This window comes from Lonchura striata, chromosome 4 (genome assembly GCF_050655825.1).
Source record: "Lonchura striata isolate lonStrDom1 chromosome 4, ASM5065582v1, whole genome shotgun sequence".
NCBI classification, from domain to species: domain Eukaryota; kingdom Metazoa; phylum Chordata; class Aves; order Passeriformes; family Estrildidae; genus Lonchura; species Lonchura striata.
In genome coordinates, this window is record NC_140706.1 from 47,340,620 (window position 1) to 47,412,708 (window position 72,089).

A 72,089-nucleotide genomic window follows, 5' to 3' on the forward strand; every position below is an offset into this window, starting at 1 on the left:
TCAAACCCTTACTAGTACAAACAGAACTTCGTTGAGCAGTGGCCTGTGTTTTGCCAACAGTTGCCTGTGTTTTGTTCCTCATCATCTCCTAACTCTAAGACCTAGATTTAGAAAGGAGCAAACAAACAACAACAAAAAAAAAAAAATCCAGGAATTCTATAGGTGTAGGCAGTGAAGAGCATTGCAGAGGGACTCTATTGTTTGCTGAGGTTTTTTGTTGCCTCTCCCATCCTTGTCTAAGGAGGCAAGTGGTGAAATGTTTGTGTGGTCCATGACTGGCCACTGGAACCTGTCAGCTCCCCTCTGAAATGCAATTCAGTTGAAACACAGCTGCTCATTTTTTCTCCCTGACCCATGTCACTATCATGGCACTTCTCTAGCTTTTTTGTGTGCTCTGGGTACTAGTGTCTGGTTAGCATCCAGCCCCACCTAAGCTTCCAAATCTCTTTAATTTGCCTTCCATTCCTGATGTATGCACTGTTATTGTTCTGAGCTCACTCCTCTGCTCAGCCACTGCGTCACCCCAGATCTGCCTTCGCACAACTCCCATGGCTTTTGTCTCCTGCTCTGTTAGTGTAGCCTTTGTGAAGGGATAGCTCTGAATTTCATGAGGGAAAACCATAGTGCATCTGAGCAGAGAATATTAAAAGCAGAAGGGAGATAAAAAGCTAAACATTAGAATATGTTACCCTCCTTTATAATTTCTCAAGGTTCTCTATTTCAGCAGTGCCTACAGAAAGCTCCTGAAAGATGCCATGGCCGAGTCAGAGGAGAGTAGATCGCACTGTGGCTTCAATTGTAGCATAAAAAGATGGAAAGCACAAACATATGAGAACCAAATATCAGTGGCTATATACTCCTTTCATACCCTACATTTTGAATGACCTCCTGTTTGGGTCACAACCTGTGGTGACCCCTGGGCTGCATGCTGGTGGATTTGAAACAGAGAGTGTAAGGGTCACACTGGTGCTGCTAGCAGCCAAGGTGGGGCAGCTGTTGGGGCAAACCACAAAGCCTCTTGGCTAGCAGGGCTTTCTGCTGCAGCCAGGAGCAGCCAGCCTGCTCACAAATAGCTCTTGGTGGTTCATGAGACATTGCCCTGTGCTCACCTTGTCACATCTGCCACCTGGAGAAGGGATGTGAAGCTGGCAGGTGGCTTGGCAACAGCAATGTCAAATAAAAATCTGCTCTGGGAGATAGGACAGTGGTGGCAGAGCCTCTGCAGAGCATATTTGTCATGTAAGAAAAGTCCCTGGCTATATTCTCCATCTCGTCTGCATTAAGACAGAAAACAGCTGGGGTTAAGCTGAGGTACTTCAAAATTGTATGTAAAATCAGCTAGTTGCACTAATGAAGGGCTGGTACCAACCATCTCCTGACATTACCTTACATTCTCATTCTGAGAACACAACAAACCTGATGCTGTTCAGCCATAATTAAGAAAAAAAGAGTAAACTAAAGCAGTCTCTCTGCTGAAGAAAATTAATTTGATGCATCAAAGTAGCAACAAAACTTTTTTTTTTCCCTATATTTTTTCCCTTACTAAAGAACCTATTCTGCATCTGCCATGAAGATTTGGATGGTGGATTGAGATCACACTGAAAGTCAGGGTGGCCTACATCAGAAAAGTTGCATTTCACAGAACATTTGCTATTGATATGTTGGGAAAGTGTCAGACTTGTGGGAGGACTGGAGAGTATTTGCATGATACATTAATAAGAAACAGTTTAGTATACTAGATTACTAAAGCATGGTTAATTTTGAAGCCAAAGCCCACACATTCTTAACTTTGTTTCCCAGCTGAAGAGCCAGTGTGCTCTCATGTATTGTACAGAAACTGGAGTGTTGTTCTTTGAAAGCAAACTCAATGTTTAGAAAATCCAAAATTCAGCTAACAGCTCAGCATATAGGCATCACACAGGGTGTTATTTAAGCTGCAATGGAGAAATGTCAGTACAGTCAGTATCTGTATTTGCAGTATGTGTGTTTTGGAAAAGCAGGTTACATAGGTTCTTTCTTTACAAGTCTTCTGAAACTGAGATAGATTCATTTGTTTCATTTGAGGTTCAGTATGTGACAGGGTGATGGGAGGTCTGCTCAACAGTTCCTAGAGACTTTAATGTGCTAGTTTTGATGGGGAACTGCCTTTTGAGACTGCATTCATCCTCCCAGGAGCATTTTGAACCAAAATTTTATGAACTTCAGAATTTAATTTACTTTAACCAAGTTTGCTGTACCCAGCTACTGTACTTGTCTTCTGCAAGCATTACTCGTCTTTCCCACCTTGAGAAAAGAACTTGGCCTATGGAAATGTATGTTTTCTAGAGCTATTTTTAAATATGATATTGAAAACGTGGTCCTATTTCCTATGATCATATGAAGAATTAGAACTAGAGTAGATTAAGTTTCTTCTCATTTTAATAAATGCAATCTAAAAATATACAACCTCCAAGTCAAAACTGGGGTGGCATTGCTGCTGGAGAATGAAAAAGCTATCAAAAGCTACTGTGATTAGCTGGTCATCTGTAAATTTAGTGTTTAGGAGCAGAGAGGTAATAATGTCAAAGTCAGAGAGATATTGCATGTGAGTAAGTTTTAATCATCTGGATTGATTTTTTATTATTATTTTTTGGGAAGGATTTTTCTCTCTGATAATGAAAGCATGGCAACAGTGGCTTCCATTGAAGCAGCAGAGCTCCACCATCCAGATCCTTCATGCTGAGCTTGTGCCTTACAGTTAATGTCACTGTTGCTCTTGAGTTTGGTAATGGTGTCCCCTCAAAAGTGCCTTAGATTCTTGCTCCTTTGGTATGTTAGATTTTTTACATTCCTGTCTGAAAAATACCTAACTCTGGGAATAACCATCTGGACTGCTTTGATGATTTCTTGCTGACCATGTGGGTTGTGTGTGGTAGCAGATAGAAAAATCCAGTCTTTTAGCCACTAAATAATAAATAGTACCATGCAATTTGGAAGGGTGTTTTTTCCACAGAGCTCCTGGCTCCTGCCCCAGAGATACTGAGTTGATGATCATCTGTAAACTGGTGGGGACAGAGATAACAAAAAACTATAATAAAACCATGTGAATGTTAAATTTTAATGTTAAAAAATAATAAAATAGGTATATCAGTAAACCCAAATTATTTTTTCTTTGATTATGCACAGAATCCCTGTGAAGAACCTTCTCTTCTTCAGTTTTAGATAAAGTGGTTTTATCACAATAGTGTTCTTCTGATGTATGGAGGCATGGATATAAAAGATTTTTTCAGTAAACATATACGGTATTTAAGTATTTATGTCAGAATTGATGCTTTGCTTTAATAAGAACTATAAGTAGAAATTAGCACTTTAGTTTTTTTATTCATCATTCCCCTTGTTTCAATGTTGCGGGCTACTTACTGTTTTTTTCTGAAAAATTCCTAACCAAGGAAGACTAAGATTTAGCATGTCTCAGTACCATATTGGTTTTCATTTGGTATGTAAAATTGGGAAGATAGCATAGCCTAGACATAGAGTATAGGGTAGAAGTGAGATATTCTTTCTCACTAGAAATCAGAGCCAACTCTAGGCAGATACATAGTAGTAAAAAATTGGAGATTGGAAAATGTAAGTTAAATGTCCAAAGTTGACCAGACTGGTGAAGAAAACCAGAGTCAATGTATTCAGCTGCAGGTTTGAAGCCTTGGGGACACCACCTGCACTGCTGTGTCCATCTCTGGGGTCCCCACCACAGGAAGGAGATAGACCTGTTGGAGTGAGTCCAAAGGAGGGGCCACAAAGTTGATTGGAGGGATGGAGCACCTCTTGAATGATGAAAGGATGAGAGAATTGGGATTGCTCAACCCAAACCAGTCTGTGATCCTGTGATTCTATTTAAACTCTTCTCATCCCCCATAAACCATACTTAGATTATTATCTGGTTTACTTTTTGTGTTGACTCTCTTAGTATTCATTCAGTTTCTTAGATTTTTCTCCCTAAGAATTTGAATTCAACTGTTTTAATAATTAATTTTCTTTCTACTGATACTTTATGCAAAATTGAGATGGCTAGTAGCACCTTTTGTTACAGTCAATCTTTTCATGGGGATTCCAAACCTATTATTATTGAACTGGGTAATATGAGTGATTTTAGTACCTTTTGTGTGAGGACACACGTTCATATTTAAGACTGTAAACTAATGCTTCAAACCTCTAGGGAAGAATAAGGGATCAAGTCTGGGCTGAAAGAATCAGAAACTTGACATGAGAATCATTCTAAAACCTAACATTTTAATGTTTCCATTAATTCATTATGTTGTGCTCTGAAAAAAAAGGAAAGTCATATTCAAAGATCAAAGTCTACATACCTTTCTACACACAAACTAGCATTTAATCTAGATTATATATGTAAATAAAGTTGCAACTAGCTCCTAAGACATAAAAAGCAAAGGTCAGATGATGGAAATAAAGGGAAAAACTTGTAAGTCTGTTCTGCATTTCTTGGCAGCTAATATACTCAGTATTCTGGTATTTGTTATGTAGAAAAATAGAGCTGCCTATTGTGGATAACAGCAAATAAGGCAAAGGACAAGTTTTGTTCCTCTTGTAACTCCATCAGTGTCAATGCACTTAAACCAGGAATTCATTTGGCAGGGGTCTCTGAGTCACCCGCTGAGGTTCAAGTGCTAACTTCTTCTAAGGCCCAGAGAAGTTATGCTGAGTAGGGCTGGCAAAAAGGTTCAATTAACCCTTTCAGCTGGAAAACTGGGACAGAGCAGGCTCTGGAGCACAGTGATAGAAGGAGCCAAGCCTTGGGAAGAAAGCTAAGGCTGAGGTTTACATAGTCATTGTCTTTGAATTACCAAAGGCTGGAGTGAGGCTGGGTTACCAAATGCCAGAATGGGAGTAAATTTAGATGCTCCCAGGATTGTTTGTCCTTTGAGCAGTGAAGCAAGCTCCCTTCTAACTAGAAAACTGGGCTGCACACCAAAAAGGAGAGCCTCCCTTTTCTTCCCCTTCTCACCTTTATTTGTCATTTTCCTAGACTGAGAGAAAAATGGGGAAATACCTACAGCCAGGGAGCTGAGTATAAATATATACTGGCAAGAGGAAAACTGCAGCACATTGTTCTGACCTGTAACCATTGAGCTTCACAGTTGCTCTCCATCACCTCTGCATTAAGCCAGGAATGAAGCCTGCATAGTTCACTAAATGACTATCCTAATTTTACCTTCTTCAAAGATTTTAGGGAGAAAAATATACAATAATCCTGCATTTTGCTCCTACTTTATTTAGCAGCTATTTAGACAATATCTTTAAAACAATATGGACTGAATTCCTTATTTTTTTGTTGTCCAGTTTCAGTGACAGATCAAAGAGATGGGTATCTTTGTTGCTACCTTGAGGTTCTTTTTTCTCTGCTATGCAAGCAGAAAAATCAAATACAATTGTATTAACCTGTTAGTAGAACAGATTTTCAGTCTTTTTAATGAACTAACCATTCAGCATAAATTCTTATATTGTGGAAAAGGAATTTTTGCCCTGTCATATTATCTCCTGATTCAAAAGCAATATACTTGTGGTACAAAAACTGGGGTGGGGGGTGGGGGGAGGTGGAGTGAGAAGGGTTTATAAAGAAGCTTATTTTAAAATATTGATATCTTTATTTTTTAGGTATTTTTTTAAAATAAAGACAGGGTGAAAATTTAACAGTCATACAGAGAAGGAAGCAACCTCAGTTATTTACAAACAGAGGGCCTGCTGTTACCCTGAGAATGGGATTTTTATTACAGCCTCTAGATACACCATCCTAGCTCCAAACCCATATATAAGGTAGGTTTGAAAGCCAAAGCATATGAACAAAGATATTTTTACATTTGGTCTTTTATACAGTCTTCAGTTGTGACTGCTGAGGACAACATGAAATCTGTTTATCAGAGAATATGAAATAAATGTAATAAACAACAATCAGTTTTTTCAGTCCTTATTATAACTAAGGTTGCACAACCATTTCCATTCTAACTCTTTTTAACTTCATAATTTTCTTCTGCTTTCATTTCAGAGGAGGGAATTTTCCTTACAGTTATTTTTCTTTGGAAACTTTGAGTAACTTGGCTCAATATTGCTAAAAATATTGCAAAGAAAATGGGTGTATGTAGGTTTGCTAATTATAGATATTTTTCTTGTTTTAACAACTCTTCAACATATGCAGCAGGGGTGGGGAGAGAGGCTGAAATTTCAGCTATTTCCATATCAAGCCAGCCGCCTTTCTGAGCTACCGCGGATTAATGTTTTGGTTTGTAAGTTGTGATCCTCTGGAAAACCACGTGCTGAGCATTCCCAGTGTAGCTCACATACATCCTCCCCATGGCTCTTGGTGCTGGGGAAAGCTCTGGTGGGGCCAGCAGCATGTGGCTGGCCCCCATCAGCTCCTGTCAGGGAGACTGGGGAGTTTAGCTCGTAGTCTCCCAGGGGTGGGACCTGCCCCTTCATTGTGTTCGGCTGAAACGTTCCTTTTGGAAAGAACCTCTTTGTCTGATCAATGCTAAAATACTTTGGGAGTGTGGTGACATTTAGTTCTCTGACATGGTGAAGGTGTTTTGGAGAAAATAATGAAATGGCTTGAATTAATTAAGATGACCTATTATTACACTGGCTTTTGAAGCAATGTTTATCAATGGTTATTAATTTTGATGGGCTGGGAGCGCTTTGTCATCCTTCCAAGAAGTTGGTTATTCCTGTTCCAAAGGGTTAATTGTTGTCAGAGAAGCTGATTGAAATCCTGGACTGTGAGCAGCCAAGCTGGCCACAGCACACTGTGTTGTGAATTAGCTCTGACACCATCCTGGACTGTTTTAATCAGGGAAAGGAGTTATTTATGAGGAATAACTGTAACATTCAGTACTCATATTTTTCAAAAAAATATCAGTAGGAGAAAAAACATAAATAAGGATTTCAAAACAGTTTTATTGCATCATTTGCCTTCCTGCTCACGAGGCGCATGGCGTTAGGAATTAGACCCAAAAATACAGGAATCAAAGGACGTGCTATTTCTCCTGCCGTTTCCGTGCCCGGGGTTGCACGCTGTGAGCCTGCCTCTCTCCAGGCTGCGGTTGTGCCCCTGCTCGGGCTGCAGCCGGAGCCTCCCGCCGCCACTCAGCCGGGTCAGGCGGCGACTGCACCGGCGGCTGCGCTCGCTGACAGCTCTGGGGCGAGGGCAACCTTTGGAGAGGAAGAGGTGAGCTGGGGCTGCTTGATGTGGCCAGGCAGGACGTCAGCGGGGGATGCTCCGCCAGCCAGCGGCGGTGAGGCGGCAGCCGGCGGGGCCGGCCGGGCTGCGCTCCCGGCCGGCAGTGCCACCGCTGCCAGCACCGACTGCGCGTCCCAGCGCTGCGCCGAGGGACGGCGGAGGAGGAGTCTGCCCTCCCCTGGCCCTCGGCCCCAGCAAATGCAGCAGGGTCTCCACGGCGCTCCTGGCTCGCAGGGCTATGGCTGCGGCTTTCACACACCATCTGTCAGGAGGGAGAGAGGAGGAGGCGCAGGCAGACAGTTCCCGGGGCAGGAGTCCCACCTATGGACTTGAGTGCAACGTGGCATAAGCTCTAATGAGGGGTTTCCTCGTGGTAATACAGAAATGTTACCTGTGGTGGCCATGGGTTGTATTACTGTGGATTTCTGGACACCCATGTCATGTCTCCAGGCCCCAGCTTGTCCTCCGAGTGCTTTGCTGGGGCCACATCCCAGGCCATGAGATGTTTCATGGAAGTGCTGGGCTGGGAGCACCCTGCTGCCCTTGGTCCCCATTCCACCACCAGTGCCTGTACGCTCTTGCCCTTCTACTGCTGTGCAAAGCCTTTTCTGCTGAGAGGGTTTGGTTGTGAGCTAAATTGATAAATTATGAAAAAAGGAAGTCAATGAACCCAAAAGTCATCCCCAAGGAGAGAAGGAAGACAGAAGGGAAAGGAAGAGATCCTTAATGTACTTTGAAAAAAATAATATTGTTGAGCTGTAGCCTTAGCAAAAACTAGTTATTGTTTGATGATCCTGATTGAATTTTTTAGTCAGAACTTAAATAAAAGACAGAGTGGGCCCCAGGAGCAGTGCTAGGAGAGATTTGGCCATATCCAGATTGTTAGAGTTTATGTGAGGGGCAGTGAAAATTCAGTGCAGCTGGTAAACCTAAAAAATAATAACAAAAAACAATACACCTCTGTGTAATAGAATGTCTTTTGTATGACAAGTTTTCCTAAATGCTTTATATAGAATTAAAAACAGATTTAATTTGAAGAACAGGTAACTTTGTTTGTTTAAAGGAAAGAAAAACATAGGACATTAGAGTTAACTAAAGCTGGTGTAAATCAAAAAGGGTTCAACTAAAGTCACATGGCTTAAAGCATAGATGCTGTAAAATACACAGGATTGTAATCGGGCCCATAATATTTTACATTTACAATGTGTAATTTTGCTCCTTTGGAGCAGGTCAGGTGAAGGATCTCCTCATTACATCCTATTTCCCTTTTGTCTTTAAATTTGGCCTATTAATTTTTTGCATTCCTTCATTTCTTGCTTTTGTCTTGACTTCTGCTTGATTCTGCCTTTTCCAAATATTTAATATTTTAAAACTTTCAGAGTCAAAGGAGGGGGAAGGTTTCTTTTCTTTTCCGTGTCTCTCCTGACACCTTCCCCACACCAAATCCTATTCTCCTCCCAAAAAAAAAAAGAAAAAAGGCCTACAATTAACTTAATGGAACTCCCTTCCAAAAAGAAAAACAAAGAGATAGTAGAAAAGGAGTCAAAATATTGATATTTTTCAATTGAAATACTCCAGATTTAAAAAAATTTTATGCCTTTTTTTTTTTTTTTTTTGTCAAGAATAAGTTGAATAACTGGAAGAATTCTACAAAACTTTTGTTTGCTTAAGGCCACTCAATTCTCTCATCAAATTTGTAAACAAGCTTAATTAAAAAAAGCACCAAAGCATTTGTGAAATAGAAGTATATGTCTGAACCATTTAAACCTCCAACATTTATTCAGGGAATGAATACCAGGTTTAGAAATAAAGAGAATCTCTGTGGTGTGTCTCCTCTCCATGGGTGCAAGTGAGACAAATTAAAACCCCTATGTTTCTTACATAAAGCATGCTAGTTTAGCTCGAAAGAGATACAAATGCAGACTTCTGTATTGCAATAAATATGGTTTTTATAATGAAAGGAAAACTGAACACTTGTGGCCTGCTGATGTAGTTCTCAGTGTTTGCACTGGAGGTCTCACTGGCATTTAATGAGCTTGGCTCTCTTGGCTGTCAGGCTTCTGTGCCTGGGTTGTAACCAGCTCAGACTCTCTCTCCTTCTTCCTAGTGGAATTCTTCAGGAAGAAACAGCAGTTAATGTGGAACATACCCTGAATCGAGGGATAAGTCCCACCTCTGGAGGATCCCAGGAAGATTTGTAGTTATGTGTGCAATGGTGAGGAGCAGATTCAGTCCCTGCAGGACGGTACTTGGTGAGAGATTTCTTGTGACCTTCCCACATGTGATGTAGGATTTGCCATTGACTCTGGTTTTTTTGGGTAGTGCTGCTCCCATTATTCTGTATGGTTACTTGCAAAGTGTATTTTGGGCACAAAATACTGGATTGCTCTGGGTGGTTTGACAAACCACACACAAAGTATGTGGGCCTTAGCTTCTTCAGAATAAGCATTCAAACTTAGTGGAGAACTTAGAGGTAAACTGTGTTCCTGCATGACCTCTGGTGTGACAACCTCTGCTTAGTGCACTCCATGCACTTGGTTCTCTTGTAGCGGAGCACCATGGAGAAACAAAATGAGCCCTATGGCATTTTAATGTTTTAGAAGTTCTTGATGTTTCTCAAAACCTAAGCTGCAGTGGCACAGTCATAAATCTGAAACACAGAGATGCTTCTTGATATTTTTGCCTCCATACTATTTTATTTAAGTGGATATTATGAAATAAGTCTGTGTACAGGCTCTGAGGTGCATCAGGGCTGCTGTAACGAGGAGCATAGGAAATGTACACATCAGTTTGGAAGACTGTATTTGACTGGTTTGAAGTAGAAAAGGCATGGGTTGAATGCTAGTTAAAAGTGGGGGAAAAAAACACCAAAACAAAAAACTCCCAATCAGACTACCAAGTAGCTTGTTTCTCTACAAGTATCATGATTTTGTTAAGGGAACAAAGACAAAAGCTCCTCCCTAACATAGATTAAGTGCTCTGGCCATCTACTTCTGCTTTCTGTGGTCTTGAGCATCCTGTTGGTCTGGCAGCAGCTGCCCTGCAGTGAAGTGGGTTGTTGCTTCCTCTGGAGGGAAATGTCTGTCAGGGTAATAAAGCAAAACCTGTTTCCATTTCCTCAGAGATGCTGTGAAATATCTTCTCTTCAGAGGAGTGAGTCACAAGATAGGTCCTGCCCTGTTGTAAAGTTACACATTTCTATTCCCACTAAATTTAAATTCATGCCCAGAAACTTAGTTGAATACAACTGACTGATGAACTTCAATGAATCTGTACAGATTGACAAAATGAGTTTGGGGCACCTGTTCTGAGATAGCTGAAAAGCTTTGATATTCCATCCCAGTTTTCTTCAAATTTCTAAATGTTATGGATATACAAGGACTTTGTTATTTATATCCAAAGACTTGTAATGTGGCTTGCATTTTCCATTTATTAATGTAAGTTAAAATTTTAATAAGACATATATTTAATTAATTTAGGCAGAGTCTACTTACTATCTGATCCTTTAGGTGCTGTGTGCCTCTTTTATTACTGCCCATGTCCATTTATTTCAAGAAGAGCTGTATGATATTTACATGAGGTCATTGTATTGTGTTTTTACTGTCATGAATTCTCTTTGCTTATATCATCAAATTATTTTGTTCTGTGGTGGAAATACTCTAGAAAATGAAACTTTGGTGGATAATATTCTACCACTGACTTAAAAATTTGTGTTCATTCCTGGGTAAGAGAAGCAGGTGAGATAAGAATTTTCCATGATATTACCTATTAGAGCTTTTCCTGTGGGTATGGATAGTTGTTTGCTTTTGGGTTTAGGAGGGCTGAAGCACCATGAGGCCTGGTGGCAAAAGCCAAGTCAAAAACAATCCAAAAAGCCTGGCTTATATCTCTCTCCTATGAAGTAGCAAATTCCTTTCTGATTTTTTGTAAACATTTCCTTAAAAACGTCTTCAAGCATTACTGAGGATTAAGTCAGAAAGGTAATTTTAGTTTATTTGAAGCTGCCTGCACAAAGATAGGAAAAAAAAAAGGAAATGCTATGAAGTATAGAAACTTGACGGGGTTTTTTTTCATTCTTTGCTCTTTGCCAAGCTAAGTACAAAAAAAAATTTAAATTTTTGAACCTAAGTTTTTTAAATCAAGTCCAATAAAATTTCTTCCAGTTTCAAACCCAGTAAACACAAACTCATCTGAAGCCTGAGTCAGAACAAGTACCATACTCTGCAGAAGAGTTTAAAACTCAGTCTTGGCACTGACAAGTCATTTCCGTTGTTCCTTATTTAAAAAAAAAAATAGTAGTAATCTCCTGAGGAGATAATTTGATAAGGAAGATAAAATATCCCAAAACTGCCCCAGGAGATGTATTTAAATTCTCTCAAACAATTTTAAGCTTTGAGCTGTGGATAAAGACAAATTACTCCAATCTTCACAAGGTGCTCTGTTTAATATAATGAGGTTAGGACACATTGCTAGCAGTCACATGACGCTAGCTAGACAACACTTGACAAACCTTTTCCAAGGTGGTGTGGTTCCTGGGGCATTCCTGCAGAGAGCTCCCATGTCCCCAGCCTGGCTCCTGCTCACTTGGAGGGAGCAGCAGCTCTGGAGCCCAAAACGGTGTCTTGGCTCCTTTCTGGTTTTTCTTGCCTTGGCAACTGCCGTTTGCACAGCGTTTAATTTAGAATAAATGAAATTTCAAAGTGCACATATTGTCTTGTTCCCCCCTTTCTGCTATGTAAAGGGCCAGAGTAAGAGGAGATGATTGATAGATTAGAGGAGGGATCCTCCATAAGAGGGAAAAACATGGCAATTCTCTCCACTGTTCCCAGACAAGGTAGTGTTCATACAAGAACACGTGGGACAGCAAGAATGCTGTTCCATTCACCATCTTTTGTTCCCTCCACCCCACTTTCGCGTGCCATGGGGAAGGACAAGGCTTGTAGCTGTTCCATGGCAGTAACTGAGTGCCTAATGGTGATGTTCTCTGTTTCATTCTAGATCTTTTGCAGGGAGAAGTTAAGAGCTGTACTATTCTGCTAATTTGATGCTTTGTGTCCCTGTGTATCTTCCTGTTTCTGAAACACGCTGTTTTGGTGCTGCAGCCAGGTGAGATGTTGGATGGTGTGAGTGTAGTTCATAGCACTGGATTTTTTATTACAATCGGATGTGTGCAAATGTCAAGGAAATTGAGAAGGTGGATACGAAGAAAGTGTCTTAGGTTGATGTTGGCACTGTGGTATTGACTAGGGGCAGGTGTGGAAGAGTGCAGCTTCTTGGGGCTGCACTCTTTTTTTTCTATCTTTGTGCAGCTTTTAAGGGCTGGACGTGCCCTTAACTTGGACATCGCTGGCTCGGGCAGCAGGTTGGGCAGGATTCGCTCGCCGGCCCCGCTGCCTCCCAGCTCTGCGGGTATGACGGGCGGCGCGTCCGAGCGTTTCGGGGAGCTCGCCACGCGTCCCAGAGCGGCAGCCCGGGCTCGGGGAAGGGGCTCGGTGGGGCTGAGCCCCGGCGGGGCTGGGCGCGGCAGGAGCCGAGCCGGGAGCGGAGCACGCCCGGCCCGGGCTGACCCCGCCGCAGGGATGGGGAACCCGCCAGGCTCGAGCAAAGCGGGGACGGAAGGCGCTGCGCCATCCCCGGGGATGGGGATTGCGAGCTGCGGGGCGAGAGACTTCGAGTGCGAGGGGGAGCAGCGCAGGAAGCCCGACCGGGGCTCTGCCTCCCCTGCCGGGTCCCGCCGCCGGTGGGGCCGGTCCCGGGGCTGCCCCGCCGCCGGATGCCCAGAACCCCTCGCCTCGCACCGGCCGGGCTGCAGGAGGAGGAGGAGAGGAGGAGGAGGAGGAAGAGTAGGAGGAGACCGGGCGCTTTCACTCCTGCTGACTGCTGAGGCAAAAGGCAGAAAAAGGAGGAGGGGAATAAAAAGTAAAGAGGAGGGAGAGAGAGTGAAAGAAAACTAAGCCCAGCTTTTGCCGGTGCTGCTTGGATTGGATCTGGTTTGAGTTTCCTCTCTGCTGGCTTGAGCAGCGAGAGAAGGAGGAGTGGGGGGAAGTAACTCTCTCACTCTTTCTCTGAAGCTTTAGCAAACGTGCTGGTGCCTGTGCTGGCGGGGAGCTGCCCGGGTGCAGTCTCCTCGCAGCTTATTGCTCTCAGTTTCTAGAGAACTGCCTGGACTTCTCGAGGACCTGGAGGAAAAAGGCATCACAGACCTGACAGTTGCTCACTGCCTATAGACTTACCACTTTTTTTTTTTTTTTTTTCCTAGGGGATTCTTTTTTAAAAAAGTATTTTTCTCCCGTGTCTCAGAACAGCAGTTCCTTGGGTGGCTCTGAAATCCATTGCTTCCTTAACAACTTTGGGAGATATTTTTAAAAACTTTTTCCCACCTCTCTTCTGTTTTCATAGCAAAAAAAAAAAAAAAAAAAAAAAAAAAAAAAAAATAGAAAAGAGAAAAGAGAAAAGGAGAAAAAAAGATAATCCTTTTGGGGGAGGGGAGATGATCGTGCTGATGTGGAATAAGTGCTCCTGCTGTCTCCTCTTACTAGCCGCGGTCCTGATCGTGGAGAGCTCCCAGCTAGACAGCTCCAGCTCCAAGGTGAACTCCATCAAGTCCACCCTGATGGGGGAGGCTCCAACTCAGGCAACCAACAGATCTGCAGGCATCCACCAGGGACTGATGCTTGCTAGCAGTAAGAAGGGCAAAATGCTAGAGCAGATGGGAAAACCTCCCAAGCACTATCACCGGCAAGGAGAGGTAGGACATTGCTTCATTGCTTGAATGTCTGTCCGTGTGCTGTATGTAAATAATTGATGGTCTTCCCCCTCACATTCTTTTCAGAGCTTTAATGTGCTAAATTAATTAATTTACTGCACTGGGCTTTCCTGCGATTATATAATCTCATAATAGATGTTAAGAGCGGTGCAAGTGGGAGGTTTAAACCATTCATCTGTATGGTTAATAACTGATGGAAGAAAGAGCAACATAAAAAACTATCATCTTCAGCATTTCTTTTTTTGACTCCTTCAAAAGGCTGCCAGAAGCAAAGGAAGAAATTTCATGTTAACTTTCAAGGCAGTAAATGAATTGAATTTGAATAGGTGAGGAAAATTTGAACATGAAGTAAAAATTCACAGCAGTGTAACAAACTTGGTTTTAGAAATCGCATCTGGCAAGTTGATTTCTGGTATCTTTATCCTTGGTGAGAATAAAAAAGCATGATATCTCTGTGGTAGACTTTATGGTACAGTCCTTTGATTAATAAGACAGAAAACGAATTCTAGGTTCCTTGTCCGGAATATCCTTCAGTGATTGTAGAAGTTTTGTTTGGCTATGGGAGTTTGAATGTAAAGAAGATAGAAAAGGTTATATATATATTAAAAAAAAAAAAGGCTAAGGGGAAAAAACCCCAACACCCTGACTTGCTTGTGCAGTCTTCTTTCCTCTCTACCCTGCCTGGAAACTTGCAAGTCTGATACAAAATAATCTTCATTCAACTATCTTTGCGCTAAACTATAAAGCAGTATTTTAAGTCATTGGTCCTGTTTTTCCCTCTCAAGTCTTAACTTGGATGGTACGAATGTTGCATGTTGTGATGTTGAAAGAGGTGGACTTCTTCAGAAAATGTAGGTTTTATTGGGTATTATTGGTATCTCTAAATACAGCTGCTTTTCATAAGCAACAGCGTAGCAGCAAGAGAGCTGCCAAAATTCAGCACTAAAAAGGCAAAATACTCAATGACTGAAGTGTCTGTGCTTGCTTAAATTTTCCTTATTGCAGCAGAGAAGCTGAAAATATAAGTAATCCACTGAATTTGCTAAAGTGTTTCACATAAGCTTCCTAATAATTGAATGTTATAATTTGGTTTTGTGTGCAAGCATAGTAACAATAGTGGTAATTTTGGTTTTTGTATGTGAGAAATTTCCAAGCTTTCTTTCCCTAACCACTCAACTGCTTTATAATTTATCCAGAATTTGGTTGCCTCTCCTTACCTCTAAGCAAAGTTTAGCAAGAGATGCTGTGATGAGGTTTCATATTACTAAAGTACTGTGCTCTTCTCTAGTTCACATTTTACTAATTACAATTACATTACTATGTTGAATCACGTTGAGGAGATAGAGGTGCCCAATGCACCTTCTTGTATGTTCCCCTTGGATTTTCTTTTGTTTTCAACATATTCACAAAGTATCCAAATTCAGGTCCTATTTTCCCACTGAGTGTTAGCAGTCTCATGAGTTTTGTGAGTATGTGCTGCCCAGTTTTTGCCTTTTGGAAAAGTCTCGCCACCTTCCCCTGTGTACAACATCCTTAGGACTTCCCAGTGGATTCAGTGCAATGTTGAGAATCACTGATTATAATTCACCCAGTTCCTGAAAAACAATTTGTGCTACCCACTGGTTATATTTGCAAGATTTACCCCTAACTTACCAGCCTGGACTGGGGTTTCTGGGTGCTTCTAGTTATTGGCATGAACTCACAAGGCACACTTCAAGTGAGAGACAGTGCTGTAAGCATCTGTAGTAGTAGTAGAAGAGACATCATGCATATTAAGCTTTCATGTTTGTAGCATAAGGAAAGACCCCCAGAGAACTGGTGGCTATGACTCCCAGGGAGTGAAGCCTGACCTCCCAATAAGGGCTGTCAGCACTGAATTTACCCTCTCTCCCTGAGATTCTGTCCCCAGATCCTGCATGGCCTCCCACAGATGTATGCGAAAATGACACAGATTTGCTCCCAATAATTCTAGATGCTACTTTTGGCCATCTGCCTGAAGCAACACAGTTAATTCAGAATTGCAATAAAAAGAAGAAAAAAAGGGAAAAGACAAGGAAAAGAAAATGAGACGACAGAAAAAAAGGAAAGAGAAAAAAGAGAAGAAAAGAGAAAAAGAGTATCTTTTGTGAAAATGTTTTCTCTTTGGTGATACTTCCAGCTGTAGGGCTGGTAAGCCGCTGCGTTTTTTCACAGCGGTGTCACGCATATCAACCAATTAAGACATGACATTTTCATAATCTTTTTTGAAGTACTCTCTTATTAGGTTAGTACTTAATTTGTTTAGGTTATGGGACTTTGCACTGAAGTTTACCATGCCACTTGCAAAAGAGCAGGACTCTGCATTTCTTTCTAAAACAATCTGTTGAATTAGTGGAATTTGTAATGTCTCAAAAGTAAGAGTATCTTTTATATCTTGGCAACATTAGATGGTGAGTTGAGTATCTTGTTTACAATTAGGAAATAGTTTTAATGAGGACCAAAGATATGCATGTTAAAGAAAAATTAATAGAATTTTGCTGTTGTGAGGTCTCTGAGCTGTGCTTTCAGGTCTGCACATACACGTGGTGGAAATCACCAAAACTGATGAAAGGACCATCAGACTACAACCCATTTGCTTTTCAATTATGTTAATTCTCAGGACTAGGAGCAACTTGGGAGTGTTTAATCAGCAATAAATCAACTGATACAATAGTTCATGGCTTATCTGGAGTGTTGTTGTTTTCCAGCTGGTAGTTAAAGTGCTTCTGCCCAGAAAGGGAAGATCCAGTGCTCTTTTGTCAGGCGAAGTTCCAGTTTAAATTAATGAAAATACTCACATGAGCAAAGCAAGTTGATCCAGCTTGCAGAGACACTGGAGGGGCAAATGTGAATTTTAGTAAGACTTAACATTTTTATGTCTTTCTGAGGAATATTATTTATTTTCTGGTCTTATTCCCTTTACTGCCTTGGATCAGCAGAGAATGAGAAGCACTGATGTGCTAAATCGGTGAGATTTCATTCTCTTCACTGTTCTTTACTGTCACTGCTGCTTTTCCTTTTCTACAATCTGTTAATGTTTCCCCAATTTCACAGAGAATCAGAAAGTGTCTACAGCATTTGCACAAGGAAAAAATATGCTCAAAAATAGTACTGTACAATGCATGCTAATCTATGTTACTTTTGGGTGGGGGGAGTCTGGATTATAAACTGTCAGCTATTTATTTCCTTTCAAAACTTGATTTAGAAAAATGCTTCTAGGGACATCCAACACCTCAGTTCTGTGACCTGTCTGTGGAAGTGTTCTGGATATAACCCCCTCTCTAGGAAAATATGATACAGTGAACAGGTCATAATTAACAGTGAAGATAGATTAGTTTTACTGTGTGTTAGCTATAGCTTCTGCTGTGTTTGGGTAAGGTCTTCCATGTGAGTACTCTAGCTCAACTATAGAGATGCAACCTGAAAGGAAAAATAGAACATATTGTACAGTGCTTGAAAGGCATAGCCATTCCACAGATTCCTGGCTGATGACTTTGCAGCCTCTTTAATTCATTTCACCATCTTTTAGACTTCTTGCCTCTGGGTTTTAGTCCTCTCTGTCCTCTGAGACCTGTCCCCACTGTCAATGCTGGGTTTTGCAGGCTTTCACACTCAATCACCTGTAATGATCTGGTAGGCTGTGACCTACCAGGCTTTATTTCCAGCTGTTTTCCTTCTTTAATCCATGGGTGCTCATATCTTCTTCCCTTCCCACCTCCTGGCCACAAGCTGTCATTTCAGCTTATTCCCCAGCAAAATGTGTCTCTCATTCCCTTTGTCCCTTTGCTGCTGCATAGCTGTTTGGGTTGGTGCTTCCCACTGAGACTTTCCCTTCCCCAGGAACACGATGGGAGCAGTAGCAATGAAGGGAAGAACTGGGACTTTCAGTAGAGGGAAGTGGCACATCTGTGGGGCTGACTAAGAGATAATGAGTTCTGGAAAAGGGAGGAGTGAAAAGCTGGGACAAGTTTTAGTGTTGCAGAGGCACAACAGAGAGCTATCAGATAAGCTTTAGTATTCCAAATGTGTTTGGATTAATGTTAAGATGTGTTTATTTATTTTTTTTTTTAATTCTATTGCAGTTTGTGCTAAGATGTTTGAGACTACAGGAGCCAAACCAAAGAGGCATTTATTCAAATGACTAATTTGATACTGATCTCATATCTATTAATGCATGGACATACATGTGTTTCTTGGACAGGACATAGTTACCCACAAGGACTTGCTAGAAAATGTTTGGATGATGCTTTGTAGCGAGTAAAACAGCAAGAGATGTAGTAATTGAATGCAGTGCCCTGACAATGTTACAATAAAATGTACCAAAGACATCAAAAATGTAACCACAATATCTTAAATAGCTAGCAACCAAAACAGTAAAAATTATTTCTTCATGGGAATTAAAAATTATTTTAATTATTTGGATTAAAAATAAATTAATTTAAATAGCTAGAAATTACATCCAGCAATAGCTGTCTTTCATTTTTTTTAATTAAAAAAATACAGAATTGCTAAATCTCCAGAGGCCACCAGAGAATTAATTCTTTGCTCTTGTTGTTTGGTGTTAGAAATCTGTGTGACTTATTGGTTTATTGGCAGCAGTCTTGCTAAATAACCTATTGGCTTCCCTCTTAATTGCAAAAAAATGGGGTGCAGAATATTATCTCCTTCCTGGGTCATGCTTGGTGTCCCCTTCAAATTGTCATTATCTTAATATAGAGCAAAAGCTCCTGTAAAGCAGCTTTGCTCCAAGTATTTCCTATTAGTTTTGCAACAACGCTTAGAAAATTTCTAGAACTCTGATGTGCTGCTGGTGTGCAAGTACTTAGGAGGAGTCAGTTTCTGTATGGAAAGTCTGTCAGAGCTTAATGACAGCACAGAAGATGATGAAGCATGATTACATTTTCCCCTCAGAAAAGTGAGTCTGATTAACTCATTATGTTTGATTAACTGATGCTTTGCAGATGCAAGTATAGCACAAGTTTAATTTTGATCTTAATTATCTCAACACCGGATGTATCTTGCAAGCACTTCGTATCTCATGGCTTGTCAATAGAGCCTTTGGTCCTTTTACACTTGTACTTACAAATGCCTCAGCCTGGAAATGTCGTTCAGGAGGAATTTAGCTCTGCAAAGGAGGAGCCCCATGAAGCTTCTGCTTCTGTTCGGTTTTCCAGCATGGCTTTCCTCTCCAGGTTTTGTATATCTGCTTTATTTTTTTTTAAGTATATCCAAACAAGTTTTAGATATATGTAAAAATGTTAATTTGGAGAACACCTTCAAAACAGAGAGCTTCCCCTCCTGCAAGTGCTTGCCAAGGTCCGTACCGAGTTCATGCTAGCGCCTGCGTGCACGGCGTGGTTGTGGCTGGCAGGGATCAGGGTGTGGTAGGACACACCTGGAGCCAGCCACCCCTGCTTGGCCCATCATTGCCATGGGGCTTGTCACCATGTCCTGTGGAGTTTTGTGTTGGTTTTGGCACCACAGTCATGAAATGTTTAAGATGGATTTAAGGAGCTGAAGTCTGTACGACACTGCAGACATGGTGGAGAAAGGTAGAAGCCACCATTCTGCTCTTCCTGCACTGATAAAATTCCAAGTGTATTAAGCATTTTATATTTATTCCTTTTTTTTTTTAGTGAACTGAATATAATTCTTTTGAAATCTTTCTCTTTTACTGCTGTGTTCTAGGTGGTGTTTCTGGTACTTTTAGGTTGAAACCTATAGGAAGCTTCTATGAGCTTAATATCCATGGATGTGAAAGGCCAATACAAAAGCCAAGAAGATCAGAAGGTTTGCTTTGCTACTCTTTTAAGATGAATTTTACCTGCAAAAGTTTTTATTTTCATTAGAGACCATGAATTTCATCTTGTCTTTTTCTTCACCGAGTATAGGATGTGCACTGGCAGTGTGTGTGTGTCCCCAGAACATCACTTTTCTTCCATATAACTTTTTTCCTTTTTGGCTGAAGGTCAAATTTATTCTAAGTGATCATCAAGCAATTCTCAAATTGTAACAAAATGCGGAAATAGACGATTTATGGTATTTCCAGGCTAATTGCAGAATCCTTTGCTCTAGAATGGGCTACAGAAAGTAGTGTTAGAGAGTGAGCAGCATGGCTTAAAACGATACATATGTTTATACTAAAGAACAGCATAATACTAAATCACAGCAATCTTCAAATAAAATAATGAGTTTTGTTCATCTTGGTTACAGTTTTTTGGGGATAGGTCTTAAATCCATCTTTGATTTATACATTTGTGTTCACACAAAGAGAACTTGAGTTATGAAAATAAATAGAATACAAACACAGTGGGAACATGGAGTTCACTCATTCAGCAGCTATTTTGCTCTTACTAACGGAAAGAGCAGAGCATTGCTAGAAAAAAAGAAAAAAAACTTAAAAGTTGTTGGGTTCCCCCCCTCAAAGCACATAAGCACACGGTTCAGCCCCTTGGGACTTTCTTAAAGCTAAGCTTTGATATGATTGAATTTTCATATGCATAGTAATGAATCTTTGAGACATGCATGTTGCACATATGTAGTGCAAATGGCACTGGTTTAGCATTTTTTGCAGTAAGCAAAGGCAGACTGCTCTGCACATGCTTGGGAATGAGGTGTTGCTTCACTCTGCAAGCCCTCTGCCTCATTCTCTGTGCATCATGTAAGTGTGAACCAGGCTGTGCATGCTTTTAAAAGCATATTTATCGGTCCAGTGAATGAGAGGACAGGGTTCAGTTCTACGTGTTTTGGCAGCTTGCCTTGAGTAAAGCAGTGACTTGCTGTCAGCATGATCTCCTCTCTGCAATCTGAAATGACTACAGTGGAGATCTCTTAAAGGAACTGCGAACACAATGCGTTGATGTTGCAGCAGGAAACTTTTGTTCTTGGAATCTCATTCTTAACTGGAACAGCATCAGGGAAAGTAGTGCATCTGGTGGGGGAAAATGTCCTTTACTTTTCCTTTTGCACAGAGCAAGGCACTTCCAGAATCGGGTTTGTTTTTGGGGTTTTTTTGTTATATGTTCCTACAGAAAATTATGCACCTCTTCTTGGCAGTCTGAAAAGATACTAAACTGGACATTCTGCTGTGGCCTGACCTGTCAGGATTAGTACATACTGCAGTGTGCTTGCCATATTTCTTTGTTCCTTTCCTTTTGACTTGAGAATGAGAGTGCAGGGTGCTCCCACCTTGTTTGTTATGGACTCAGGATGCTGTTTTCTACCTCAAAAAATAAAAGTTTGTGTTTCTTTTTATCTTCTGGGATTATAGGTTGCCCACACAGTGACTGAGGTATGAGTATTTTACTCTCCATTTGGTAGGAGTATTGGGTGTGTACTTATTTTTTTTTTTTTTTTCCAAACATCATCTCCCTGTAATTCTTCAGGAGGGAGGGAAGACAGGGCATATCAAATGGTCATGTTTTACCAGACCAGCCATTCATAAATTTTGGTTTATCATCCACTGAGATAGCAATAATGACACAATTTGGCTCATATAACCAACTACTCTGTGTGAACTGAACACAATGGGGCTGCCCAGCGAGACTGAAAGTTGTTCTTTCAGACTTGTTCAGTTGCTGTTACTCCCAACAAGACTAAATTTCCATTTGTATATTATTCATAACCAATTCCTGTGGTAGGGTGAGAGAGTGTGGGTGTGGGTCAGAATTCAGGAATGGGAATTTTGGGAACCAAGGAAGGACCATAAAAACAGGAGGTTGCCACCCTTTCTCCACACTTTCTCCATATGGAGCCAAATGTTGATGTTGCCTCATGTCATCTTGCAGGTGAAGAGAAAAACTGCCGAGGCTTAGAAGTCTACTTTATAGTTTGGTGGTAGTACTAAACTGCTTAGCTGCATACAATGTTTTGTAATTGTTTAAATAAATAGAGAGTTTTTAAAATGCTCTTTAGGAATTCTTGTAAACTTCTGTGCTTGGATTTGTCCCCATTGCTATCTTCCAGACATCCCACTCCTCGCCAGGAAAATTGCTTTTTAACAAGAAGAATACTCTGGAAATTACTTTCTGAGAGGGTCCTGGCCACAGCAGCTGCAACGAATTGCCACTGAACTTCAGTCCCAGTTGTTTTTTATTGCTAAAAGGATAAGTGACCAAGTGAATACTTGTATTCTAGATTCATGGCAGTTTATTAAGTATTGAATTGTAGTGTGTGATTTTGTCTAACCAGAAGATTAAGGTTTTCTCTGTGGAGAAAAATTTCTCTCAGACTTTGTACTGATGCTTAAGCTGCAAGAGGGTGAGAAAGTCCTGCCAGTCCCAAACTGTTCTGTGGTTAGGCTGGCTTTGGGTTTTCCTCTGCTGGGGCTGGCCAGTGATGTCAGTGTAAGTAGAGCTGTAACAGCATGAGGCAGCTGAAAAGTCACAGCACCGCAATCCATTGCACGTTGGTCTACCTCCTGCTGAGGAAACAAGTCCATGGGGAGCATTTCCTGAGCAAGAGGGTTTTGAGTAGCAGCACAGCTTCAGCATAGCTCAGATCATGCTACCTGGGAAGCATTTTTGTCATGATTTTCCAAATAAGCAACACTGATCCCAGGAAGGTCAGTAAAGGATGGAGCAAAACCTTGAGATGGTACAGGAGTCATGCTTGTGTCCTGGAGCAGGATTTGCTGCCTGGAAAGAAGGTGCAGATCTGCTTGCCCTCCTCTGAGCCTCTCTGCTCTAACTTCGAGGATCCCTCCTTCCCCAGACTTGCTGGCCTCACTGTCACTGCTGTAGCTTTGAGGCTTGGGTTTAGTTTTTTCCAATGCATTTTAAAGGATGATGCCTTTTCTTAAGCACTATCCTCTCAAGTTATCAGTGAAGAATAGATAAGAGAATCTTTATTTCAGGCACACATGTGCACTCCAGGTGTGAAGAGAACTCTTAAACTGTTTATGAGTGCACAAAGCCTCATGAACAAAGGGGGCAGAAAAGAACGTTGTCATTTTAAGGCAAAATGTGTTTTAAGGCCCTGTTAAAAAATAAAGCCAAAACAGAGCTGCAAATGGGCTGCAGATTGTCTGTGTAAGAGGGATTAACACTCTGAAAATCTCTGATAGGCTTGTGCCACAGACAGTCCCAGTTAGCCAAGATGCTATTTGACATGGAGGGGGTATCCACTGTCAGGCTCTCATCTTGGAGAGTTACCCACAAAATTCTCTGCCAATAGTCATACACAGGTGGGCAGGATAGCACTGCCTTAACTCTGTTTTAAAGGTTTTAGATGACTAGAAGTCAATGGAGACATTGTATGAAAGGTGTGATAGTGGGGTGTGAGTTCCAGATCTGGGTGCCCTGTCACTTTTAAGTTTGGTGGGGTTGAAATCTGTTTTACTGTTAAACGTGAGAAGGGTAAGGATGGCTAAAATGAGAGAAAACACATTGCTTTAACAGCCACGTAAGGCTATCTTAATTTGTTTGGAACAGTGTTCAGGTACACTGAGGGTAGCATCCACAATGGTGGTGACCATTCAGTACCCAAACAAAAGTGATGTAACTCACTCCCCTCCAGCACTGTTTTCCAGCAAATGCACCAAAAAAATTTGGCCATAGACAGAAGTTCATGCTGCTAGAAATGCGACACTTCAGCTCTTTGCTCTGCAAAATATGCTGTTTTATTGCTCTTCTTATCCAAAAAGTGCCACACACTTCTGCACAGAAAGCCATCTCAAAGGTTTGGCCCTGTTTACTGATAGGATGAGTCTGGAATGTATTTATGTACCTAACTCCCTGAATGTTTTCAGTGGGAATTAGGTTCTGCATGCATTTAGGGAGTGTAGTCATGGTCTTTTCCATGCACAAGAGAAATTCAGAGGAAGTCATCTGTCTGAGACTCAGTGCAAGGCATACTCAGGGACAAGGACCTCTCTTCTCTTTCATCACGTAGGTAAGGTAGTCCAAGTCTGGTCATCAGAATAATTTCTTATAGCTATTATTACTGGAAAGTTTAATCAGAAAAATTTATGCTGTTCCCTCAATGATGAAATAATTATATAGAAAACCAATTATAGATCATATCTAATGTGGCAGACATGGTTACACCAGCCCTTCTCTCTGGGTTACAGTCTTTATCCAGAATAACTTTTTTCTTAAACCAGCTTTTAAAGTTTTTTTCCCTGTAAAACTGGACATGGATGCAGAGATGTTGCAAGGAGAGCTGTAGTGCTTGTCTTTAATGAGCCTCTTCCTGACCCACCCTGTGTAAAGCAGTTGACACATCATGTGTTATGCAGCTGGGACGGCTACCCTGGCACATAGCTCTGATATGTGAACGTTTTGACTTTGGCCTTTTGGAAGCACTGGTCCCATGCTGTTCTCCAGAGTCATGTTTAAGTAATTTCCCAGATACCGTGGATATAGGGCCGGTAGGAGCAAAAGTTGAAGTGGAATTCATGAGTACAGATTTAGCTGATTCTGTGAAAATAGATTGCACAACACAGACTGACAGTTTCTGGATTTGATTTTCTCTCTTTCCTTGGTTTGACCTCCAGTGCTCCTTCCGTCAGCTGGTCAGTATTTGGCTCTGAAGTTGTAGAGTTTGTGCATTGTGTGTGTGAATGTTTTTTTTTTGTTTGTTTCAATTTTTTACTGGGGTTCTTGTTTTGCTTTTGCAATGGATCCTTTAGATTTGAATTCTACCCCCTGATCAAAGGGCAGGCTGGTTTCTCTGAGACAGCAGCTGGAGGGTTTGAAGGATGCTGAGGTGGCACAGGGGTGAAATTCAGGCAGGGTGATCCACACTGCTGTACAATTTGAGCAGACAAGAGCAGCTGTGGACAAGGTTCGTGCCCTGTCAGTGGAACAGTGCACATCTCTGTCCCTGTAGTATGGGAGCTCGGCTGCTGCTGATGCTCTTGGCTCTCCTGGAAGTGTTCTTGTATGGTTTGACCATTTGTTAGTAAAATGGTCACTGCATTGACTTTTGATTCCCTTCTGTCCTAAATGACCCTATTGTCAGGAAATCAATTTAAAGAGTAGCTACTAGAACACATTTTGTGACCATTTTCATCTTCTGAAGTTCATTTTAATGGTATGTTTCACCAGAATATTTTTCAGAACAAAAGATTCTCTAATGCACTTCTGTTCCAAGAACATGTGTGAGGCTGAGTCTTCCTTCTTCCTCCCAGCCTACCTCACAAAACACTCCCTCAATACACAGCCTTAATCACATTTGCAAGTAAAATGCTGGAGTTAATCTTTCAAAACAGCATTTTTTACCAGACTAATGACAGATCAAAATCTTTGCTCTTCAAACACTTGTGCCAATGGAGCTATAGCTCAAGTACATGAACTTTAAAGAAACGGAATTGCCAAGGTATAACCCATTTTGTAACTGATTAGAATAACTGATATTTGATCAAAAATAAGCAGGGTTAAACTGCCCCCACTTCACTACACAGGGAGGCTATGAGCAAAGCTTCACATAAACCTTTCAGAACTGAAGCTGTTCAACTTACTGGCAAATGTTCTGGAAAATGGGCACAGAAATTTTTACCAAAATTTATTCACAACAGTAAAAACTTAAGTGGACCACAGAGTGGCAATAAATGCCAGTATACTGACCATCTGAGAGAAAAATCTCATGGGTAAAATTTCATTTCTAACAGTGTAAAGCAATATAATATGGCACCATGTGATGGCAATTTGGCATATAAGTGATAACCTGTAATTTAGAGTCAATTTAGCGATCTTTCATGGTGAAGCAGCAGCAGAGAGACAAAAATTAAATACTAAAAACATAGTAAAAAAATCCAACTGGAATATCAGGAAGTGAAAAAAATCCAGAGGGCATTTTAAAATTTGTTCTAATCTCATGGTGCTGGGTAATTGTTAAAAGACATAAAAAAAATCAGGATTAAATGGAGAAGCAGGACAGCAGGTATGATCATAACACCAGGGCTGCTTAAACACAGGAGAAAATAATTAGAATGCAAAGACCAAGTTTGGAAAAGGGATGTCCATGGGAGAGCAGGATGGAGAGAAATAAAGTACTGAAGAGTCAGATGAAGTAAGTGGGGAGCAATCACTCAGTGTTTGCTGTAGAAGAGCCAAGAGCAGACAGTCTGAAATTATCAGACAACCAGGAGCTACTTTTTCACGTTGTGGAGCTCATTGCCACATGATGCTGTGAGAGCCATGTGTGAAAACTGCTCACATGGAGAGGAGACAGACATAGAGACGAGAGATGGCGCTGGTAGGTACTGAGCTTCCAGCCTCAGATGTGTCTAAGTGGCTGTCGGCTGAAGCTGGGAGAATGCAACTGGAAGAAATCCTTCTGTGCTTGCCTGTAATCTTATTCCTCTGAGTATTTACATCTAGCTGGATGCTGGCCTGGCCACTTTTCTCTGATAGGCTATAGCTACTTTTGTGTACTTATGCAGTTAATAATTTTTATCAAGATAAAAATCAATAATTTTTTTAATCAATATCATAAGTAGCCCAGCTTGTTGCCTTATTTATCAAGAAACTTAAGCATATCAGGTTCAATGTAAGCATTTTTGTTTTGTGTACTTCTGTGAGGATGTGCATATACAAATATTATGCAAAAACTGAGCTACTGAGCTGAACCCAATCCTTGGGTCTATGACACCAGGCACTGATTTTCTTATCCTCTCCAATGCGCATAGACATCAGTGTTAACATTCCCATGAATGCCACTGTGGCTTTGTTATCCACATTTTTAGTCAAAATGTTAAATAGTTCAAAGAGATTGCTGCAGCAAACGGAAAACATGACTACAATGAAAAGGAAATGGAAAAAAGAAGAAAGAGGCAAAGAGGCTTAGAATAGATTTAAAAAGTATGCAGGTTACACAAGTCAGGGGAGACTTTTCAAAGATTTTTGCTAAAATTCAATCAGCTACAGAAGTAAATACTTTCCAAAAAGGGTAAGACATCCAAGTAATTCATTACTCAGAATGAAGATTTTTGGGGTTAGGAGGGTATTATTTTGCTTTTCTTTCTAATTTCCTCAAGAATTTTGCTAAAGAGTAAATCCTCCCCTTGCAAATTATCATTATACACAGGGCTAAGTATCTGTAAATTTTTGAAAAGTCCAGTGTTTCCAAAGTTGTTACAGCTTTGATGGAAACTACTCTGATGCCAGCAAAGTACAGGGTTGGTTGGCTTTGTCTACAAATAGATTAAAGCTGAGGAAAAAGAATAGCTCAGGATTGCAGTCAAACTCCAATAATCTCCTGTTTTATCTTTGAAGTCAATTTGACCAGAAATTTTAGGGGCCTGAATAGAAGTCACAGTGTTATAAGTGCTGGTATGTGTATGTTTGTGTGCAAGTCTTTCCCTGCTTTCAGCAGATCTTTCTCTGCATTTAGGCAAAAGTTGGAGTTCACAAAATATTGTGTTCCCTCTGTTGTTTTCCCCTTGCAGCAGTCTCTGGTCACCATCTCTGTCTTAATGAATATTGATAGTATTAAAAAAAAAAAAAATTAAACCATCCTTTGATCTTCTCTTCCACCTGCAAACTCCAAAAGAGTTGAAAGTCATGGTTAACACACATGTTGAAATACTTTGGCATTCAAACTTGGATTCCAACCATGCAGGTTCAGTAAAAAACTTGGCAGGGCTGCTGCCTCTCCACTGTGCTTAACAGCAAGGTGTGACATCTTGTGACCAGTTGATTGATGTGAAGACACTTGATGCATTTATGGTTAATGCAGTACATGAATTTTGGTAGATGGGACCAAGTCCAGTCTGCTCCCTTCTCCAAAGCAGACATGGAAAGGAACTTGCTATCCTGAACTTGTCTGCTTGCTAAAATCTCTGACACCTTTTTTGCTGGTGAAAAAAAAAAAAGCCAGGTAACGGTGTGTATTTGTTCATTCTGTTGTTTTTGTGCATATAGTGTATTAGCTATCTGAGCAGAGTGCTCTGTGAAACCGTATTTACAAGGGCCACAAATGCTTTGTTAGTTGGACTTCAAGCATAATATTTGGTTGGCTCAGTCATCAGCTATGCTAAATTTCTATGGCATGGATTCCAAAAACCTGTCAGTGCATGCCATCTGAATTTCCCCATCATTAAAATGCTCCCCTTTGAAACAAATATATGATATTTTAAGGAACTAAAAACGTTTGGAAGATGATGACATAGATGACCAATCTAAACATTTATGCAGTGGGGAGTATTTTTAGAGAAGAGAAACACAGTTTCTCTAAAGTTTAATAGGAAGTGCACAGGTTGAATATGATCCTGCTTAAGTCAATATGCTTTTAAACAGTAGTTTTTCTAAACTTGCCTTGGAATATTTTTACTTTTAAAGATGCATACCTAACATAAAAAATTACTGGAACAAAAAGAAGCTGTTTTTTATTTTTCAGTTGTTAAATATATAAAAAAAAGGTGCCATTTTCACAATTGTTATAGATTCTAAGCAGACCAATATCATAATTTATTGTAGAAAGGAAGAATATTTATTTTGAGAACCTGCATTTGCTCTTGAATCAGCAGGTTATGCTGCATTCATTTTGTATCCTTCTCAGCTTTCATGCTCTCTCATCCATCTCTTTCTGATAGTAAACTCTTGAGTGTATAGAAATTTAGGTTCCCAGGACTCTGAATTAGACAGGAACTCAATTCATCTGACAGACTTTGGAAACTGGGACTGTAATTCCCAGTTCATTTAGATACTTAATGATCATTCAATCTTCTGTTTTTCTACTTGCTCACTCACTTTTTACACAGTAGGAGTCAGTCAGTCTTCAGATCAGAAGCATATGGTACCCCTCCAGCAGACAAACATTTTCCACCAACATTTTGAAGAGAATGAAAATCTAAATAAATAACCCCCAAGGCTGAAAGCAGCCTATTCACCAAACAGTAATTCCACAGGAAAAATAAATGTTCAGCAAAGTGATCTTTCATTTGAAAATTGGATCCAGACTCTACAAACTGAGAAGGGTGAGCAACTCTGTCATATGTGGCGCAATGCAGTTTGTCTGCAAAGTGTGCTGCTTGCTACAAGGTACTGATGTTCTGCTTATGGGGAAAAGCAACCTGGGCAAAAATTAAACTGCTTGTTTGTCAGCAAACTGTTGAAATCATGGTACCATGAATGTTATCCCTCATGAATTATAAATGGTTAATGTGTATGGTAGTTCAGAGTTATGCAATTCAGGACAGACTCATCTTTCAACGCTTTGTTTTGAAAAGTGTAGATTTTTGTTCTTTGAAGAAAGATGGTAAAATCATTATGTCTGAAAGGCAAATGAAAATGAGTCTTTTAGGAAGGTCAGACACATAGTTCTATGTTGATATTTTGCTCTAATATTGTAGTTTCTTGTTAATTAATCATTGCTGCCTTGGTTTTTTTTGCAAGGAAAAGAATTAACTTCTTCCATGGAGTTACCTTTAGTAGTAGTAGTAGTAGTAGTAGTAGTATCTTATTGAGGATGGAGGGAGGAAAAGTAGTGTAAGGACTTAAAAGCCAGTTATCTTGTCAAAATGCAGTGGAATAACTTGGCTGCCTCTTCAAGCAGCCATGTGAATTTGAAATCTAATGATTCTTTTCTGAAAAGAAAAATCACTGTAAGCTATCATAACTTAGAAAATCTCATTTTTCCTGAGTTGCACTTATTTTTTTCCACCTGTGCAACTCATCTGAATTGAAAGGAAATTCAACAATACAGTCAATAATTGTAAGTTTGTGATACTTATAAGAGCTAAATCCAGTATCTTTGTGCTTCAGGCTAAGGTGAATTTGTGCTTAAATTGATTTAGCAAGTGATCAGTCAGAAAAAGATTTTAAGAAGGTAGCTAAAGCATTTCTACATTTAAAATACTTACAAAATTTTATCCAAGGACATAATTTTAGGGGTGGTGTAGTAAAGACAATATCTTTCATTTTCCTGCTGTAATAGGATATGCTAATTTGATATTTTTTATATTATTTATGATTTATATATCTGTGCATATGTGGATATGTACTAAGACCATTTATCATATATGGATTAAGCAGGAAGTTTATCATTTACTTTCCGGGGTTTTTTTCCCCAATACCGTGTTATTATTAGAACTGCTTTTGCAATCTCTAGTATGAGGAAAAGGGAAAACACCATAAAAGAAGTTCAAGAAGTATTGATAAAGACCCAAAACCTTCAGTTTCTGTTAGAGGAAAAAACATCCTATAAGAAATTAGGTATTTTGGAAACTAAATTATGAATGATTTTAAAATTAATTATTCACTCTTACTAAATGCTCAAAGCATAGCAAATTTAATTTTCTAAATAGTTGTGAAGGTAAGGTTAGAGTCTGGAAATAAAGTAAAATTATTATAAAACAGGTTGCTTTAAAAATGGCATAATGTGCTTTCATGTGTATTGTTTTCCAAAGTTTAAATTAAGTCAGTTCACAAATGGGATTATTATTCTATCTCTAGGAGATTAAACCTTTCCTGAGATCAGAAATCACTTTTTCTGATTCACTCATTACCAATAGCAATAATTCTGTGATTACTTTTTGGTCAAGAATTTTGCTGTTTATGCACGTGCTAGAAAAGATTACTTTCTGGATTCAGTTTAATAGGTGTGATAAATGAGGGGAAATATTTACTGTGTTAAGGAAATTCAGAAAACAACTGATTTTAGATGGATCTGATGGCACAATTTAACATTATCCCTTACTTCAGCAACCTGATTTTGGGTAGAAAGACTAATTAGGACATTTGTAGCACAAAGCTAGTGTTTCTGTGGTTAAAGAAGCATTGTTGAATCATAAACAAATTTCTACTTGCTTTGACTAGGTCCCCTACAAAAAATAACCACAGTAATAATAAATGTAACATTGGTCTCATATAGGTGTGCAAGAAATGTGCATTGTCAACTACAATCTGATTCCTTGGTACTACTTGTCATATGCCTGTAGAAATTACTGGGAGATTACAAATTTCTACCAACAGCAAATCTGTCTCTGTCAATAACATAATATTCTTTTAATTCCTATAATTTTAAACCACAATGGCACAAAAAAAGCCTGCATTAACTCTTTCCTCTTATAAGTGTGCATCTTGGCATATCTGACATCTAGCAGTAGTTAGGAATGCCAGCCAGCCTTCCATGTCTGTTTTTATAAAGTTGTATGCTATTGGAACTGCCCTACAGTATGTGTTGTCTTTGTCCTACCCCTCAGCTTCAGAGCCACATTTTAAAACATGGCTATAATGCTTTTTTGCTTGTATAGATAAATCTGTTAGCTGGTGTTTCTGTCTTGTGTTTATCATGAAAACTCATTGGAAAACTCAGTTATATCACATAATTTCTAAACCACTTCCTGCTTGGTAAGGTAAGGATGGGATTGATAAAACAAAGAAGTGTTCATTTGATGTGTGGTTTTGTGACTCACTGGGTAAATCTATTTATGCTGTGTGACTCTAGTAGGTTTTCAAATAACATCAAGGAGATATTTATTGGCACCGCTGTTTTTGTGGCACTGAGAAAAGAATAAATAAGTGTAAAGGAACAGCTGTTTGAAGTTCTTCTAGGAGAATTTAAATCCCATATTTTCCAATGTGAATGAGTCTGCATTTGAATGCTAAACCAGAAAGGTTTATAGTGCATATGGTACCTATTTGAATTTTTTAAATGTCTAATTTCTGCTGTGGAAATGGAGGCCAGCTTGACTTATTTATTGTGGGATGCAGAAGGAAATCACGACCCTTTGCAGGGACACGTTAGAATCCCTGCACCATTCAGCCAGTTTTCTCCTGTCACACCTACTTAAATTTTCAAAAAGAAGCTTTAATGTATTGAGTGTGCTCTGGATCTTACTAGTTCCGAGCACTTATGACAGCTTTCAGAGATTGCTGGTGGCTCCCAGTAGATTGTAATTCTAGAAACAGGAGCCTGATGCTAAGCATCACCACCTGTTCCCCATTATTTTCCTTCAGAAGAAAACAATGCAAGTATAAGATTACATACTAATGGAACTCATTTTCACTAAATAGGTACACTTGGTCACATGTTATTTGGTGGCCCATAAAAGAAAAAGAGGAAAATAGTATGCTGTTTTCAAAAGGGAGAAACAAATAAAACTTAAATTCAGAGTTTCCTAACCAGGATAGCTAAACCAAATTTTTCCATGGCAGGTATATCAATATGCAATATATAAGTACATACAGATTGCTTGTTGGAATAGCTGTGTTTTCAATTTGATTTGTTGTCATATCCTAAAAGGCTTTGGACTTTATTCATCTCTTTGGGAATTCCCTTTAGAGCTAGACTTGAACCTTTTTGGCATTTGCACTGAATTCCTATTTCTGCTTTGCTTAAAACAATGCAGGTCTCATCTCTAACCAAGGTTTCTCTACTGCCCCTCAGTAGAAAAACATTATAAGCAGATACAGCAGGGTTATAATGATACTTGCAAGTTAAGTAGTTGTTTGTTACATTCTGTTACCATTTGCCATACACCAGCGTGGTCCCATGTTATATCTCTGCTATATGGTCATTGACATGTATCAGGTAAGTGAAGGAATGTTTAACATGAACTCATCACTTATCTGCTTTTCTTATAGGTGTTAGTATGCACATGTAAGCAGTACATTTTTGAAGCATGGAAGCATGTGTATGTCTCCCTCCCTTGGAATCCTGAGCACGTCAGCATTCATGTAGTACCTGTGATAGCCTGGCCTGCTCGGGGTACTCACCAGTCCTGCTTTTAGGTGCAGACCAGCCTCTAAATTGCATTAATATATCTGCTTCTTAGCACTTCTTGTAGCTGTTTTTCCTTTTGCTAATATCTTATTTCCAAGACCATGCTAAAAAAAGTAGCTTTTTTTTTTTTAAAAAAAAAAAAAGTTTTATGCTGCTTGTGTTCCTTGGTGATTCTTCTTTGAGAATCCATGTCAGACTGTTGGTAGCCTTTCAGTAGTCTTGCTTCTTGCAAACTCTTCAGTAAAAAATGGTGGGTTTTTTGAGATATAGCATACTTTTTGAGGTGTGTTATTTCCTGATTTTTGCAAACAAGGTTCAGCAGTTCATTGAATGGCAGCAAATTAAGGGTGATTTTCCCTTCTTGCACCTTTGGGGAGATGAGGTGTTATTAGGAGTGTTTCTTTGCTGTGTTTGTGCTTGTGAGACAAACCCTTCAGTCAGTAATCCCATCAAAATGAATGGGGTCATGTGTGTGGGACACTCTGTAGCTAGTAAAAGTAATTTTGTGGCCTAGGTGTGGTGGCTGTATGAGCCAGCGTAAGTGGAAGTACTGTCTCAGCCATGATTACCAATGGAAAAGACTTAGGATCAAGCCTTTGGTCTGGTTTATTCTCTCAGATGTGTTTGTTCTATAGTATTGTACCGGATTCTTAACTCTGAAACTGATGTTTTGCGCAGAGGAAGCAGAAATAAATTTATGGAGTGCTCTGTAGCTGCTTTTTCTGAATGAAGTACTGCTCTAATGACATATATTCAGGGACTAGGTATGTCTGCAAATCAGATTATTTAAGCTTTTAAGAGTTTCATTTCAGATGTACTGAATGGATTCTGGTGGACATTGTCAGGCCATGACATTACTCAGAACATAGATAATTCAACGTGGTGTTTCTGAAAAACTGACAGACATGGTCTCAGCATTCCTGTGATCAGAACAAAGCATTTTTATGCCTCTTTTCAAAAGTGTTTCCAAGCTGCTTTAAAATAACTGAAAGTGAATGCTTCCAACCAGCAGAAAACTTACATTTCATAGTTTTTCTTCTGTCATGTATTGATGACCAGCTCTTCAAATCTTTTATCATGAGCTGTCTGTAATGAGTAAATCTATTTTGAAGCTCAGTGAAACCATGGGATCACTATGAGGACTACTCACATTAGGGAGAAATTACAAGATCATGGGTTTTTAGCCTTCTGATTTACAAAATAACTTTAAAACATCATTCTGATTTTGGCTGGGAAAGCCCCTTTGTTGGCCAGACACAAAATTTCCATTTGTTTACACCAGGTTTTTTGAACAGAGCAGATAACAGCAGTGCTGGATTCAACATCTAAAAGCTCTCTGGCAGGATAGGTGCCTGCACCCAGCCTGCTAAGCATTGTAGCTTTACTCTTATTCATGTAGCTTGCTAATAAAAGCAGTGATCTGGGAGAGTCTTGAGCAGAGTTCTGCCTAATGGAGTCTCATTTAAGCTGTGGCTTGCTGCTTTTCTTTTGAACTTCCCAAAAGTCTTTCTTGAATTACACTCTATAAGAATGATAAGGGTACTGCTGCACGTTCCTCAGCAAATCTGTAACACACAGGGTGTTTTTCCACTTAGATGTGTTTGTATTTACATGGGAGTTGGGCCTAAGACAGAGTCTTGTTTCCAGACCAGATGTACTTTGACTTGAAGACTCTAAGATCATTAACTTTGATTTTTGGTGCATTGTAAACAACTGTGGCTTAGCCATGGGTAAAACACAGCTGACACTGAAAAGAAATGAGGGAAGAAAGTCAATGTTTGTATAAATAGCTGAAAGAGGTGCTGAGGAGGATCCAGGCATTTGTATTTTGCTCTTAGCATGCACTCCCTACCCCACCAGTCTACAAATGGCTGGGTCTTAGTGATGTGACAAATTGTTTCACTGCTGCTAATGCTGATATTTGTCAGTGCGTTCCATCCCACTTCACTGAGTTTTATAATGAAGACTTAAAACTACAGCAGAGGAATAGGTCAGTGATTGCAAGGGGGTGCGTGTAGATCAACTTTGTCCTCTCTTTAAAGAAAAATTGACTAACTGCACTAGGATGTGCTTCTTCCTGTTTTTTTCCAGGTCTCATGATCATGCTAAGTCTTGTTAATTCAAGATAAGGAAAAATAAGAAAATATTTGGAAAGGGATGTTTTGGAACAGAATGATTATGTTCTCTCAGAATGTTTTAGAAAAACATCAAAATAGCAATGTGGCTGTATTTTATATTCAAGAAATATTCTGAAGTCTACATATGACATGTTTCTGAGGGACTACTCGGTATCCATGCTCATGCTCTTTGACACAGTCCACCTGTAGGCTTCAGCCTGATTGCATTGGTTTAACTGAGAAAAAAAAAAATCTCTTTTATTGAATAAACCTGGATAAATATACCTACATCAAATTAAATCTTTGAAAGTAGACTATGTGCTATCTAAAGCTTGAGCTAAGTACTGAGTAATTAATATACCCTATTGTTGCAGCTGAAGATAGTCTGATGCCCTCAAACCAAGAATTTTCATCATTTATTTATACTGACAAAGTTTACCCCTCTAAAATATATTATCTCCTGGCTGTTAACCCTTTAAGATAAGCACTGACTTGCCTTCAGGCGAAGTCCTGAAGAGATGTGCTTAAGTGAGGGTCTTTTGATTAAAATGAGAATAGTGCACCAAAATGACCAATTATAGGTTTTCAGGCTGAAAGCAGCAGCAAGGCTTGTGCCCCAGTGCCTCAGTTTAGAGAGATCCTCTGAGAAGGCAAAGTGCTGATTGTGCCTGTCTCGTACCAACCTTTGAGTTGGTTTCAAGGAAAATCCACCTGATTTAGGAAGCACTCTAACTTTTAAACAGTGGTACTTTGTTACTTCATGGGCTGATTTTCCTACCTGGGAGAAACTTCTTAGGACAATGGGAATTGTGACTGTTTGAGACTTTTAGTCTGTGGAAAAGGGGTCATTTTCTGTTTTGTTTTGGGTTTTTTTTCCTGTGGTTTTTTTTTTACAAAATATGCAAGCACTGAGGTGAATTTAGTCACTTGGCTATGCCAAGAACTGCCTAGTGGGTTTTGCAACTCTTCCAGCAAAGCAGGTGTGTAACCACCACTGATGTAAGAGCTGGTTCAGTGCAGGTGGAGAGAGATCCTCAGGGCAAATTGCTCATCAGAGCTAAAGACATGGCCCAAAGGGAAATGTGCTGTCTTGTTGTTTTAATTCCAATGTATTCTGAGCAATCCTGTCTTCTGGAGATTTAGAAGAGCAGGAAACTGAAAGGGAATTGCTTGACTTGGGAAATACCTCTTTTATGACTAAGGAAAACCACCTAGTGTTCATTACTTTTCTGTGATGAAGTACTTTTAATTCATGTCAGCCTGGTCTGTTTTTCTTCCTCCTTGTCATGAAAGAAAATAATATGTTACACAATAGGTGAATCACACTTTGTGTACAGTTAACTATTACAAATGTGCATATATTGTCAGAAATATAAATATAAATAACATCAAGGATCTGAATAATGTCAATACTGCTAGCTGAACTACATGAGATTTAGTTATAACTAGTTTTATCTGTCTAACTAAAATTATTTTTTTTTCCCTTGGAGTGTCAACGTGAATTATGGGGAAACAGTAAGTCATATCTCCCTATCTCCCATATCTTCTAGCAAACACTGTAGTGAAAATTAAGGAAGGAAATCTTCTTTTGTCATAATTACATAGGCATGGTCAATGTTTGATTTCAGAATAAAATTTAAGGAGAACTCTGCACAAAGCCATGCTCTAAAAGATTTTTGCCAGTTGTTAAATATACTGAATTTTTCTGTAAAATATGCTTTCAAAAATCAAGTTATTTCTCTAAAATATGCTTCCATGGGTTTCACTCAAAAGTAGGATTCATTTTTTCGCACCTGGCTGGTAAATGTGACTGTCTTGATTTGTGTTTGTCACTCTGTAAAGGAGATAATTGTTATAGTCATTATAGCTTATATTTAGCACATCTGAAAAGAAGGGTATAAATTCAGAAAAAAATTAATCATACAGTTAAATGAATTATTTCTGTTCTGTGTACTTCTTATGTGGCCTTGGTGTGCACAGCAAGCCATTTATACCCCACTACCTTGGGTCCATCTGCTTAAAAGAAAGAAAAAAGAGAAGGCAGACAAAACCAATGAAATAAAACACTTGAAATCTTTTCTACCCTTGTTGGTTTTTGCTGTAGGCTATCTAGCAGGTAAAGAAATGATCATGTACAATTTTAAGAAAGCACAGCACCCAGACAGCACAGCACCTAGACACTGCCTCTGGGCAAGGTTGCAATGCCAACAAGAGGAGGCCAGACACAGGATGACTCTATGTTTGCAATCCTGGGCATGTAAATGTGAAAAATGCCTGCTAACAAAGTGTGCAGTACCCTGGGGAATGCAACTCATGCAGAATAGAAGTTGTCAAGAAGGTGGTGCAATATTACCATGGTTCCTGCTTCTTTGCCTTTCCTAACAAGAATCAGATATACACGGAAGTTTTCACTACAATAAAGTTGCGAGAACTAAAAAGTAGTATCAGGTTCCTGCATCTGGCTTAGCTTTAGAAGTGGAAATATAGTAATGGGATAAATAAAAGGGCCACCCACTATAAAGTGTGGGTGACCAGTATAAGGAAAAAGCACCCCCCCTTTAATGCTTATTATTCCAAAGGCTGTTACAAAGAAATTGCTCTCAGTCTGATGTAGTGCCAGACACAGGGGATTAAACTTTTTAACGACTTTTTGTTGACCAACATCCAAGACATCTAGGAGATTCTGTAACTCCACATAAAGAATATTATTTTCAGACATGAAGAGAGTGCTTGAAAACATAAATTCAGAAGATAGGATAAAAGGTAGCAGGGAAAAGGATAAATGCATGTCTCAGCAGAAGAACAGTTTATTTTGAGGGTGGAGAACAGATTTAGAGCTAATTCCATGTTAAATGCCAGAATTCTAGATGATTGCTTGCTAACAATAACTAGAATAGGACAATGTCCATTTTGGCTTGATTCAGAAATTGTGTGGGAATATCCTTCTTTCTTTCTTTTCCCTCTCTTTTTTCTTTCATTTCTCTTAGATTAGGTCGGCATTTTTCCCTACAAATTAGATATTTTCTGAAATCCTACTGTTCTGTCTCTTTATGGTCCCTAGCACTGAAGGAGGTCTTGCTTGAAGATGGAAAAGGGCCCAAAAGATTGAGAAGAGGGTGTAGTTGGAGTTCAGTGTCTGGAATGAAAGATGGTCCCCCTGTGACTATTGCAGACTGAAACTAAGAGCAGTCTCTACTAACTCAGGGGCTGCAGGCATAAATGTAGTCTGAAGCCACCCTGTTCTTGCCTCCTGGACTGCATGTGCTCGCTCTCTCTTCTGAGAATTGGGGTCTGGATTTGTTTGAATTAATAGTGAAGTCATTACACTATGTAAATATGTTAGTTTTCATCTGGTTTTACTCACAAGCTATTCTTGCCTTGCTGTGCTGTTCCTGTTTTCTTGTTTGTGCAAAATTAACCAGGAGCATTTTAAAAGAAAAGAGGGGGAAAGGGTGAATAGTGTTGAAACCTTGATTGCTACGTTATTTACCACAGGCTGAAGTGGTAGGCAGTTCCAACTTAATCATATAATAAGAGTACAATGACATTTTTAATGGAGCTTTTAGGAATCCTTTCCCTTTGTCATCTTTGGCCTTCTTTGTGTAAACTGTGATAATTTGCCTTAATAGCCTAGTATTACAATTTTTCATTTTAGTCTTACTGAAGAGTCAGCTGAGCAGCAGCATGAGTCTAAGCATTTCACAGAGGTTGCCTGTGCCCTCAGGAGGCTGTGACCAAGTGTTTTCCCAGGACAGCTGGTTTTCTGCAGGTAGTCCCACTGCATAAGCACTGCTGGCTCCTCATCCAAGCACAACTGCTCCTAGAATGAGTCAGGATGAGGAGCTACTCTCATACTGTACTTCTTCCTGTTGCTATGAATAGGAAAGCCCCCAGCTGCATTATTGACTTGTCCTGTTTCTCAGTCTCACTCATGCAGACCAATTGTAAAAACTGAAGAAATACTAACTTTTTTTGTTTCTTTCTTTTTCCTTAAAACTCATGGACTTCTGTGGCAATGCCTCTGAATCATCTGTGGTACAAGAGATTGGAAAATGGGAGCTGGTGCAAGTACTCCAGAGCTGGTTGGTTGTTCTGACATTAAAGCTGGAATGATGGAATTTTGATGTCTGATTTCAATTCTTTGTAGGTGCTTTGGCATTCTCAGCTCCCCCTGCAATGGAGCAGTCACAGCCATCATATTGCAGAGGGGCTCACCAAGAACAGGGAAAGAGAGAAGGTGTTCAGAATATCAGATGACAGTGGTGGTTTCTGATGCATAGAGGAAAGAACTGGGGGTTGGAAGAGGCATGAGTCAGGTGTTCCCACACAGATGACCATCAGAGAAGGAGACAATAATGCTAACATTCAGTAATGATGTTAGATTGTGGTCAGCAGTCTGCTGAGGCGGAGACTGCAGTTCATCCTTCTCAGACATATGACATCTGGCTACCTTTCCAGCTGCCACAAACTCATGTTTTCAGGGCTGCCCTTTTAAATATGAGAAGCAGAGAAAGCACATTTTGAAAAATGGTGTCTTAAATGCTTTGTATTCTGCAATGCAAAGTGCGTTCTGTAAGGAATACCAAAGTAATTTCCAGGGTGAGGATTGCAGATGCTGCACAAATGTTTATAACCTGAAAGCATTCTCTGTCCAGGCAGTGTAGCAGAAAAAGGAGAGTTTTTGCACTGACTTCAGTAAGACAGATTTTCCCCTTGTTTTTCTAGAATTTGTGAATGTTTAAAAACAAAGGCAGTTTACTTGCTTAGCCGGAATACTACAGAAGGTAAATCTTGCTCTGTATACATGCTTGCAGAGATGGCTCCCAATAAAGGCTCCGCCTTGACAGTGTGCCATGATTTGTAGATGTTCAAACCCAGGTGTTAAACAGTAATTTGCTGCCAGTTTCCAGCAGTGTTATTCTACACCCAACCACATCATCTGAGTATTTCCCTCTGGTTTAATGCCTGGTACTTCAGGAGCCATACGGTCCGCTAGAGCTGTTTTAATCTGGATAGTATTCTTAGTATTACAGCTGCTCATCCATTGCAGTAAATGTGTTGATCAAAAAGCCAGAAGACTCTCATGCTGAAACGGATGATAAATAGCCAGTTAGAGACAAAACTAAAAAGAAAAACCATCAGAGAAGAAGTGGGGAAAAGGCAGAGATAAAAGGGCAAGAACAGTCTGCTGAAAAGACTGGACATAGAACAAAGCATGTGTTAACAAACCTTCATTTTTTGAGCAGCCTTTGGTGATGCATTTGAAAATGACATAAAATCAAGACTTGGAGGCTTCCTGTCATATTGACTTAGAAAGACACTGTTGACTTCAGAGATTATCTAACATTGTTTTGATGCTGCTGCTGGTGGTTCACCAAACAATGTGAATCGGACACATTGAGATAGAGCCTGTAAGATTTGGGGTCAAACTGAATGTTCCCCAAATTTTTGTACCTTCTTTAATCATATCTTCTGTAAAGTCACAGTTCTACAAAGCAGGAAGCCACCTTAAAATTCAAGCAGAGTTGGTGGCTCGCGATCTCTCCAAATGTTGAGGAGGAAATGCTGCTATGAAATAATCATGGTCACAATACCAGGTAGACAGGGAAAAGCTGAGCACCTCAGTATGTACACTGTGCATGGGGCAGGAAACATAGTTTGCTTCCTTTGAGACGACAAGATTCAGCAGAGTGATGGACCTAAGGGTTATAGTTTGTCTTAAAGATGGGATAGAATAGGAAAACTCGTAGCTGTGCTGCCTCAGGGACAATAATGTATATGTTGTATTCTGGAGCAAGTTTGATGCTGTTCTGTGATAAACAATGTACATATTTGTGCATATTTTGGGCATACTGTGCTGCCCTTTAAGTTACTTGAAAATGTAACCAATTTCTGGTTTTATCTAAATGAGGAATTGAAGGGAATTAAGTGAAATAAAAATTTAAGGTGGATTATTCTAAGTGTGTTAAACATTTGGGTTTATACTTTAGTGACACATGTAAAATGCACTAAAGTATGGCAGGTTTAATTGAGATAATAGTATGCTCCCAGAAATTTTGCTGAACCACCTGCAGTCTTTCAGATTACCTTCTTCCATATGTCCTTCTGAAGCCAAGGCCAGCTTTAAATAGACACTACCTTCTCCCAGTAGGATGCAAAGTGTAGGTAGTTCTGTAAGAGAAGGTGTAGATTTATAAGCTGTATATTAACAGGTTGGAGTGATCTAGATAGTGTAGACCTAAAATGCTTGTTGAAATTCATTATGTGGGCTGAGAGACCCATAGGGTCACATGTGAATGAAATATCATTCAGGAAAATCCTTGGAGGTTTTTTTATGTCTGCGCTGGGAGAGTCACCGCTAGCACTGACTAGTGCTGTGTGAAATAGGGCAGCACAGCTCCCCTGTTTATTTGGAGGTGTTTGACTCTCTTTCCACCAGATGCATCTACACACTCCCCCTGAGCACAGCTCCCTCCACAACTTCCTAGTGCTTGCAGAACAGGATGTTGTTTTCCATGGCATTATTTTGTGGACAAGGAAAACTTATGAGAGGACCCCTGTGAGTTTGCTGATACAGGGACTCAGTTCAGAGGGACCTCAGTGAGATTTGTTTTCTGGTTGTTAAGATCTGAGTTTTCTTTGGCTCTAGCATATCATGAGAGCTGAACTACTGCAGGTCATAGAAATGTTCTTTCCCTGAGAAAGGGAAAGAAAAGGGTGGTCTAGCAGTAGATTGAGAATTCCTTTGAAAATGAATATTTATTGTTTAAAAATGTATGCTTCTGGGACCATTATCCACACAGTTTGAAGGAATGATCTTTGGAAGCTGCAGTATATGTACCCATGATGTAGCACTCTGTGAATCAGACCTCATGTAACAGCAATGTTGTGTTAAATTGAAGAGTTAAAAATAAATTGTCTCAAGAAGAAAGTGCTTGTACTGAATCTAGAGGCTGAATGTGGCACCTTTCTCTTTAGGTCTGGCAGAGAAGTGGGTCAGAGTTATATTATTTTAACAAAAAGGAGGTTTGGTAAGAAAAAATGAATCATTGAACTTGCTATGGCAACTGAAAGAAGTAAAACTGCTTAATTGCAACTACTGTTAAGTTTTTATTTTAGGAAGGATCTGTGCCACAGCAGTCACTGAGAGTTGAGAGTTTCTGGTTTCTCAGTCTGAGACAGGATCCATGTCTGGAGCTGTCTGAGAGCACAGCATGATTTCCTCTGTGGGATAAATTAACCATGGCTTTGTGCTTGCACACAGTGAGATCCTTTGCTATCATCTGTGCCTGTGCTGAGCTAAGAATAGAAAAAAGCAACATCAGCAGTGCTGTGGGAAAAATACATCACTCCAGATGGCTGCTGATAAACACTTTTTTTGTTTGGGATTAATAATAAAATAGTAAATAATGGTCATTTCTCATCCACAGCTTAACTTACATGTCTGCTTAGCAGTTAGGAGAAAGGCTGAAGTTTGTCAAAAGTGGATTTATCTGGATACACCTGAGAAGCTATCAGTAAGTAGTTTAGTTGCCTTGTAGGGCAAAAGACAACCCACAAAGAGCTGGGAGTTTGCTTTGTTTGTTGGTTATTAAAAGGCTTTGAATTCCCCTCTTACCCCCTCCGTTCTGCTTTATCACATTCATGTGGTGCTGAATAAAGAGCTATTATTTCCATTGTTACTAAGGTTTGTATCCTGTGAGATCATGTTAGGATTTCTCTCAGACTTCTGAGAGAAACTTCACTCTGTCTCCAAAGAAGCGAGTGGGACGAATCCCACATGTGATGTATTCATTTAGCTCTACAGGCCACATGTTGCATACAACTGTCCCACCAATGTTGATATGTTAAAAGCCAAAACAAATTTGAGACCCAACTCAGAATCAGGCCCAACTGGGGAGCCAAACAATGACTTGCATTCTTTGTAGTTAGTCTTGACAGCAGGCTACTTGGTTAAAGCATATGTTTGCATTTCCTAATTTATTGGCATGCTTTTAATTTGTATTACTAATTCTTCAGAGAAAGAGAAAAGAAAAAGAAAACATGGCACCCCTGTGGCTATTTCATATGTTTGCTCCATGGGGATCAAGTCCTTGTTCTGAAAGATAGTTCTGTCCTGTCCAAAGCAGGATGGGTAGGAGAGACTCTCACCATGACTGAGCCAGTTGGTTGCTTCATTGTGCCTGATGGCTTTGGAGTATTAAGCAATATGCCCAAGACTAAAGGCAAACAAGCTCTTTTGTTCATCTCTCAAGTGGAGGTTGGAAACTCTGTCCTCTTGCCTATAGTTCAGGACAGTTTTGATCATCTAGCCAGCATACTGGCTACAGAGAGGTCAGCTTCCACCTCCTTCACAGTAATTATTTTAAAATTTGAAAAATTGAAATAGAGAAAATAACTTTTTCTCCTTAAGTAACAAGTGAGCAATAAACAGTTGCAGTACCGATTCATTTGTGGTAACCTGTCTCATAGACATTGTACGAATGTCAAAGATTGTGTAGATGTGATATAGAAAAGATTTTGGCAGCAGAAAATGTCTGTAGTATGAGGTAGCACAGCCTAGTGGCACAGGTGTTTGCACAGGATATTAATAAATAGGGATAGTATGTACAAGACTGAGTAAGAGTCTAAATTAGTTTTCTGACATATGGGTACCTAGGAAGCAAGGCCATTCCTGGTTAATGTATGTGTCCATTTCCTTGAGTCCCCTGTCTCACCTTTGCAATATAGCTACTGCCTCTTTGCCAAGGGAGAGAGGATGATGAAGGACTGACCTGGTAGCTCTGGAGAGCTCTCACTTCTTGGCTGTACAGCTGGTTGTAGCTTTTCTCCTCTTCTGCTCAGTCCCCACTATCATCAGGCGATGATTGTATGGACCAAATCTGGCAGCGTATGCAGAACAGTAAGTGCAGTGGTACTGTCATTTCTGTGGTACATAAACTGTATCTGTCTTACTGAGTGCTGCTTGGCATCTGCAGTGAAAGGCTAATGGACAACCTCCATGCTGTTTATTCTGCTGTGAGGGGTAGTAGCTATGATTTTCTGCCAGGACTGACTCTGCACTTGGATTTTATGATGTATTTTTTTTAAAGTTTATTACTTCTGGGGGAATCACTACTGATATCTGTTCCATCAAAACACCTATTTGAGCACAGCTCCTCTCAGTGTTGAAGGTGGGTCTGAAGCCAGCAGTGTCTTGACTACTTGTGCTGGATAAGTGATGACATGGTCTAGGTAAAAATGCCAGTGGCTCTTCCTGCCTTTCACTGTCTTGATTAGCTAGTACGGTGTGGAGTACTTCAGCATAAAAACAAATGAGACATCATAATACGTGCAGATGAGAGCCTGGTGACTAAGGCACTGCCTGGGAGTATTGTCTTCAAATATTTGCTGGAGGCCATGCTGAAATTCAAGACCTTATCTCCCAAAGCTCAATAAAGTATGTTTGCCATCAGTCTTCTCACCCTTCAGCACATTGTAGCATCTGTCTTACTCTCCCCCTGGAGTGCTTCTCCATTACATTTTATAGTGCCAGACAGAGAGACTCAAACTGTTTGACTTCTTAGCACAACAGTCTCACCACTTAATATTGCTACAGCTTGCAGTGAAACTCTGTGGTGTCGATAAAATATATGTGATAGCAAACGATCCAGCAAAAATATCATTGAGGAAAGGGGCTAAGAGCTCCTCTGTCAAAAGGGGAAGACAAAGGTAAACATAAACCTCACTGCTGCATGATTCTCAAATCATGGGAATGACATTACCCACATAGCCAGAAAATACAGATAGTTCCTTATGCAGTGTTCCTGGGAAGTTAACATAAAAAGGAAAATCTTAGTGCTTGGAATGACTTGTTCAACTATAAGAATCCCCAATGTTTGTCCTCTATCCTCTGCATAATTTTCCTTGAGTATTTCTATTATGCATTCATGAAATTTTGAATATAAATTCAGCTAGGAAAGAATATTCTCTTTCTCCAAGAGAAAAGTTTAACATCTCTGTGTTGTTGTGACCTGACTGGTAAAGATTAGTCTTGGTGGACTGATGCAGGTGACATTTGGGCACAGCACAAGCAACACCCATTTCAATGTCTAGCCTGAATCCTCCAACATTGTGAAAATCCCTTTGCTGTACAGTTTTGGACAAGTAATCAACACTATCTTTTATACAAGGATTGTAATGGCTAATTAGAATGGCTGAGGAAAAACCATGTCAGTAAACAATGCTCTTAATCAGACAACAAATTCTAAAAAGTGACTCATTATCACAGGCAAATCTAGTTCATGTCATGCTACGGGTGACTTGATTGCCTGTAAGCGGGATAAAAAAAAAGATTGTTTAAATGCAGCTTCAGGGAGAGCTATGTATTTTATCTCAGTTTCATCTGGTTTCCCATAATATCAAAGCTGTGCTTAGTGGATGGAGATTTACAACCAGAAAATGATACGTGTAGCTGAGGAATGCGAAGGGATGATGTGCCTTATAGAATTAGTTATCATTGCTGGGGAAGTAGAGCTGGTTTACAGCTTGCTTCTTCCCTCTCCATCTGGGACTGATCTGTGTCTTTGTGTTGTATATAGGAAATGTTCTCTACAATTCTCTGAACGTAAAGACTTTGTTCCAGGCACTGTGGTGCAGGAGATTTTGGAAATCTTGACTTATGCATAGATAATAGTTAACATGCACATTTTTCCATGTTTTCTTTACCCTGTATTTTGAAGAGGTGTACCTAGATTGACTCAAGTGACAACAAAGGAATAATTATAGATGCATTTCCCTCCTGGTAGCAAAGGCTAAGAACACAATATATTATTTTCTTTTATTTTTCTCTTTCTATAATGAATGCTACACGGCAATAGAAATTACTCTGCTGAGAGCAGGAATTATGTCAATTCTAATGAACGTCTAGTGACTAGGAAACAGACACAAGGTTATAAAGGCATTTTTGTTTTAAGGTCCTGATGATTGATAGCCAGGCTATAAATGGATAGTGATTTTGGCAGATCAAAATAGTTGGTGGCAGCAGGCATTTGCAAGAGTGTTTCTAGTATGGCTGGCTGGTAACTGGTCTTTTGAGTGGACCTGTTAGTTATTATCTAAGCTACATGTAACAGACTTCTTTTTTTGATGCGCTGCAGTCATTTGCCTTAGGTAGGTCAATTTTGGCTTATTGTAATTCAGAAGTATAATTTTTATTTTAGAATGGGCTCTAGATTGGGAAGAAAGGCTGGGTTCTGTTGATTTTCCTAGCAATTTTTGAAGTTGTCTTTTATTACTTTTATCATCTGTCAAGGACAGAGCGCAGAGCTGACAATTTAGATGCGTATCTTAAAATATCTTTTCCATGTCACTCAGCTTAAAAGCCAAAAGTAAAACAATCACTAGATATGGTATGTGAGAGCATTCATTAGCGCCATTCAGGATCAGGGAACTCTTTTTTTTTTTTAAGAAGCTATTTGAGGAACCAAAATAAAACTGCAAGTAGGCTTCTTGCTGACAAGTTGCAGGTGTATGCCACATGCCCATATTGGAAAAAAGATGCGGTTATGAAGGTCTTGATGACAGACAAGGGTCTAAAATGCCTTCATCTCCAGGTTTTAGCCAGTTCATCTGTTTTTTATTTGCATTTCCTGCAGCTAGCAGAGTTAGTATTTTCCAAATTCAGTATAACCATGCACAGGTCTATATAAAATGGCTTTTCTTTTTTTTTTTTTTTGCATTGTAAGGATCATAGGCTAATAAGGTATAATTTAAATTAAGAAAGTCTTACTTTTATAGTAACTATATAATAAATTTTCAGTCAGTTTTATTTATTAGTTTTGGAAAAATGAGGGAAAGGAGTGATGGGATTGAGAAAAGAACAGTTTCACTCCACTTTGATAAAATAAGTAGAATATGCTTATGCCTAAAGAGTACCAAAAAGGTATTTCTATTGGTATCTTATTGGTACTTCTAGCTTAAAAGATCTGGCCTTCTTTGGTTTCATCCTCTTGAGGAAATGTCCATTCTTAAGGCTAAAAGACTTCCACATAGTTTGGATTACTCCAAACAGCTGCACCCTGGAAAAATTCTCAAAGGCACATATTCAGAGGGCAGAAGTAATGAGGCAGCAGCATTTGGGAAATATCCAGCCAGCACTTTTGGTACTGTAAAGTAAATTTTGACAACCAACTCATGAAGTCACATGAGAAATGGCATCCCCTCCCACTACTGACATGAGAGAAATATGTTAGGTTTTCTTTGAAGATCTCTTGTTTCTTATGTGATTCTCAACAGAATCACATGAAGACTGATAAACAAGAGTTTCTCCATCTAGAGAAATTACTTCCAAAGTGCACTCTTAAAGATTTGGAAGTTTTTTATTTTCTGAGAGAAATATAAGTCTTGATTTCAAAAATTATTACAGAAAAGTAATAATTCTACACTGGAAATTAGTTGGGCATTTTTTTTGGGGGAGGAACGATTAATTAAAAAATAATTTTGAACAGCAATAGTTTTATTTATTTGAAATACTGGAGAAAATTAGTTGAGGAAATGTAAACATAATTTTCCAGGAAGTGTACAAAATTTATTGTCATCTTTTTTTATTTAAACAAATTCCTCAAGAATAATTTTGAGGAATGGAAAAAAATCTGTAATAAATTTTACAGGAAGTAAAATTAGATTCAAACAGATACCACAGTTGTAGCTGTGTGGGAGTCAGCAGAAAGCATCCTGGAATGTGGCAGTGTGTGTTATTATGTCTCTTTCAAGAATCCTCTCTTTTCCTTTTGTAGGAATAAAGTTTTCTTTATCTTTATTGGAGAATGCAGTGCTTTTGCCTTTTTTTTTTTTTCTTTTAAAAGTGTTTTCCTGTGAAGTAATGCTGGCTTTGATGAATAGAGAAGAATTGTATACCCATGTATCTGCTTGCAGGGAATTATATGTGTAAGTTATTTTGTGCTCTATAATACATTCCATGCTGCATACCATAGGGTGCTGTTTAGCAGGTGGCAAGTATAAGGAGTATACTGAGACCAGAAGTGAATGAAAGGTTATCAAAGTGAAATGCTGACCAGTGATGTTTATTCACTTCCAAGGAGTCCCACCGCTGTGGGCCAGGGATGAGTGGTGAAGTTAGAGACATTTGAATGAGTGTGATGCAGATACTCATGGTGACAACACTGAGCTTAGTGATTATAAACCAGTGTGTATGACAATTGTCAAAGGAAGAATGCCTCCTCAGAATTTTAAATGAAATGTTATCTATTGTAATGTGTGTTTTGGTATTGTTACTGGCTTTCATGGCTGTGTTGATTATTCATTGTGGAGTTTTAAGCTCTTGCCTATGAATCCACAAAAAGGTGTATTCTCTTGTGCCCACATATGTTTGAAATAAGGAAAGTTGAAACCATGAGTAAGCAGGTTCCATCTTTTCTTTAAGCAATGACTAGCAGTTGTGTGAGCTTAAAGATTGCTGTATAACTGCAGCGGAGCACCCCTAGTTGCATCTTCTTGCCCAGTGAATTGTTACCTTAGCTATTGTTTTACTTTGGAGGTTTCAGCAGCGGTAGTTTATTTTCTTGGTTTTTGTTTGTTTGCTTTTTTTTTTTTTTTTTTTTAAATGGATTGCGTTCATTCCTTGTGCAAAGGAGTGCCTCACTGTAAACCTTTCTCTTCCCCGCCAGGCCTATCCTTGCACTAATGACAAGGAATGCGAAGTTGGGCGGTACTGCCACAGCCCTCACCAAGCCACGTCTGCGTGCATGCTGTGCCGGAGGAAGAAGAAGCGCTGCCACCGGGACGGGATGTGCTGCCCCGGGAACCGCTGCAACAACGGTACGGCTGCCAGCTCCGGCTTCTCTGCACAACACCAGCCTTCTCGACATCATCTGTTTCTAGCAACAGTATTTTTTCCTGGGTGACAGCTCTTCTTGTTCTAAGCCAAGAACACTTAATTGTCTACTTCATCCCACGCTGCCTATTTTTCTTTAATAGTATTTCTATGTTTAGGGCTCAGGTACTACCAGTATTTTCTTATATTTTGTGGTGGAGAAACACAAAAATGCTGCTTAAAATCACAGCTCTACATTCAGTGTGCTTTGGTTCATTGGAAGACTGCACAGAAGTCATATTTTAAGGAAGCAAAGGAGATTTAATGAATCCTGAATCTACCCTCCCTGAGGAGATTTATAGCCATACTGTTTGCATTTCCATGGAGACTGGAGAGAGATGTCTGTAAGAAGCTCTCCAGGGGCTCAGACCATAAAGCCAGAGTGACAGAGAGACTGTCTGACAGTGAGTGAAGCAGACCTGTGGTGAGGCTAAGTGCCAGGAGCCAGAGGTGAATGTGTCATTAGAGCTTAGCTTCACTGAGGCCAAACCCCGGTGCTTTCATCATCCTGACCTGGCCAGTCAGTGCATGCCTCTCAGCTGCTTTTTCTCTTATTCAAATATTTGAGTGGTTGTCTTTATCTTGCAGGTATTTGCATACCAATGACTGAAAGCATCCTTACTCCTCACATCCCTGCTCTAGAAGGGCCACGCAACAAGAAGAATGGCCATTATGCGAGCAAGGATTTGGGATGGCACAACCTGGGGAGACCCCGATCCAAGCTGTCACACATAAAGGGTAAGATGACATTTGGACTGGACTGCTCTGTTCCTTTGTGACAAGAATCATGTTATTGCTGTTAAGATACAGCAGTGGAAACCAGAAATAGGCAGTAATTTCACAGGGAGTGAATGTATTGTGAGAGATCACAGCACAACTCAGAAAGTGATGTAATGTCAACCGACAGCTCCTGTGATTGAAACAGCATCTGCTTTCTTCTCTGTATCAGATGTGGACTAACAATCATGTTATCAGTTGTGCAAGACTGCAGACATCCTCCTCTTGTAACAGCCATGTAATTGAACACTTGTAATTCTGCTTACAATCCTGTAGTTGAATTTCTCCTTACTAAGTCTTATGGCAGGTCTCATGAATTACCCCCTTGAACTTTCCTAATTAATATTTTTTCTTGTGTTTGCATCCTTCAAATAGCCACAGGTGGAAATACCACCTCTTCTTTTTGTCAGTTCCATTTGCATAAGTCTGCACTGAATCTGTACTTTCACATTTTAACATGAGATAAAATAATTTGATTGTTCTTTTTAGGACACGAAGGCGATCCCTGCCTACGGTCATCAGACTGCATTGAGGGACACTGCTGTGCTCGCCACTTCTGGACCAAAATTTGTAAGCCTGTGTTGCATCAGGGGGAGGTGTGCACCAAACAGCGCAAGAAAGGGTCCCATGGACTGGAGATTTTCCAACGATGTGACTGTGCCAAGGGCTTGTCTTGTAAAGTATGGAAAGATGCCACCTCCTCTTCTAAATCAAGACTTCATGTGTGCCAGAAGATCTGAATGAGGATTGGGAAGATATTAACTGACTGTGGCTTTATGTGCTTAATGCATTATGGCATGGCGGAAAAAGGGGACTGCAAATGAAAGTGGAATGCTAAAGTATCAATTAGAGTGTGAGTAGAAGTCACATCAAATGCATTTCTTTTTGAGCTGGTGGTAAACACAAATGTAGTTGGAGTTCACCTACCACGCAGTTCTCCTGTAAATAATTCTACAGTTTCTGGGGAATGCTAGTATGCAGACAAGTAGAGTGGAAATGAATGTCACTTACCTTGCTGTGTTGTCCCATGATGTTTCAGGGGTTCAGTGTTAGGGCTACAGTGGGTCTACAGCGAGGTAAGGATTTTCTACAGAAATTGTATACATTGTACTCCTATAGGAAGCAGTGCATGCCAGGAAGACTCATCTGTCAACACATCACTGCAGGTGTGAGAAATGGAAATAAAGTTACTGTGAATGTCTACATGCCCTCATTATTCAGGGCTGACATTCAGCAAGGAAGCACTCCTGCAGGACAAGAGTGCTATGTTTTGTGGGCCCTTATGAAGGAGGTGAAAACTGGCCATCCCAAAATTTCAAGAGAGCAGCAGTTTATCTTAGAGGAGGCATTTAAACAGAGTTTTGTTTCCTATACATGGGTAAATTGAAATGTTTATGTAGTTCAATGTCATAGTAAGGCACTTAATTGCTTGTATTTTTCTCAGTTTACTTCTAATATACATTGGGTTGAACAGATGAAGCAAATATGTGTGCATGCTGAATCCAGAATTATATACAGGCAGTTCCTCATTAGTCCTAAATATACTTTCCTTGCCTAAGCATTCTTGCATTATAGACATTTCCAAAAGAAATAGCAGAGTGTTGAAGTGCTTAACACGAAGAGCTTTGAAGTTGTTTCTCTATTGCTGTTATAATATATTCAACACCTCAACGTTTGTTGAAATCTTTCAAGCATAGTGCTACAAACTCAAATTTTACATCTTATGGCACTCTGCAGCAGTATAATGGATTTGTTCTCAAGACAGCAGAGAAGGAGTTGAGTCTTGTGAGTATCTCCTCTCCTGCAGAAGAGGATGTAAGAAGATGGCATGATTTGTTAAACATCGTGTGATGTCACAGCATACCAGCCTCCAGCATGTATTCAGCCTGAGAACTGGTGTCCTCTCACTCTGGAGTGTTCTTCCAGGAATGACAGAAATACATAGACTGTGGAAACAGCTGCCAACCCTACGTTGTTTGTGTATTGGTTAGAATAAGGACAGCCTCTCTCCCATGACTTGTCTCCCAGCTCTTTTCAAACCTATAAAGTTTTACTTATTTTCAAATATTCCTTTGTATAAACTTTGGTAAAGAGACTGATATTATTTTAAAGAAGTTCAATTCTGTAAGTGACCTACTGCTATGTTGTAATTACCCATTTATGATTACCCATTTTCATGTTCTATGGTACAAAGATAAAAAGATACTTTTCTGTTTATTCAGTTCTGCACAACATGGGTAGGCCAGTGTGTAGTTTTACTTTGAAGACCACATTGCCATTACCTGATATATTTTTCCACCAGTGAGATACTTTAAAGTTTTAGCTTGGCTACACTGCTTGATTCAGCCTTCCTAATTAGAAAACAGACCTCATCTTCATTGCCCTAATCTTTCATAAGAGTCTAAAGCAGAAGAGTATTTCACACACCTCCTTCCCTACTAGAAATAACTCTTCTTACTCCAGCATTTTCCAATGTCACTGAAACAGAAATAAGGTTCAGGAATTGCAAAATACTATAAAAGTCCAGGAACCAATTTTACAAGTTTTATTTACACTGACACAGCACATACTCAGAAGAGGAACTCAAGTGTTCTCATTGCTCAAGTGCTCGCTACATATAAAAGAAAATGAGCAAGGGGGTTGCAGAAATGGGGTCCCAGCATTTTTCAGCTCTTCTTATTTGGCCTACCCGCCATTTTGCTCTTGCAAAACGCAGTTATTTGTAATAATTTATTTACAGGAAATGTTTAATGAGATGTATTTTCTTATAGAGATATTTCTTACACAAAGCTTTGTAGCAAAATATATTTGCAGCCTGTTGAATTTAATGTAGAAAAAATGTATAATAAGATTAAATATATTAAATTTCTTTTCACATTCCACCCCAAGTATGTTACCCATATTCTTTTTCCTTACTTGCTACTTAAGAAGAGTAGTTATTTACAGAAAGACATGCAAATCAATTGAGAAAACAATCTTGTATCTTAGCTATGCAAGTAAAAACATCTGATTGTATTTGTGTCTGTGTGTAGGCTGAGTTCTGGTAAAGAATATGAAGGTCATCTTAAAATACCCAGACATCATTTCTACAAAACTGGTTTAAGTGACAACTACCTGAATGTTTCTCTTGGGCCGCTTTAACCCTAAGCACTCAAGAATATATTTTGAAAATAATGCACTTGGTTGTGTAATATAAAATCAACCAGGTTAAGTAGAAAAGGTATCCAGACACATTTCCTGGATAGTGATATATACCAGAGGGATTCATGCTGGATAAAGGTGGTATTCAAATTACATAGCATTTTGTTAGAGGCTACAGCATACAAATGCACTCCTGCAAAATCTATAACTAGCAATTCTGAAATGGCAACTTACAGCATTCAGCTCTAATAAGATGAAACAATCCATGTGACACAACTGCGAATACCATTAATAAAACCAGCAGAGTTTTGATCCCAGGAAAACTCCTGCAGAGCACAATAAATATTGCAAAATAATGCCTGTGGTTATTGAGCAATGGTCTTGATATCCCTGCTAGTTGTTTCTGGTAACCCTTTGCTCCAACAGATGTACATTTGGGGGATGGAATGATCTCCAAGTCACACAAGTGATTGTATAAAATGAAAAGGTTTAGCTACTGTCATTTGCAATATTTGATTGGTAGGCCTTTGAAAATTCCAACGCTTTTGACATCAACATAATAAAGTTGTGAGCATTTTCAGAGCCCAATGACTTCAACAAAGACTGCCAAAGCCTTCAGAGATTTCATCTGGGAACAAAAACAATAGGCACAGGCAGTTCTTTGCACACCACAAATGCTGAGCCACATAGCTGAACAGAGTAGCATGCGAGCAGTTTCAAAAGACTGAACTTTGGTTGTTTAAAAGACAGTCAGTCAATGTTTTGTGAAATATACATCAGTCTGAGAATAAAAGAACAGCTAAATTTTGGGATAATTGCTCTCACTCACTGTGTCACTCATCACGGGAATTAGAAATGTGTTTGGTTCAGTAACATTTCAGAAATCTGCTGTCATGACACAAGTACACAAGATGTTATTGCTGAACAATTCAAACCATTTTCCTATTAGCCTAGAATAGCTTCAACAATGCAACATCTCTTTGGAAATACTTACTAACTTTCCTAAAAATATGGATTTCTACTTTATAACTACATATATTTGATTCACAGTATAAATGTGGGTGTGTATCTATTACTGTACTATTTGCTTTGTCTCATTTTGTTTGCAACCTATAGTATTTATTATTTTAAACATTTTTAATTAAAACAATTAAAATTATTTATCTGCTTCTATAACAACACTTTCAACAGCAAACATCCAGCAACTGCCACCTAAACCAGAATTCACTGAAATTTAAGCCATCTTCTGCATATCCTGACTTTCCAGCTCATTGTCTCAGCAACAGCAAAATAGCCCTCACCAAACACTATAAAATATCTTGGGCAGAGGCTGAGAAGAGACATTCCTAAACTATTCCTTCCCTCTCTACTTTCACTTTAGAGCTCTGCATCATCACCCCCACTAGCAAAAGTAAGTGCTATCCAAGAAAGTTTGTATTTTTCATCCCTTCTAGTTTGCTTTCTTTCTAGGAAAGCCATTTAAGAAAGAGATCCTGAAGGTCAAACCCACAGAAACTCATATAACAGAGGCTCTAAGCTCAGGCTTTTAAGAGTTTTGAGATCTATCCTCTAAATTTCAAAAACTTGATTGCTAGGAGAATTAGGTATATATCAAAACCACATTTATAAAAAATAAAGAAATCTTGTTATTTGGTTTGTCACTCACATTTTCTGAAAAAAAACTGCCCACAGTGGTGGAGTAAAAGCAAACACTTCCTCCTCACCCAAGCAACTTTCCCTGTAGTCCCTGACAAAGGGAAAACAGTTGGTTTGTATTTCTTTTGCTCTAAGCACAGTGTACACAAAGGAATAATTAATTTTGTTTTATAATAAAGTTATGGTTTCTTACCTTGCTTACCAGTCTGAGGTATGATATCTTGCTTTTGCTGCATTAGACAGGAGTGAAGAAACAGTTAGCTTCAAGGTCTGTGCTCCCTCATTTAAATCCTAGTGTTTCACTGAAATAAACACAGACTTTCAGCTCAAGTGCCTTATCAGCTAATACAGTTTTTCACATGCTCGCCACTACCAAAGACTGCTACAGTACAACACAGACCCTGTATCCATTTTTACCATTTGTTTAGGTTCAACTTTACCTGGCTTCTATGAGTTACTGAGAAGCCCCAGATGTCTGCTGCAGCCCACTCTCACTGCTCTGCCAGCTCTTTTCTGCACAGCCCTGCTTGTGGCAGAAATGCAGGAGGTGAGGGGAAAGCACTGAAAAAGCCGGAGGTGGCAAGAGTGGGAGCCAGCCCAAAGCTTGAAACGGTGGGTACAGGCGGCAAGCTAACTCACAAAAAGTAGTTAGATGCTGTTGCAAACACTGTGAACATTAATGGTATCCCAAACAATATTTAGGAGCAGGGAAAGGCAAATGCCCCTCTCTTTGCTCCTGAGCCACGACCCCACAGTACTGTCCCAAGGAGGGGAGGCATGTTTTAGTGGCTCAGGTCCCTCAAAAGCTGAAGTGTTGAGCCCATTTTCCCTGGAAGTAGTATGCCTCTCACCTTGGTCTTCTGTGTATCCAAATCCTGGGAATTCCAGAGGCTTTGGATTCAGGCACATTGTTTGGATAACATTGTTATAGCTCAGAGCCTGCCCGTGCTTAGGGCACTGAAAGTCTGTGCAGAAGGAAGAGGCAAAAGCAGGAGACAGCTGCTCTTTACAGAGCTCCAGCTGGTCCTGGAGCTGTTATTTTGACCACCACTGACGTGACTGACCCTGATGGATATATGGCATTGGATAGAGCGCGTTGCAAATTTTTTTGTTCTGGCAGCTCCCTGGGTTTTTTTGGGAATTGCTTATTGTTATAGCATGAGTGTCAATTACTTATTTGCAAATGTCTGGTACCAATAAACTCTGCTCTTTGCAGTACCAGCTTACAGCTTGATTTAGAAGTGGTTTTCTGCCTGCCAACTTCCTGAAGCAGAGGAAATAATCCTTTAGAGGAAACTAAGATTTGAATAAGAACAGGGGTGGGTTTTGTTTAATTTTTTTTTCCTTGTTAAAAAAAATATTTAGAAAAAAAGAAGAAAACACCATTAACACACAAAGATTTATTGACACAAATATTAGTTTTAGGGTCTTTAGCAAAGCTTGTACTGTAATTCTCCACTGTTTTTATCAGTTGGCTGAAGAATAGTTACGAAATCAGAAATGTATACCAGTGTGGTTGCTGTGGTATGGTTCCAATTTTCTATTCCTCATAAGCTATTTATTTCTGAGAGTATCTTATTCAGCAATATTCACTCAAACTTGCAAATTTTTTGTTTTAAAAATCAAGTATTAAACATTCAATTATTCAGTACAATTTTAATCATAGGACTCACAAGTATTGTTTCTTTCCTTAGTGAAGGTAATTTTTAATTGAGCCATCCAAGCATATAGATACATTGAAAAGTACTGAATGACATAATGAGTTCCAGAAGAAATTTGCCAGGAATTTTGGAATTCAGCACTCTAATGAATCCAATGACCACCCAAAGCTTTAGAAAAATCCACCTCAAAGTTTTTTGGGCAATGTCTTTTTGTCAATATCTGAGCAGTTTTGGATATTGCAACAGTGCTTAAAAGAAAATCCTAATGTATGTGCTCCCAAAGGGCAGTCAAGAAATATTTTTGAAGTTCAGAAGAGGGTGCTAACTGTCCTTGCCAATGCAGCACACTGATAGCTGGTAATACTGTACATTTGGAGACCTATTGGATTAAACTATTGGCCTTTTTAATTACTTGAAAGCCAGTGCTCTTTATCCTGGAGCTTCCTTCCAATCTGTGTAGAGATCAATGGTTATGGAGGGAATGTTCTGCATGTCATAGATAATTTCATTAGATGAATAGAAGTAGAAATTTCATTAGAAATTCATCAGGATGGCTGTAAACACCCTGGAGCAAAAGGCCTTCCCTCTGCTACCACAACTTCCAGTGAGAACTCAAAATGTATCAAAACCTATGAATTCATCAGATTAATTTTGATTTCTGTGCATCTCTGGATTTTGCGTTTTGGCGGAGTCAGATGTGAAAATGCCAAAATACAATTTTCATACTGTCTCCAGCCTGACAACATTTAGAATCTCACAATAATAAGCGCCATTGCAGAACTTGTTTTCATGAGATTTGTAGCTCAAAACACAGATCCAGAATGTTCAGAAGCTTTGAGTAGAATACAGAATTCCTTATATTTATTCAATTACCAACTCTGAAACTTGTTGAGATTCCCATGTTAAAAGATCTTGTAGAAATGTATTCTTATGTGATTGAATACCATATTGTGCAATGCATGAAGTACATACTCAAAAAGCAGAAAAGATCAAATTAAGAAACTTTCTTTCCACATCTGATGCTGAAAACTAAGTGACTCATGACAGAGTACAATTATTCAGCCCTCAGCTTGTATTGTACAGGGACTATATTAACGATTCAAACCAAAAATAGAGAAGTGGAGAAGTGTGTTAGCACAACTCACCTGAATGCTAGAGTGGCACCAAAACTGTATTATTATATATAATATAAAAATAAAAATAAATATATAACTATATAAATATAAAAATACCTATGTAATAACTAATCTTCATGCACCCCACACTAACTAATCATTGCACTGCAGTATACCTGTCAACATTTACAGCAACAGGACTTCACCCATGTGAAAATTACTTATTGAAAATATTTGGTTGTCAACAGGCAATTCCCATCATGGTGCCATAAACCTGTCCATGCAGTTTGTGTGTTGACAGTCATTACTATCATTAGTGAAAACATCTCTAATTATGCAATCAGGAAGACACTCATATGAAGAAATGGTGCTTTGCATGCATTCATTTTAACAAAAGTTGAAATTACTTACCTATAATCTGAGTCAACTTCCTTGGTGCTGCCTTTCCCATCTGGATGAAGAGGTACATTTTTACATGACCAAACATATTTAATGAGCTTCTCAGCTGTGTTATCAGAGAAATTTTACATGTCCTAAAAACAACACAGGAAATTAGTTTTCATCTATGAGTTCAAATCAAGTTATATTTTTAATTATACATTAACATATCTGCATTTTTTAAAAAAGATTAACTGTTCTAATTTTCAGACTGTTTCATGTTTATTCCACTTCTAACCCAGTTTCAGAATTTAAATTTAAATCAAAGAAATTGCATGGAATGTAGAAGTAAGCAGAACTGAATGATCATTTTTAATTTCTACTGAACACTAAATATAATCAAGTAGACAAACTGTCAGGAAAATATGAGATGAAGCCTGCAACAACTTGAAATAAATGCTGGAATTCCTGTTTATTTCAATGCATTCTGAGTGTTTCCTTAAATACATGTCTGATACACAAACATTTAGAGTATATAGAGGCTGATTTAGCAATGATTCCCTCCCTCAGTCATCAGGAGTAACAACATTACAGGAACAGAAAATAATTGCAGGAGAAGATTCATGGAGGAGAATAAGGAGGTTTGGTTCAAGGGTTGATGGTTTATTGACATTTTAGACAGAAAATTACTGTGAAGATGATGATGAAATGCTATAAAGTAATGAGAGGTTGAAAGAAGTAACCTGATGCAATAGTTAAAAATTCTTCACGTTAGAAAGAAGCAGTATGTCATCATAATACTCATGTGCATTATGAGATACTTTATTTTACCTGCTTAGCCCATTTAAACAGTCAAGAATACTGTTCTAAAGCACAGCTCACACATGATATCAAATAATATTTCCCTCAAAGTCATTTCAGTTGAAATCACTGAGATAGAAGGTGGCTTGTTTCATGTTTAAATACATCTGTTTTATCCCCATTTGGTTTAAACTGGATTTGTTTTTTTCTGTCTGGGTGAAGAAGACACATCTAGCCACTCACATTTCAATTAATCTAGGGAAATTGGTGAGACTATTGAAACATGCACAGAAACTGCTAAAGTGATCAAGAGGTCAAATCAGCTTCATTGACACTTAAATTAGTAACTGTGGAGACACTCAAGTACTGTAGTTTAAAGGTCATCAGAACTAGAACTTGTGGCAAAATCTATGGAAAATAATTTTTTACACTTTTACTGCTTCCATTTGAGGCTGGAAAGCGGGATTTTTATGAGGGATTTTTATTTTTGAATAGCTCTAGATAAAAATTCCTTTTGAGTATTCCTTCCCACTCTGGGACCTCAACATAAGGAGCACATGGACTTGCTGGAGTGAGTCCAGTGGAGGTCATGAAAATGCTCAGAGGGTTGGAGCACCTCTCCTCTGCAGACAGGTTGGGAGTGCTGGAATTGTTTAGCCTGGAGAAGAGAAGGTTCTGGAGAGACCTTACAGCACCTTCCAGTGTCTGAAGGGGGCCTACAGGAAAGCTGGAGAGGGACATATTACAAGGGCATGTAGTGATAGGACAAGGGAGAATGGCTTTAAACTGAAAGAGGGCAGGTTTAGTTTAGATATTAGGAAGAAAGCCCTTCTTATGAGGCTGGTGAAGCACTGGAATGGTTTGCCCAGAGAAGCTGTGGATGCCCCATCCCTGGAGGTGTTCAATATCAGCTTGGATAGGGCTTTGAGCAACCAGAATTCATGGAAGTGTCCTTGCCTGTGGCTGGGGAGCTCAAACTAGCTGATCTCTAAAGTCCCTTTCAAGCCTATCAATTTTTATTTTTTTTTCCTTAACCAAGTGTTCAATATTGATGTTGCATCTTTTTTTGCAACAAACAACCCACTACAACACTGACATTTAGAAAATTTCCTTAAAGAATAGCAAGAAATGTAGACTCCATGCCTCCTTAAGTCACAGGAATGGTCTCCAGTTCTTAGCAGGGAAATATTAGCAATGAGAAATTAATTGTAACTTCCCTTCTGTTTGATATAAGAATTGGAAAACATATTTTCTCTAGAAAAACTAGTTTGGATTATGCCTGGGAACATTAGTGAATAAGTTTACTAGAAGACTTTTGTATAATGAGTTAACAATAAAAATAACAAAAACAACAACATAATAACAGCAATAATAATATTTTTCTAGTTTTCTAGAAGATTTTACTACATTTTAAAATATGTTAATTTTAAGCCTTAAAAATGTACAGGACTTAATAAAGGATTTAGCCAAAGAGAAGACCTGGCACAGGATTCCTTCCAGCAAATTTTAACTGTCTGAAGGTTAAGCGACATAACAAGATTATACAGACTAGAGACAGTGAAAAAAATAATCCACCTGCCCCATGTCAGAGCCTGCTTCTGTAGAAGACTGCCTGGTGCTTGGTACTTGCCTCTGTTTCTCCACTGAGCAGAGGGAGAGCTTCAACACTGAGTTCATACCACACCTGTAGCTTTCAGATGAGTAAGGAACAGAGAATATGAATTGTACCCTTTGTGCATAGGAGGGAAAGGTTTAAGCAGTGTATGCACAGCAGGAGGAGTGGGTCAAATACTGCCTAAGATCAATGTTTGAAGATCTATCACTATCTATATTTTAACCTTCCTATAGCTCACATTAGCATGGTGCAGTTTTTGCACCTAATGAATATTTTATAAACTGCCTCTCATTGCATCTGGTTCTTGATCTGTTCTTCAAACCTGTAACAGAGTGCAGGGCTGCCTTGACCCTCCAAGGACATCTGTGACACCCTCCTGAGCATCCCTCCCTCCTGGATCTGCCTGATGATGCCCCCCTCACAAACTAATCATCAAATTTTCAGCCAGAGTTTTGCCTCTCATTAAACCCTTGTTTCTGGAAGACATTCCCCGTAGACACCAGGACATCCACAGGTGTCTTTGACATCAGCTGAACCACCAGCATGGCCTGTTGTTTTGTTTTTCTTATTCCCCCACCAGTCTGCAGCCATATCTCTGAAGTCTAAACCCTTTGGTGTTGGGGCTGAATTTTTCTTCTGTGTTTGTACTTAGCACAAGAGCATACAAATTCACATACAAAATCTATTGCCATCCTTATTTTTACTACTATATATATATACATTTACTACAAATTTCAGATGGGATTATTCTGTTAACAATTCTTAGAGCCAAATGAATACACAGCATTGTCCTGCCTCACACTACAATTTTCAAGTTGTTTCATGACCCCCCACCATGTTCAGAGACATAAGTGTAGGAAGTATGCCTGTTGTCAGTAAGCGGAAAAAAAATTAGGAGTTTTCAAACCAAAAAAGGCGAGAAATTTATTGTTAAAAAAAAAAAAAGGGAAACTTCATACTCTGCATAAAGGTGATCCTAATACAAGCTCTGGGAAGCTTTTCAGTAAGAATGTGAATCAAGCTGTGGCTATCCTCTAAGACATGCTGCAAACACAAGCAAACTGATGGCAGTTCCTCAGTGTCTTCTCACAGGGAGGTAGAATTGCTGGTTCTGCATCTGAACGTTTCCATCTACAAGAAAAACACTTTAAAGTATCTTGCCATCACACTTGATATCATGCTAACTGCAGAAACTCTTACTATCTGCTGTTCCCATCCCATGAAAAACATGACTTCACTATACTGGGATTACAAACTTCTCCTCAAGCAATGTGGTAATTTAAATTCCATTTCCCATATGGACAAGGCAAACAAGCTGTAGATGGACCTTCCAGCTATTCTTTCTTTTTAATAACTGATGCATGATGGTCATATGCTAAACTCATTTGTCAATCTTGTTTTTTTATCTATTGCCTGGAAAATACAGCAACTTAACCCTGGACGGATGGAAGGGAGACTTGAGGGCCATGAATTAAAAACAGCTTGCTTGGAGGAGTGAGGACAGGTGCCGGCTTTGGCCAGCTGAGCAGGTGGAGGAGCTGCTTGTGAGCAGCAAGGGTCCAGACAGACCCACTGATTAGGAGGGTGATAAGAACATGGCACTTTGTTGAGGCAGTCTCAAACCCCGTAACCTCTCACCTGAAGCACCCTGGTCAGAGCCCAGCCATGTCCAGGGAGCTCCACCTTGTCCTGGTGATGTGCTGGTGAAGGCTCTGCACACCCAGCGCTCACTGGGCTTGGACCTATTCCCAGAGACGTCGAGTTCTGTGCTTTGGTCCAACTGGCAGTCTCAGTTTTGCTCTAATGAGACCCAAGGTGGAAATGAGCTGGAGAGGTGCATTCCTGCTTTCCTCCTGACAAGTGCCTCTCAGGGGAGCTGCTTGCACACTGCTGTGGCCATGCCAGCTGTGCCATCAGCTCATGCCACCCTAGGACGAGAGAAATGACACAACCTGGCCACCACACAGCACATGGGGAGGGGTCTCCTCAGGAAAGGAAGAAGCCATGTGCACCTGTGGTTTTATTAGGAAAAAAAAAAAGCAAGCCTTAAGGACCATACTTCTATATAATTTAAAAAAATTTCAACCTCTTTTAAATGTTTTCAAACACTGACATCATGTTTCTAACAAAAAATAGTGTAGTTCTACTTGTATTAGTTTTATCCCTCAGGGACCCTCAGGGACCTTTTTCTTGTATTTCATCACATCTGAGCTAGGAAAACCAAGGACAAATTTAAAAAATCTGTATTTGGAGATACAAATTGGGAACTGGATTTGACTGGTGAAAGACAGACACTTTAACACAATATGTAAAAATTGGTTTGGAATATACTAGACAATAAACAGGGTGAAGAAAGATATTTACACTACTTAGCTGTTCTAAAGCAAGGCATGTTCTCAGCCAGAGTTTAAAAACACAGATCCAACAATTTAATTTATGTATTTTGAGCTTAATAAAAAAGGCTTAAGCTTTTAAATTACTTTAATATATAAAAAATTTCACGGGCCAGATTTCTACTGCAGGTTTTTTTGTATATGGAGTAAGTTGAACTAAACTTGTCTCTGAATGAGATCACATTTAAAATGGTTATAGTGATTTAATTGAATTTACAATTCTAGGAAAAAAACCCAAACTTTCCAGTGCTTGTTGCTACAAGGTAAGTGTTTTGCAGAGACAAAACACTTAATTTATTATTCATAAATTCTAAGATACCAGTCCTGAGATGGGAGGCATTTTTAATTTGTCTAAGATATTGGAAAATGTTGAATTAAGTGAGACTTTCAGAAACATCAACCTTTTAGTAATTATCCTGGCTTTTAAGTTGTATTCTTCAATAATGTACATTAAATATTTTTTTTCTTATGACTGCTCTAATTGTTACATAGCTGTTGCAACCCTTATACCTGTCATATCATTAGCAGATATACCTACAGAATTGCAACTTGAATTTAAATCCTATTGGTAAAATTTTAATAACCTGGGTATAAAAAGAGCCCATGTACTTTTGTAACATTTATAAACCCTGCATATCATGCCACACTTCTTACTCCAGTGCAAGATACATCCTGCCTGCTTAAAAGCCTGACTCAGGCTGGGAGAGCAGCTTCTCAAGGGCTTGGTCTGGAGGAAATGAGAGGGGGGAGTCCTGGTGCCACAGCCCATTCCCCACCTGCAGCACGCCATGCCAGGGGCTTGGACACCCTCTCTTAAGGGCAGTGTGTTCCCCTCAGACAGGATTTCCTCTGACTCAAGCCGAAGAAGCTTTGCAAAAGGAACTTTGTGAAGTCAACAACCAGGCACTGACACCAGCAGAGAAGCTGTAGAAAAATCTAAATCAGGAACTGAAAAAATTCTCTCTATTCAGACTGGGCTTAAGCCACTCTTGATGCTTGATCCAAGCTTATTCCAATCTTATCTCAGTCCCTCCACCTCTGCAGTGCTCCACAGCCCTTATTTTCTTCTCTTTCCCTATTGTTTGCTACAAATTTTCCCCATTCCTTGTCTTTTTAATCCCTAAACAATATTCTTCTGTCAAAAAGGGAGAATTAACATGCTATTTATCATCACAACATTAATAGCTACGTATTACTTCTCTCCCCCTTTTGTCTATTCCTATACTACTCTCCAAGGCAAGAAGATTGCCTCTTACCCTACCCTTTGTATCGTGTCCAGCAAAATGTGCCTGGTTTTGGTTGGTGCCTCATAAATAACACAACCAGTAAAGCCTCTGCAAGAAGAAAAGCAAGGAAACTTCCTCACCAGGATTTTTGGTGGTGATATTTTCTCAAGCTGTACTCTGACAGAAAGTACCATGGTCTCACTAAGTAGAAAATTATATTTTTAATAACTTAAATAGGTGAGTTGTTTATACTCACAGCACAGGCTATAATTCTTAGCTCATGGCCTAATAAATGCTTCAATTTCTGAAGTTTACCACCTTTTCTTTTTGAATTTCTTTTCACTACTCAGATAGTACAGCTGCAATACTTAGTTTCTTGAAAACTGCAAAACTAAAGCAACCCAGAATCCCATTCGTCCCAAACTCCTGCATGTCATTTTTTTAGGACGGTTTTGAACAGAATAATTACACCAAGACCCAGATAATCTATGTAACATAATGAGAAATCAGACAGTATGAGAAGAGTGCAAACCTGTGAAACTTGTTCCAAAGAAGCTATAAAAACAAACTGCCAGCAGTGCTTGCCAGGTTTCCTAATGTTCTTACCCATTCCCTTTCTCAACAGGCACTTGAGGCTCTTCCGAGCTTCGGTTCGCGCCGACCCTCGCTCCTGTGCACGGTCCTGCGCGGCGGGGACGGGGTCGCCCCGTGGGCACGTCTCACTGCAGATGAGTTGCCAGTCGCTGTGCCTTCCCTAAGTCATGACTGAAACCTGCAGCAGACACCAGCTGGCTCCTCAGCCTTCTGCCTTCTTGACTTGCCCTTCCCTGAACCGTCTCTCTTACCCTCCTATGGACACTGTCCCTTTGTTATTACCTGCAATAGCCACAAGCCCTGTGGGTTTTATGCTCCTGGCCAGGCTTCAAGTTCCAGCGCTTCCCTTGCTTCTCACCCTCTGCACACTAATCAGGGTTTCCCAAGTGGGGTCTGGGATGTAGATGCCTGTTTAACTTCTATCCTCAGCATTTCAAAACCATTAGTCAGGGCCTGGACTGTGGCCATCAGAATACAAGTACTGTAAGGTAAACAGTAACTCCCATGTTTTCCTCACCCCCTGCATCTGGAAGACAAATAATGAGTCCCAGAGTGTATTGTTTATTCTCATCCCATATTAATTTTAGTTATAATAGTCAGCTACTAGCCTTTTCCTGGATATTAAGTGGAGCACAGCAAGGTACCACAAAGCATGGAGATGGGTACCATGAGATGGGAAGATGGCCAACTTGTGCCTTCACACACTTCACCATATTCTGACCTTTATCTCCAACTAGCAATCCTGGTCATTTTGTTCTAACAAGTTACCTGTGACAATATGTATTACCTGCAAAACAAATGCTTGATCCAGACCAACCTGTGGTCAGAGCAAGCTTTTCTGAGTTAAACCCCATGAAATCCCTGAGTGATCATGCTTCTACCTGCATTACTATAAATAACATCCATCCCAACTGTTAAACTCATCTGCGAGCACCATGCCTTCAGCTCATTGCTGTTAATTCGTTCAGGCTCCCCTCTTCTTCATTTTAGGTAATGTCAGGTTTCTTCTCCCTTGGGTGAGATAATACTGTGCTCACGAATCCCCAGCTCGTGGGAAGGACAGAAGACAATGGGAGCTTGTAGAAGACAGAGACAGTCAGAGAAAACTTGAAGACAATCTGCACTTCCCCTGTCAGTCTCAGGCTTGAGACTATTGGGGTCTATTGGTTTGCTTAAATTTTCTTTTGGCAACAGCCGTTTCCTAAAATATCCATCAATTCTCTGATCATTTACCAAATCACTTTACTTCTATTTGTGCAAGCTGCAATGCTTTTATTCATTTTAACTCATCCCTTTGTTTACCAGTATCAACTGTTATTGAAGCTCAGCTTTTAAACTGTGCTTACATTCACGTTATGTAACTTGTATTAAATATACTATAGTTTAACAAACTATGTTTAAATACAGACTGGTCAAATTACATAAACCTTAATAAATGTCCTAACCAAAGCTTTAGGGTCTCTCGTACTCACATCTGTTCACCTAACAGACCGCCCCCCCCCCCCCCCCCCGTCTTTATCATAATAATAAATCCTGATCCTCAACAAGTGCCAGTGAGACTTATGTGCATGCAAATTGATTTGTTTTCATCAATACAATACCTAATCAAATTCTGGTACACATTAATGGTGGTCTTCATCATTAAAAAAAAAACAAAACAGTGAACATGTGAAAGTGGAAACAGATGTTTTCCCAACTACCATAATCAAGAAGACCAATTTAGAGAGGAGAAATAGTTATTTGCATGGTCATCAACGATGTAACACATCATGTATCTTTTGCTACATTTTGTAACAAATACCTAATTTTTTTACCTTAGGATAATGGATAAGTCTCTTACCCAAATAGACTAGGGAAAGACCAGTGAAGGAATTGTGCAAAAACATAATTTTGTCAGTTTTATGCTTATGTTGTTTTCAATATTGCAATCTTCATCATGTACTGGTACAGAAAAAAAAAAGAAAAATGTTATACAGGATGAAATGGTATTTTTGACACAATCTATTGCTATTAACAATGTATAAATCATAAAACCACTGGATCTTGATTTGTGCCCATACTACATGCAAAAAATTGGCTTTGAATCAGTGGAAATCAATCCCTTCTTGGAATAATATTTTTATAGGCTATATTGAATCATGATTTGATACTTGAGGGTATCAAATTTTCATGGAAAATCAAAGAATCAAGAACTAAAAGGAGCAGAGAAGTGCAACTGTATCTAGTATTTCAACAGGAAGCAAGATAAAGACTTATGCCTCAAGACTCCATGGTCTAAACTACTGTCACATCTCACTCACTAGATAAAACATGCAATCTCTCCCTGTTCCCAAAGAAGTATGAATATAAAACCACAGACAAAAGCAGTTTTACTAGGAGAGGTCTGCCCAGAGAAAAGTCTGTGCATTCAATCTCTTCCAAAGAGAGTCTTGAATGACACAAAGAGAGATCCTTGGTGCTTGAAAGTCTGTGCATTCAATCTCTTCCAAAGAGAGTCTTGAATGACACAAAGAGAGATCCTTGGTGCTTGACAGATGGAGAGTGAGACGGTATCATAAAGATGTTAAGCTATGACAGAGAGAAAATAATGAAATCAGAAAGAAGTCACTGGCGGTCAGCAGGGAAGAGCGAGTAAGTGCTCTCTGGGGATGTGCACCCCAAGCCCCTAGAAGTTAACAGGAGATTAAATTAATCTTTGTGTAACTGGAATATAGACTGAAGCCAAATCATTTTGCCCTTAGCTTTAGCACTGTCAGGATTTCCACTTACTTCCATGCATCATCAGCATAAGAATACATTTAGCCTTGGTGCTAAACTGCAGTCCACATGAGGAAATGTCATCCAAAATCAAACTTGATACTGAGCTATGCTGATTTATGACACATGTAGATCCAAAATTTTCAGAAACCTTCAGCTCAGAAACAACAGAGGAATGTGTAATACCTGTAAAGAATCTAAATCAAGCACTTAGATAAGAAAGCTGGAGTCCTGACAGCCCTGGGGGGAGGCTAAGTCCTTAGTTCAGGTGGTCTGAATGATCACCTGGCAGGTCCCCTCCACTCTGCAGGAAGCACCAGCACTGAGGCTTGGCAAACCCTCTGCCATATCCTCAGAATGCCCTTTGTCTAGATAAAGAAGTAGCAGAGCAGATCCTCAGGTTTTACTGAATGCTCTGCTTTTCCTCTGAAGATTACTTTTTCAATCTCCCCAGTAAAGTTTAAATATAATAATGAAGAAACCTACATAAGTTAATATGAACAGAACCGCAGCCAGGTCTCAATTACAGAGTTTGAGTGTTACATAGTTTGTGCACAGAGCACACAACAGCTCTGGCACAAGCATTTCAGTGGATTTGCTTCCCTAAGGAGAAGATTCACTCTCTCTCTCTACTCCCCACAAACGGATGTAGTAATGAAATAAGCTATCCCAGGCCAGAAAATGCAGATGTGCTGCTCTGCGTGCTATTGACACCCAACGCCGCATCCAGCAAGAATGAAGCCAGAAATGTCCACCACACCCAAACCGTCTCTGAAGAATCAGACATATATGCCCTTCCTCCACTAGATAAAAAAACTTAAGAATTATAGGTTTTATTAACTGCTTTCCCATTTTTTTTTCCTTCTTGACTGTCAGCCCATTTATCTGAATGAAGGCTTCTCTGAACACTGTTTCTAACAAAAACTTCTCAGAGATACTTCACTTTATTTTTTAGAATCACACTTTGGCTACTGCAAGGTCCACCTTCTGTTTCACACACTGCTCATCTTATAATATAGCAAAAAGCAGTAATGATTGTGGAGAAGGGAATACTAGAAGAATGATAGGAGAAGTGATTTTCAAAAGTAAAATAAACAATTTCTTGAAGTGCAAGTCGTGCCACTCCGTTTCTCTCCCTCTCCCTCCCTACCTGCCTCTATCTCATACACAAACACTGTACTTTGGATAAGTTACAAAGTTTGCACAGAATGAAGAGCAGTTATTCTTACTGACAGTACTATATGAAGCCAGTAACTAGGAGTAACTGGGGCCAGGTCCTTTGGGAAAAAGGTCAGAAGAATTCCAAGGTATTTTTTCTGTCAGCACTAAGCAATCCACAGGGAGTCAAAATTTATCATTATACCGGACTCATGCTTGAGCCTATCAACTTTTTCTTCCAGGAACTTTGGTCCATATATAAATATAGACTAAATATATTCTTACATGCTGAAATGCTTGGCTTTTGTTTTTGCCACAGGCATTCAAATATAGTTATAAAACAATGAACACAAGGAAGGATATATGGACAAATCAGAAAGAGTGCTTAAGACATAAATCTATTGTCTGAGGAAAAAAAGTTTTCCTTTAACCATGTGTAACAGATTATGAACCTGATTTTACTGAGAAATTGTATTTACTCATTTGACATTTGCATGCAGTATTATACAATTAATCTAAATTTCTTTATAAAATAAATATAAATTTTCAATCATATGATTCTGTGAAAACAGATTTTATGGAGACACACAGAACAAAAAAAAAAAAAATCAAAACTCTGTGTAGAACTGCACATGGTCAAAAACCTACGGTCAAAATGCATACAGGGCTTCATTGCTAATAAAATAATGTGACAATTACTATGAAGCCTGTGCTCCCCTTCCCTCAGAAGAGCAGAAGAAAAGGCAAACCTGAACTTTTGCAGAATCACCCAGAAAACTACCTCAACAACCCTGTGCTGGGTTAGAGTTAATTTTCTTCACAGTGCCTGGTAAGGGGCTGTGTTTTGGATTTGTGCTGAACACAGAGTTGATAGCATAAAGATGTTTTTGTCATTGTTGAGCAGACAAAAGAGCCAAGGCCTTTTTGTATGGCCATGCTGGCAAGGGGACTGGGGGTGCGTGGGACTGGGAGGAGACAAAGCCAGCTCCCAAGTAACTGCAGCACAGGATGGGGCCCCGCTCTCCTGGAGATGGCGGAACACCTGCCTGCCCATGGGAAGCACTGAATTCATTCCTTGTTTTGCTTCGCTTGTGTGGGTGCCTTTTGCTTTCCCTATTAAACTGTCTTTATCTCAGCCCACGAGGTTTTGACCTTTTACCCTTCCAGTTCTTTCTCTGATCCCACTGGTGAGGGAGTGAGCGAGCGGCTGTGTGGGGCTCGGCTGCTGGCTGGGGTTAAACCACGACAAACCCATACATTCCCATGGCATAATGTAACCAGTTCCCCTTCCAACCCTGCTTATTCTGTGATTCTATGACAGACTAGCTAGAGACACAGAAACTCAAGGATAGCTAATGCATCCTCTTCCATTTTAAAACCAAATCAAGAGCCACAAATGTTCTCAGGTCCTCGAGCACTTGCTCTAAGCCACGGGCCAGTCATATACTTTTAGGTCGGCATCAGTCCAGCAAAGCACTTACACATGCACTTTACTTTGAGCACATGAGCAGTCCCATGGATTTCAGTGGGACTTCTCACAAGTTTGATGTTAAGTGAGGGCAAAAGTGACTTACCTGGACCAGTGCCATAAACTGGAAAGCTCGTACGGCTGAGACTGAATATTTTCATGCATGAAGTGCCTGTCTATTTTGTGGGAATGGATACTTAAAGATAATTCTGATAATCACAAGGACCTCTGTTATTTCAGGTACAGGAGGGAATGGAAGTTTTTTTGGACAGAAAAGAAAACAATCATCCATCCAAACTGGTACAACGACCACAGTCAGGTGTTGCGTCTGTGTTTCCTAGGACGATGAAAATAATATTATTGTGTTTCCACAGCAACACAAATGTATATGCCATGATGCAAAATACATTCACAGTATGCAAAGGGAAAAAATGTCTTATATTTAGTAACATAACAGATGAAAGATCCCTATCCAGCTCAAGGACAGTTTTTCTTCCCAGTAACGCACATAAAATAAAATCAATCTAGAATTTACATTTTTCTGTTTCTATGCTGTGCACTGACACAGATCTACTCCACATCCATGAAGCAACCAACATTTTTTTTTATTTGAGCCCAATAGGAGCTTTACTTTGTATGGTTAATGAGGGACATCAGCCAGGAACTCTTTTTTCCTTCTGTTTCCAGAAGAAGAATGTGGATTGGAAATGCCTTTCTGACCCATTTGTTATTTTTAATTTGATAAGTGTGGAACACTACAGAATGGACAAATACATAACACAATGGGCAAAAAATGAAGCTTGAAACTGTAGGCACAGTGATGATTGACTGGGTCTTGGCTGTCAGACTCAGCCCTAGAGGATTCAGCACTGCTCAGGTACAGACCAGCGCTGTGATTCACACACAAGTATCCAGCAAGGGTACAGCACACTCTAGGTTTTCCAAGAATCAACCCCTGTGGTGTGAAATAGACTCAGTCCTTGGTTGGATTTGTTGCTTTTATCATAACAGCCTTACAGGGAAGGTTTATCAGAACAAAGGCTATGCCATGCATATGCAATAACTCTTAAACACATCATGTACACAAAGGTTGCTCTTCATATCCCATGTACCACATTTTTCTTCAGGATGACTCTGGCAGACATAGAAAATCTTTATCCACCACTATGAAAAACCACAACCAAAACTGTCACTCAATCCTTAGCAGAGGTGCCAGTAACTGAAAGGTATAGAGATGAAAGGAGTGATTTTCCCCTACAAACTCATCTTTCTGATGGTGCATGCTGACACCCTGTTCCTCTAAAATCTGTGAAGAAAAGGAGAAATTGTTTTCATTGCTACCAGACTAGCCCCAGTTGAACCTGTGCACCTACAGGATCTTATAAACTGTGAATGGGCTGTAACTGAACCAAATTTATTTCTGCTTTCAAAAAGTCATAGCCAGCATCTTCTAGGAGTTAGTTCCTCAGAGTTCTGTTCCTGATTTTACTATGAAATGTCAGCCTCAGGTTACAGCAAAACTGAAACAGAACTATGGGACAACATAGGAAAGGTTGGCTGGCTGAACTATTTGTGAAATATAATTATTTAATTTTTGATGAGAAAAGAGTGATCAGGGTCACAGATACAAGTATTTACAAGTGCAAACTATTATCCTAAGAACTCTAGGATTTAGCTGGGGAAAAATACATTTACTGGAATGAACACTGACAAGTAAAATATTTAATCCCTAAAGTTTTATTTCCCCCTAACATAAAATAATATTACTTTGAATGGTCCATAAATAACGTTAATGGAGAGATTTTGAATGGTAAATCTCTAATGATATACGAGAGAGGACTTAAATAGGTTTAACTGGGCTCTTTCTCAAACTTGGCAACTGCGTTACAAATGGTTCTAGGGTTTTTTAAGCAGCATTATAATCTGTTATCTTTTTGGATCAAGTCCTAAAAAAGCTTTTTGCTCCAAATTTGCAAACACCACCAATGCAGAAGCAACTAGAGGAAAAGCATTTTTTGGTGGCCCTACCAAGTTCAGAGGAAACGCCACTTCAGTGCTCTGTGAGATGGGAGCTCTCTACAGATGCCAATGCGTGGTTTTGCAAAGCTCAACTGGGCTTCAACACATGGAGTATGTAAAGAGAAGCTTTGTAGCAAACTTCTGCCAACAGAGCTGCTACCTGAGCCCACATCTAGAGCCCAAATTGGTTAAATGCTGCTTTTTTAAAATCAGTGTTCCAATGCAGCGTTACTCAAAAATTATGTGAGATAGGCAAAGGTTATTGATCACATTTTAGTGAGTTAAGTAAGAGAAGCAGAAAGATGGAGAAGAGTTTGTCCAAATTAGCATAGGAATGCTTTCTTTCCCACCCTGTGCTGAGGCCCTTCTAGCCCTCAGCTCTGCGCCTCAAGCAAAACCAGCAACACTGGGACATGAAGCACAGGTCACAATTTGAGGTCATGTGAATTGACAATATTCCCCCCACACGATAATTTTAAGTAAAATAAAAATTCCATCAATAGTGAGTCATCAACAGAGGTTCAGTCTAAGATCAGAAACAGGACTAAAACTGTGGCTGGAGTAGAAAACAGCCCAAAGCACTGTTTTAGAAAGCATGCAATGAATTTATGTGGAAAGGCTTTGGCTGTACACATTCGCAGCAAAATTGTGCATTAATC

General features: G+C 39.5%; 1 protein-coding gene across 4 annotated transcripts; it reads left to right on the forward strand.

Annotated features, from left to right (window-relative positions):
- Positions 1 to 6,960: 6,960 nt before the first annotated feature.
- DKK2 (dickkopf Wnt signaling pathway inhibitor 2) lies at positions 6,961 to 54,449 on the forward strand. 4 transcript variants are annotated; one of them, XM_085578119.1, is made up of 7 exons: positions 6,961 to 7,216; positions 9,336 to 9,480; positions 12,227 to 12,334; positions 13,768 to 13,976; positions 48,466 to 48,616; positions 49,260 to 49,409; positions 49,938 to 54,449. In XM_085578119.1, the coding sequence occupies exons 4-7, from the start codon at positions 13,842 to 13,844 to the stop codon at positions 50,186 to 50,188; spliced, it is 687 nt and encodes a 228-aa protein (XP_085434245.1). In that variant the 5' UTR covers positions 6,961 to 7,216; positions 9,336 to 9,480; positions 12,227 to 12,334; positions 13,768 to 13,841; the 3' UTR covers positions 50,189 to 54,449. The 4 variants fall into 4 exon arrangements, with proteins under 4 accessions (XP_085434245.1, XP_085434246.1, XP_085434244.1 ...); XM_085578120.1 differs by having other exon boundaries at positions 9,336 to 9,443; XM_085578118.1 differs by lacking the exons at positions 6,961 to 7,216; positions 9,336 to 9,480; positions 12,227 to 12,334 and adding an exon at positions 12,508 to 13,147.
- The last annotated feature ends 17,640 nt before the right edge of the window (positions 54,450 to 72,089 follow it).

Bases quoted from the DNA above. Each gene is read 5' to 3' on its own strand.
- DKK2 (XM_085578118.1), top strand. From the start codon at position 12,640: ATGACGGGCGGCGCGTCCGAGCGTTTCGGGGAGCTCGCCACGCGTCCC. The intron at 13,977-48,465 runs GTAGGACATTGC...CTTCCCCGCCAG, and splicing joins ACTATCACCGGCAAGGAGAG to GCCTATCCTTGCACTAATGA. The intron at 49,410-49,937 runs GTAAGATGACAT...TGTTCTTTTTAG, and splicing joins CAAGCTGTCACACATAAAGG to GACACGAAGGCGATCCCTGC.